Source organism: Lissotriton vulgaris, chromosome 9 (genome assembly GCF_964263255.1).
Source record: "Lissotriton vulgaris chromosome 9, aLisVul1.2, whole genome shotgun sequence".
NCBI classification, from domain to species: Eukaryota; Metazoa; Chordata; class Amphibia; order Caudata; family Salamandridae; genus Lissotriton; species Lissotriton vulgaris.
Genome location: NC_141697.1, coordinates 521,231,798 through 521,303,886, shown reverse-complemented (window position 1 = coordinate 521,303,886; position 72,089 = coordinate 521,231,798).

The window sequence follows — 72,089 nt, the reverse complement described above, 5'->3', positions numbered from 1 at the left end:
TATGCTCCTTCATGTACTATTCTTTGTAAAGCGCTCTGATATCTGCGAAGATCTTGTCCGCGCTATATAAAACTTTCAAATAAATAAATATGGTGGCAATTTTTAATTTGTGACGTATTGTGGGCATTGATGGCATGACGGTGCCCACCCTGGTATGATATTGGCACTGGAATAAAATGGAGGCACTTCTTAGCACTCTGTGGCCATTCATGAGTTCACCCTTGTGTATAACGTTGCCCCTGGGATTATGATGGTAATTTATAATTTGTGACATATTATGGGCATCAATAGCATGATGGTGCCCATCCTGGTATAATATTGGCATTGGACTAAAATGGAGGCACTTCGTAGCACTCTGTGGCCCTTTCTGAGTGTTCCCTTGTGTATAATGCTGGCCCTGAGATTATGATGGTCATTTGTAATGTGTGACATGCTGGCGTCAATGGCTTTATGGTGCCTGTTAAATTTATCATCCTTAGGTTGGTCTTCCTCCTACTTTTTGCCTGCTTACCTCCACTTTTTACTGTATCTTTTTGTTGGCCTTAGTACCACAAGCACTTTACCAGTGCTGGCCAGGGCTAAAGTACATGTGCTTCTCCCCTAAAACATGGTTACACTGGTATATACCTGATTGGCATATTTAGTTAATCTGTAGGTCCCTTGTCCAGTGGTATACCATAAACCCAGGGCCTATACTCTAAATGCTACTTCTGGATCTGAAGCACTAATTGTGCCACCCACACAAGTAGCCTTTCAAATCTGTCTCACGCCTGCCATTGTAAAGCCTGTGTGTGCAGTTTTCTGCCACTTCAGCTTGGCAATTATAACCACTTGCCAAGCCTTAAACTCCCCTTTTTTTATTACAGATAGGTCACCCCTATGGTAGGCCCTAGGTAGCCCTATGGACAGGGTGCTGTTTCACTAAAAGACAGGAAGTGTATTTTTAAGTTTTACATTTCCTGGCAGTGACAAACAGCTAAATTTGTTTTTAACAGCTGTGAAGCGTACTCGTTTCATAGGCTAGCATTGGGGATTCCTTAGAACACTTTTCAACTGCAATTTCTGATCTGGAAGGAGTAGATACCTTTTGTATCATATCTTAGGAATGGTGGTGATAAAGTTGAATTTGACATTACCTTACTAGAAATGCCACTTTTAGAAAGTTGTATACAAACAAGTATCTAGTTGCATTAATACACTGAAAGACTATTAAACAAATAACGGGCGAATGTCTAGAATACACAAGCTTGTGTGATTTATTCTACTTTTCTTTATCACTTTTTAGAATATTTTTAGAAGCATTTTCATCATGTCATCGTAAAGAACAGCTCAAAATTATGACAGTTTTTTAACATTCAACACAAAATTAGAAGGTGTATCACACATACATAAATAGTGTATTTATATCTAAACAAATACATTTAAAGACATAAGAAACCAGTCCCTAACTAAAATTAACAATCACACGTGGGCGGAGAATAAGCAAAGGTAAGCAAGAACTAAATGTCTGTTGTCTCCTGCCGGTGTGTGCATGTCTGGGGCTTATAGTTTTAAGTGTTGTCAAAAGGAGGGCACTATCTTTATGAATTCTCTCCCTGGCCACTCTGCAAATATCTTATCCCAGATGCTGAGGTCAACGCGTTTCCAAACCAGGGACCATTATGGGGTTTTCCTCAAGACCTGTACATGGTGTTGTCTGTTTAAAAGAAAAATGTGTGTATTACTATCACCTAACTAAAAAATTGAATATTGTCCACTGTTAGACCCTAAATTTTCTTAAATGTACCTCAGTTAGGCTGTACTCCTCCTTGACGGAATTAGCGACAAGTCGAAGGCGTAGCCTTGTCCCTGCTGGGAGATTATGACTATTGTTTATTCATTTGCTTCGTAATGTGTTTGAGACAAAAGTTTAACAAAGGTAGCTCAGAGAAAAATTTAGGGTCTAACAGTGGACAATATACACTTTTTACCACCCTCTTCAAGAGGGTGGAAGAGGGTGGTAATGCAATCGCAAAAGGGAAGGGTCCCTAGGGGACCTCTTCCCCTTTGCAAAGGCAGGGGAAAATATTTTTATGGGGCAGGCAGTGGTCCCAGGGACCACTACCTGCACTTAAAAAATGAAATGAAAAGCAGTCCCAGACAAGGAGATCTGCTGAGCCCAGCAGGCCACTATCCCTGGGAGGGCCCGCCATTCCCGATGGGGCCGCAAATTGCGAGTGCCTCATTAATATTCATGAGGCTTGCATTTTGCGACCCCATTGGCAATTGCAATCAGTGTCCTATTGGAATTGCGACTCTCAATCGAGCGCAATTTACAATTCGCAATTTCAAATGGTCGTACATGTGGCCCTGCGTAACTAAACAAATAAATAGTTTGTGTGAACCTTTGTGTCTTTGGTGGTGTTGGACAGGCCTCGTGGCAGGCCCGACCCCTCCCCGCATGGCGGGTCGCGGACTACTGATACCCCTGTTCCCCGGACAAGAACCACACCTGCAACCCGCCGGGTCAACCCCCAGCTCTTCCCCGACGGAACCCCGGCTCATAACCATAACATTCTAGGCTGGCCCGGGTCCCTTCCCGAACCACCGGCCCCAGCCCAGCCGCCATCTTGGACCCGCCACGACCAGGCCTCGTGGCCGCGGGTCGACCTCAACCTCAGGCCCAGCCAAGCCCCGACATCGAGGCACCACCATCCACCCAGGGGGCAAAGAGACCACTTGGCGAGTCAATGGAAGAAGGAGTGTCGATAGCTCCCCTCCGCCAGGTTTCGATCGCCCCCAGCCTCCCTGGGCGCTGGCTCCACCCCTTGCTGTGTGTCTGGACTCCCTCATCCCGGACCCCCGACCTCCAAGTGCGAGGGTCCGGACATCAAAGGGCGCCAGACCTATAACTGGGGTAGTGCCAGAGCAGGAAACCAGTTGTATCCTGGAGTCGAGAGATACCGAGACGAACTCATCCTTGGAGGCCTGTTGGCGGATGTATGTCGTTACAACGCATACTTTTACTCCGCGTACCATTACAACGCGGTATTTACAACGCATACCGCTACAACGCATAGCGCTTTGGGGTGCTGGATAGTGGTAAGTATAATTTACTATTCTAACTCCAGTCCCCGTGGACCCTAGGGAAGGTGTTGGATAGTAAATTAAACTTACCTCTTATCCTAGAGCGCCCCCCAGCGCAATGCGTTGTAACGGTATGCGTTGTAATGCCCGCGTTGTAGTGGTAGTGCGGAGTAAAAAATGCGTTGTAACAGGTGAATACCCCTGTTGGCGCTGTCGCGGCCCCTCTTCGTGAACTATGTTTGAAGGCCTGCTGGCGCTGCCGCGGCTCATCCTCTTCGTGAACTATCTTTGAAGGCCTGCTGGCGCTGCCGCGGCTCATCCTCTTCAGGAACCATCGTGAAGGCCTGCTGGCGCTGCCGCGGCTCATCCTCTTCGTGAACCATCTTTGAAGGCCTGCTGGCGCTGCCGCGGCTCATCTTCTTCGTGAACCATCTTGAAGGCCTGCTGGCGCTGCCGCGGCTCATCCTCTTCGTGAACCATCTTGAAGGCCTGCTGGCGCTGCCGCGGCCCCCACTTGCGAACCCTCCAGCTCGAGGATTGAGAGCTACACACCCGCTACCCCTGTACCGGACCGCTACCCCCTTTCCCAAGAGACTAGAATTGACGAGATCATCGTATCCTGGTCCTACTGTATCATCAAGTTAACCTGCCTAAGAATACCGATAAAAGTGTACAGAACCTATCTTTGTGTGGCGTCCATCTGTGGGGGGGTAGTTACTCGTCCGTACGATTGAAGGAGAGGGCCCTCGCCAGGAGGGCTCTCCCCCTTGCTCGGCCGACCCTCCGGGTCCCCGTCTAACAGGTGGTATGTGGAACAGTAAAGCATCAACATTCACCTGAGTAGTAATGCTTATTGTAGAGCTTACTTAGTTTGGGTTTTATACAGACCACTTTTTGTGGCTTTTTATATTGGTTAAGCTGCCTGTTATATGCTTCAGAAGCAGAGTTTAGCTTTTGCTCAATTTCACTTCTAAAGGACACAATATGGCCATTGATGGACTAATAGATAGAAATTCAAGCCCTTATTTACATCACCGGCAGTGTAAACAATGCACCATACTGCGCACTATTTACAAAGTGAAGCATCTAGGCAGATGGGTCACTTTAGAAAGCCCTGCGCCACATTATACTTGCATCAGGTATAGTGTATGCAGTGTAGGCGTTCCTCTGTAAAAAAAGCCTTGTGGAGGTGGTGCAGTGAAATCTATTAGATTTCGCTGCGCCACTCCTACGACTTGACTCCGTCACAACCCCTACACCTGCTTGAAGTAGGCGTAAGAAGTAACGCAGGGCCTTTTACATGGGACTTTCCTTATATGTAATGACACATTGCTGGAGTTGGGTCAGGTTACTGACACACTCCAGCAATGCGTAATTACTGCACCACCAGATATGTCAGGATTCATGACGTATCTGTGCAATCCTTGCGACATGGAACGCCTTAGTGTAACTACGGTAATTCCATGGTGTTGCAAGGATGGCGCAATGAAAAGTGTTGTATCGCTATTTTTCCCCAGCGATGCAACACTTTTCATAAATTAAGTCCTTTGTCTTCCCAGTAATCACTTGAGTCAGGCAGTGCATTGCACACTGAAGCTCTGTGAGTTTCTCATCTTCCGCATAACCCATCACAATGATTTTGGAAAGGGGCGACCACTCTTTTTGTATGTTTCAAAATTTGAGTTATTTATTTGGTGTTCTTTGTCTGACATGAAATGTACAGAATTTTCTGAATTGATGGTTGAATTCATGGTATAAATAAACATACCGAACATATCTAATCCGAGTGGATGTGTTGCTCATAAGTAAGAGCTTTTTTGAAATATAAGTGGGAGGCACTTTCTTTTCTCAACCACTATGAAGAAGGTGGGAAAGCGCATGACTACTGACCAGATGCTACGTGTTCTCATGAAGGAGATGTCCGAGCTAAAGAAGCGGGTGGACAAGAATGAGGAAGGGGGTCCAAAACGTCCTTTGGCGGGAGCAGCCCCGGGAGGGAAAAACAAGAGGCCCAGGAGGGGGGCAGCGGGTGAAGACATCCCGGGTCCCAGTGCCCCGCTCGAGGCTCCAACTCCCATGCCGGAGGAGGGGAATCCAATTCCCGTTGTGGTCACCCCCGTGTCCGAGGATGATATGCCGCCCGAGCTGGCAGCACAATTGGCAGCGTGGTTGGGTAAAGGTAACGAGGGCGCCACGGCTGTTAATGCGCAGGCGCTGATGAAGCAATTGCGTGAGAAACGGGGAGCAGCCAAGGTGCCCGTGCCGGCTGCAGTAGGGGACAAGACACCAGGGACGATTGCGACCACAGAGGCAGCGTCAGGTGCAGGTAAGCGGCCATTGCCGATCGCGAGGGATGAGTCAACACCCTCTCGGAGAGAAAAGTTGGGGCAACATGTTCCTTTGGCAATTAAGGAAAAGATTTGGGCGGGGGAGTATGTGAACATTTTCTCACTGCTTGTTGATCATTATGAGGTAGAGCATGTAAAGAGTCAGAAGGATCTCATGCATCCGAGTGTTTGGCGCGCAAAAATGGCCGCCTTTAAAGTGAATGAGAATATCGGCAATTGGGGCAATGCTTGGGGAATCTTTACATCAATCCTGGGGGAACGTAGACCTGAGTTGCTTTCCGAGTTCCCAATCTATCAATCACGAATCATGGGGTACTCGACATCGCACCAGGGTAATCATTGGTTCTGTTACGATAATCTGTTCAGAAAGGAAAAGGAGCATAATAAAAGTTTAACCTGGGATTGTTATGATTCCTTGACTTGGGATAAAATGAAGGAGTCAGGGATGTTAAAAATGCCGTTGGTGGGAAGTAATGTTGGCGAATCCTCCCGGCAATATGCGGGGACGCCCTTTCGATCAGGTACGGGTACCGACGAGTACTCGAAACCTGCCGGCAGTAACGGAAAAAGGGGTTTCTGCTTTAATTTCAACAGGGGTAAATGTACTAGACCCCAGGGATCGTGTAAATTCAAACATGAATGTAGTGGTTGTGGGTCGTCCCATCCTGAGTCCTCGTGCAGAGCCAGAACGGGTGATAATGGGGGGAGAGGAGGTGCCAAACAGGTCTAATATAGTCCGAGGGGCGCCTTTACCTACCCCGATTGATACCCTGGCGATGATTCCCTGGCTCAGTGAATACCCGGATCGTACTTCTGCTGGGGTGCTGCGGAACGGTTTTTCGTATGGTTTCCGCATCCCGGTAGGGGACTTTCAGGGTGTGGAAAAGTGTAAAAATCAACTTTCCGTCCTGCAGCATACGACCGTGGTACAGGATAAGATCCGAAAAGAGGTGACTCGAGGTCGGGTCGCAGGCCCGTTTAGTGTACCCCCGGTCCAGAATTTTGTTTGTTCTCCCTTAGGGGTAGTCCCCAAGAAAGACCCCGGTGAGTTCCGACTGATTCACAATTTATCAGCTCCGCGAGGTCTTTCCGTAAATGATGCAATCGATCCAGAAGTGTGTTCGGTGCGGTACGCATCCTTCGATGAGGCCGTAGCCATTTTGAATCGCCTGGGGCCCGGGGCGCTGATGGCAAAGTCAGATATCGAGTCAGCGTTCCGATTGCTCCCGGTACACCCAGACGACCAGCGTCTCCTAGGATTCAGGTTTCAGGGTTGTTATTACATGGATAGGTGTATGCCAATGGGGTGCTCTATATCCTGTGCTTATTTCGAGAAATTCAGTAGTTTTCTACAATGGGTCTTCACAAAGAAAACAGGTTTCCAAGATGTAATGCACTACCTTGATGATTTTCTGTTTCTTGGGGCGGCCGGGGATCTTGAATGTGGCCGGGCCTTGGCCGAATTTTGTGTGTTAATGAAACAGTTTGGTGTGCCATTGGCGCCGGGTAAAACAGTGGGTCCTACGACTTGCCTCGAGTTTCTGGGGATCGAGTTGGACTCCATTGAAGGGTGTTTCCGTTTGCCAGCAGAGAAAGTGTTGAAGTTCAGGGCTGCGCTGCAAATGTGTATAAATGCATCAAAAGTTACGCTGCAACAATTACAGCAGTTGGTGGGACAGTTGAATTTTGCCCTGAGGGTAATACCAATGGCCCGCCCCTTTTCCCGTTCAATTGCCCAAGCGATGGTCGGCCTTAAAGAGTGCCATCATCGCACGAGACTATCGGCCGAGATCCGCCAGGACATGCGTATTTGGTTAGCATTTCTGGCGGACTTCAATGGTAGAATCGTCTGGAATGAACCAGCCGTGTCGTCTGAAGAGCTGGGGCTATGGACGGATTCAGCAGGAAGCATAGGTTTTGGCGCCATCTTCGGCACGAAATGGTCGGCACAAAGATGGCCGACATGGTGGCATGAGAATGGTCTGACGAGTAATATTGCTTTCCTGGAACTGTTTCCCATCTTGGTGGCCCTGAGAACATGGCCCGATGGGTTCAAAGATCACTCTGTCATATTTTGGTCTGACAATATGACCGTGGTCGAGTGCATCAATAGTCAGGCAGCACGTTGTAAACTGATTTTAAGACTGCTTAAGGAAATTGTTTTACTATGTATGCAATTGAACGTGATATTCAGAGCAAAGCATGTTCCAGGGGTGATGAATCAGGCGGCTGACGCACTGTCTCGTTTTCAAATGCAGGCTTTTTCGGGTTTCCTCCCCTCAGCGGACCCAGAGCCGGCACCCTTTCCCGAAGCTCTCTGGTCTCTCGGTGCCCCGAACTTCGTCACCTCGTGGGAGAGAGTCTAGCACCAAGGACGAGGAAGGCATACGAAGGGGCGTTTCGGGCCTATTTAGCCTTTTTGGGGAGTGATAGAGAGCGACTTTGGGGTCACGAGGAAGGGGTAGTGAATTTCCTGATGTCCTTGCGTAGGGCTGGGAAATCGGTGGCTACGGCCCAGAGGCATCGTGCTGCCATTTCCTTTGTTGCCAGAGCACACGCTATCCAGGACCCAGCAGCGTCTTTCGTTGTACAGAAAGCGCTGCGTGGGTGGCAACGCCTTGAGGGTCGCAGAGTAGATGAAAGGCGCCCGATAGGTTTGGATAGATTGTCCCAGTTGTTGGCCACACTCCCGGTCACATGTTCATCTCAGTTTGAGGCGGTGCTGTTCCGAGCCGCTTTTACGCTAGCATTTCACGGAGCAATGCGGGTAAGCGAACTAGTTGCAAGGAACAAACTGGATGTGGCAGGGGGTTTGTGCCAGGAACACGTTCAGATCAGGGGAGAAACAATGACTGTCTCCTTTGTAAAATCCAAGACTGATCAGGACGGGATGGGTGACTGCGTCATCATACGCAGGATTCCTGGGTCCTCCATGTGTCCGGTAAAGTGTTTAGAGGATTACCTAGCACGAAGGGTGGCATCATGGGGGGGGGGACTTTGTTAAGACACGCTGACGCCACCCCACTGACGAAATTTCAGTTTCAGCGGGTGCTTGCGATGTCAATTGCCGCTGCGGGCTTGAACCCGGGCGAATTTGGGACCCATTCCTTTCGGATAGGGGCTGCTACGGAAGCTACAGCCAGGGGTCTGAATGTTGAGCAAGTAAAACGAGTGGGGCGTTGGTCCTCCAATTGTTATAAAAGATACGTGCGGTTGCACATGTTGTGAAGCTGTAATTATGTACTCACGCTTCTTGTTTTTGTTTGGTTTCAGTTACGCAAGCTTACGAGGCGGGGCGGACTAAGCAGTCGACCCTACACCGGGCCAGCGGTCAGACATCACCGGCTGTGAAAAAGGAGGTGTGGGTCGTGGGCCACTCATACGTGAGGCGTGCCGCAGACGTATTCGAAGCAGGTGACATGATTCACGTAGCTGGGGAATACGGGTACAGGATGTCCTTCTACGGAAGGGGCGGTCTCTGTATTGACCAGTTTCAAACATTTTTCGAGGGTTTGTTAGGGCGGACAAGGTCACCGCCGTCTATAGTTATAGTACATGTTGGGGGCAATGATTTGGTCACCATCGGTAGACGACTACTCCTGGAGGCAATGCTTTCCACTGTAAGTTGGTTGGCGAGGAGAGTTCCGGGGTGCACGATTGCATGGTCCCATTTGATTCCACGAAAAGTGTGGCGGGGGGCTATCTCTATTCCTGCTTTGAACCAGTCTGTTAGGAAGCTTAACAATAAAGTGAGTAGTTTGTTCCGTTCCAGGACATTGCATTCTATTTCTCATAGTTGTATTAATGATGACAGTATGTATTTGGGGGATGGTGTGCATTTGTCTCGGGGGGGGAATGAGTTACTCTTAGGAGACTTCTTAGCATGGTTAAAATCGTTGAAACATGACCTTTAGGTAGGAGTTGTGTGGGGGGTCCGGATAGCCGGTCAACTATCCGGCCTGTGGCGGTAAGGTCATGATCGGTGAGCACTAATTGGAAGATCCCTATGAGTGGGCGTCACCCAACACGGATGGGAGCGCTCGGGGGAGGTGGCCTTTGGCCCCTCAACGGGGAGGCGGTCCCTTCTAAGGATGGGTCGCCGAAAGAAGAGGAAAGGCGGTCAAGGCCCCTTCCTGTGTAGGAGGGGTTACAGCCCCCTCCTGGGGAATTTCCCGGGGCCAGTGACATCTGCGACGGCAGATGCGGTAAGTTGTGTGGGGTTGGGGGGAGGTCTACGATACCTTCTAGATACCTCACACGAGTCTTCGAACGACCTTTAACTGGCGTCGAGTTGATAAGTGCCCCCGTCAAGTCAAGGGAAATTGGTAGTAGTTGCACTTGAGTACGCCTCAGTGCTGTCGCCCCTCCAAGTGGGGGGGGTATGTCTGGTTAGGGATCTTGACACCGGTTACGACCTTGCCGTTGGCCCTTAAACGTTAGGATGTACAATTTCAATATTTCAAGTAAATGTTTTGTAGGATGTTAGTTCGGCTAGGAGAACCTCTGTATTAGAGAATCTGTTAAGGTTAGCCAAACATCGCAATGTGGTATGAAATTGTACATTAAATGTTTAAATGTTTTAATTTTTTGTTTTAATAAATACGGCCGGGAGGGTCACTCCCTCCCACTTCCAAAAACTTCAAGAACTGTTTCCGGTTTCCCTTCTTTGGGGATTGTGTTGAGAGGGGGTGGCGGGTATCTCAGCCATATGGAAAGGGGCGACCACTCGGTCCCCCCGAACGTATGGCAGAGTGCCTCGATCCCCCCGGGAAGCCATTTTGGGCGGGAGGCGCGTCTCGGCTGGTATGCCCGAAGCGGTGTAGCCGGGGCGCGCTTTTTCCCGCCCTAGAGTGGGCTGGCCTAGACACTGACGCGGCTGGCCACGCCCTCGGGGCAGGCAGGGGCGGGTTTACGCCCGCCCTGAAGATGGATAAAAAGGGACGCAAGACCAGAAGACATCCTCTTGTTCCTGTGCTCTGAAGCTGCACCCCCTCGCTGCACGTGAGCTCGAGACGGAACGAAGAGCCAATTTTGACCCACCCACCAGCCCCTGAGGACAGCTAGTTGTTTTAATAAATTTGATCAATGATTCTATTTCGTTTTCAGGTTATGGTAGTGTTGTGTTGATATCGAATGTGTAATAAAGATTGGTCTAATTTTACAAGTTTGTGATTAAAGAAATTCGGTTGTAAGGTCCATTTATAAACAGGTTTATCGGTCATAGTGGCCAATGTAGTTTCGTTTAGTTATCATTTGTCGTATTTAATTTTGGTCGGGCGGTAAGGTCATGATCGGTGAGCACTAATTGGAAGATCCCTATGAGTGGGCGTCACCCAACACGGATGGGAGCGCTCGGGGGAGGTGGCCTTTGGCCCCTCAACGGGGAGGCGGTCCCTTCTAAGGATGGGTCGCCGAAAGAAGAGGAAAGGCGGTCAAGGCCCCTTCCTGTGTAGGAGGGGTTACAGCCCCCTCCTGGGGAATTTCCCGGGGCCAGTGACATCTGCGACGGCAGATGCGGTAAGTTGTGTGGGGTTGGGGGGAGGTCTACGATACCTTCTAGATACCTCACACGAGTCTTCGAACGACCTTTAACTGGCGTCGAGTTGATAAGTGCCCCCGTCAAGTCAAGGGAAATTGGTAGTAGTTGCACTTGAGTACGCCTCAGTGCTGTCGCCCCTCCAAGTGGGGGGGGTATGTCTGGTTAGGGATCTTGACACCGGTTACGACCTTGCCGTTGGCCCTTAAACGTTAGGATGTACAATTTCAATATTTCAAGTAAATGTTTTGTAGGATGTTAGTTCGGCTAGGAGAACCTCTGTATTAGAGAATCTGTTAAGGTTAGCCAAACATCGCAATGTGGCATGAAATTGTACATTAAATGTTTAAATGTTTTAATTTTTTGTTTTAATAAATACGGCCGGGAGGGTCACTCCCTCCCACTTCCAAAAACTTCAAGAACTGTTTCCGGTTTCCCTTCTGTGGGGATTGTGTTGAGAGGGGGTGGCGGGTATCTCAGCCATATGTTTGGCATGTGATGGGTTGTGCCTCTGTTGTAATAGAAACATTGTCCAAACGTACGTGAAGCACAGTGTAAATGATAACAAATAAATAATTGTCACTTAATATATATTTGTTTGCCAACATTAAAAAAGTGAAGAACACTTTAAAGCAACAAACATAAAATACATCAACATTTCCAGCATCATAAAGGCATAATCCCTTCTTTGCTTTTCAAAACGTCTGGAGTGAGTAGCTTACTCTGTCCTAGTATACTTTCCTTCGCATTCTGGTATTTGATGTCCTGTATTTATTTATGCAGGGGCAACACTACAAGTCCCGAAGGAAAAAGAAAAAGGATGGATGAGCTGTTGATGCCTCGTTTGGGATAACTTAAGATTGTTCTAACTCACCATGTGCCGACCTTCTGCACATCGACGTATGGCCCTTTGGGCATTAGCATGTGTCTCTGGTGTATATCGACCTGTGTCTGATTGTAGATTACTCTGGGCTCTTATAACTCTCAGAGCCCTGTGCCACTTAACTGTGCATCACTCATTGCTCCATTAAGGTTACATACCCAGTGTTCACCTCATGCACAGCACTCAGTGCTCAGCTGATAGGCAGCACCCTAGGCTCTTCTGAGGTGTATCAGCCAGTGCTCCCTTCTAGCACCCAAGGCGTCCCGAGGCATACTAACCAGTTCTTCTCTCTGGAAGAGACGTTTTAAGGCATGGGCAAAGTGGGCTCTGGCCCAGGGCCTTAGCCTTTCAGGGGACCCCTGATAGAGCCAGCTCTGTTCGGCAGAGAGCCTTGTCCTGGTGACCTTGAATAATTGCTACTTTGTTTTAGATACCGTTTTTTCCTGTAATTTATTTTTAATGTGGGTGATGTGTGAGAGTCTATTACAGATATTTTGCAGAGAAATGTTGTGCTTATGTTTCATGCAACATCCATAAAAAAAAGTGTATTTTAGGTCAAAACAGGATCTCACATACAAGAAATGGTAGGGTGTCACAGAGATTATCCGCAGTAATATTAGTGAGCTGCTGTTGCGTTACAATAGTGAAACACATATCACTATCCCTGAATATTCAATGTAAACACATTTAGAATTTGGACCAGTGTGCCTGTGTGCTGTCCGTGACCTGGCCATAGAGAGTGTGAAAGAGCTGAAATCGGATCATAAATTCAGACTGTTCTGAGCAGGACCCCTAAAATACGTTTGGCGGGGGGCCTCAAAATCTTTAACCCCTTCGCTGCGGCGGCTATTCCGCCGCAGCGCTAAGGGGGAAGCGGGGCCGCGCGGCGCTCCCTTGCTCCTGACGGAAACGCTCCGTCACGGCCCGCGGGTGAGCTGTGCTTGTGACGGAATGGTTCTGTCATTGCCCCGCCCGCTCTTTAGAACGTCAGCGCAGGCGCGGAATTCGCACCGCGAAGGCGCGGCAAGCAGGCCGTGACGGAACCGTTCCGTCACTAGCACAGCCCATCCGTGGCTCGTGACGGAACGGTTCCGTCACGAGCATGGTAGGGGTTAAGATGTTACTGTTCTCAGGTGTAGAACTAGTGCATCCTGGCTGCACATTAGCACTTTTACCCAATTGATGTCACCTTGTCCTGTGCCGCACACCATCCTGTGCTTCGCTGTTGCTCGTTCCCCTGCGCCTCCGGCTGTGCAGGGTTATGTATAATTGTTGGTCTCTTATGCTTGTTGCTTGTTGAGATGTTTCCACCACATGTTTGCCGTGCAGTCTGGACTTTTTTGTTATCTCCTCAGCTAATATTTGCAGTGCTTGATCAGCAAACTTTAACTTCTTGAGGAATGGAGACTGGGGACGCAAAAGCAAGGTCTCAGCAGCCTTTGATGAGTGTAGTTGTGCAGATCCTTTGAAGGCTGGGAACATCAAATAAACACCAGAGAAGTGACGTAGGAGGTGATTGTGTTCTACTGTGTGTGGGCTGTATGGTGCCAGATGGATTCATTATGATCATCTAAATGTAAAGTCAGTATTTATCAATGAATCGGTACCTTGATGCGGTTAACAAATGTTTATTTTTACTGAGTTAAGAGTTGGTCATTTTATCAATCGCAGGAGGATGAAAGTCTGACTAAGTTTTCCAGGATTCAAACCTCTAACCACACCGTTAAAGTAATGAGTCCCATGAGCTCGATTAAGAGGGCAATTTACAACTTCCAGAGAAGTTTCTTCCAACACAAATGCATTATCAATGCTGAGATTGTTATGGCACAGATCATGTTTATTTGTTCTGCTCACAGCACTGTTTGCAACATACAGGTACAACATTCTAACTATGGAGCAATTCCCACTTGTGCTCCAAATGCTAAGTCAGCATATAGTCCCTCATTTAGTTCCAAACTCTGATCAACTGCCTTTTTATATCAGTATACTATAAAATGCCTCTCAACCCATCGTCTTTTGGAGCGGGTTGTCCCCACCCTTGAACCCATCTTCATCCTCAAAGCAAACCAAAAGCTTTCCACAGACTTCAGTGGGCTCACCAGCCCTGAAAATCCTCACATCCTGCATAACAATGTTAATTCTCATTGATTTCCCCTAAACCTAAACCAATCAATTTCACCCTCCTTTGATGCTCAAAAGGTGGGGAGGCGAACTGTAACTCTCCACTTGGTCAGCACGTGTTCTGGAGGAAAAGGACTACAGACACCAGCATCCTTTCTTGTCCCTGGGCCCCAGGAGGCTGCCCCTATCATCAGGATCACCATCAGATCGATTTTATGATTTTGTGGAGAATTTGGGTTTGACAATTAATCACACAAAGTCATATGTTATGGTGCTGGGGCTGAACCATGCTAAAACTAAAACGTTGAATTAACGGTCTTAGCATCGGTTATCTAGGTATTTTCTAGACTGTAAAATGAATTTGGTCCCATTGATGAGTGCACATGTACAGTTCTTTAATAGGCTAATGCATAGCATTGATGTATTCTTTAGACGCTTAAGTCTTTTCCTTTTAAGTCTATAATGGGTCTCTATAAAGCTAAATGTGTATCGGCGGTGCCATTTGGTGCTGAGATATCGGGATATAAGTCTTGTCATCCTTTACAGGTTGCAGAGAATAATATTGTAGGAAGATTCTGAGGATTCCCCAGAGCTTACCCTCAGAGATTGTGCATGATGAATTGGGTGTAGGGTTTATCTCTATTTATATTCAAATCCGCCTGATATTATTGCGAATTTTGGTTTGGCTGAAAAGCGATTTGGACTTTAATAGGAAGCTCTTGAGAGATTGCCTAAGTGTGGACTATGGCCATCGGATCCCATGGGTGCAATATGTTAGGGGCATTATAGGGGATCTGGGTAGGCCAGCACTATTCACTAACCTAGGGTTGATCTCCAAATCAGATGTTGTATGGTTGAAGGAGGCATTTCGTACACATATTGAAGAAAAAAGGGTTGTATATTCATTGTCCTAAAGTGTGTGCGCACATGATGCAATAGTTAAATGTGCGAGTAAACCAAACTGTATTTAACGCTGGATATGCCAGTTCTGCACAGATGACTCAACAGATTTTCATCTGAAATTGTTCCCACAACGTATAGTGGGGTGGCATTGACCTACAATCACTCACTTTGCACATGTGAAATGGCTGCTGCACTGGACATTTTGCACATTTATTTATTTGTCCCAAATTGGCTAGTTTAGGTATTAAGTACATTTGTACCCTCCTTTTCTCTATGAATTATATGCAAACTAGACCTGCTTTACTGTATCTTCAATATTTAGATAGCTATTATGTCTGTTTTATTGTGGCATGGTCCCAGCGAGGGTGTTTCATTCTTATTCATGATTTGTATTATTGGTTTTCTAAATTAGTTTACGTGATGCTATTGAAATACTTTTGAATGTACTTTTATGATTTACTAAGTTAAATCTTATACAGTTATTTTGATGATGATGAAGTCATTTTTTAGGTAGCACCTATAGTAACTTTTAGCTGGCTGTTGTGGGTCATGCCAAAAACATACAGAGGACTTAGATCCAGCCAATTGCTTAATTTTGGTTGGCTTTCTTGCCACTGTTATTTGATTGCTTCAGTGGCTTTCCTGCCCGTTCTTGCATTTGTAAGTGCCCTGGAGCATATTTCCTTTGCCATCATTTGACTTGATTACTTGCATTCTGCCACTGCTCACATTTAGGGAACTACGGTATACACCCGTTACAACGCATCTTTTACTCCGCACTACCATTACAACGCGACTTTTACAACGCATACCATTACAACGCATTGCACTGGGGGGCGCTCTAGGATAGGGAATAAGTATAATTTACTATCCAACACCTTCCCTAGGGTCCACGGGGACTGGAGTTAGAATAGTAAATTATACTTACCACTATCCAGCACCCCAAAGCGCTATGCGTTGTAATGGTATGCGTTGTAATGGTCGCGTTGTAATGGTAGGTAGTTGTAACGGTATGCGTTGTAACATGGTACATCCGGGAACTACATTTCTTTTACTCCATGGGAGTGTGTGTTTTCTCGCCCTCTCCCTCGTGGGCTGCTTTCCCTTGAAATCCCCCTGCACACTATGGGGCAGATTTACAAGCCCCTTGCGCTGCCAGTACGTCACTTTTTGTGACGCACTAGCAGCGCATTCCTTTGCCCATATTTACAAGGACAGGAAAAGCACCCTGCGTGGCTTTTCCTGTCCTTGTAAATGTTGCCCCTTTACACGCAGCACTTTGCATGAAAGGGGAGTTCCATGGGTGTTGCTGTGGGTGTTCCCACGCAGCACCCATGTAACAGACGAGAAATCGGCGCAACGAGGAGAAATGTATTAATTTCTCCTCGTTTTTTCCTCTTTCAATGCGTGCTGCATTCTACAGCACTCATTGAAAGAGGAAAATGCCGGTAGTGATTGTTTTTGTGCAGGAAGGTGCCCCATGGCGCAGGTATCCTTGCACCATGGTGCAAGGGTGCCTGCGCCGGTGCATGTCAGCTGTTTGTGTCCCTGTGCAAGGGAGAGCACAGGAATGTGACATACCATTGTAGATATGTCGCATTCCTGTGCTCTGAAAGTGCAGAAGCTGCGGCAGAGCCAAAGGGCTTGCGGTGCCACACTGCAGCACTTTTTTGTAGCTCTGCCCCTATGTGTTGCTCCTTTCTCCCCCATCCTAGTTCACTGCTTACCCACCAACCAAACCCTTCCTGCTTTCTTTGCTTAAATATATTTATAAAAAATTTCAATCCACACAAATTGAACATGAAAGCATAAAAAGATGTAGAGCTCATCCAAAGATGGGCATATCGGCAAACAAAAGAATGTATAGAAACACAAACCGTCCTTGGAATGCACAGTACAACATCCATGACACATTGTTGTATTGTGATTTACAGTGCCTTAGTTAGTAACATTCAACACAGAGTAACACACTCAAAAAGAAAGTAAAGGTAACACTCACTCGGCCCTTTCAACCTATAGCTAATATAGTATCACCACAGGGGAAGAGTGGGTAGGAGAGCTTTTGGAGTGAAGACTAGATCTCATCATTTTCAATCAGATAGAGAAAGTCGCTGGGTGAGAAGAGTCTCTTCTCCACCAGGTTTCTATGGTCAGTCGAAAAGCTACAAAGCTTGGTGGGTGTGGGGGGGGGGGTCAAAAAGCATAATAATTCTCATCTAGATAGGTAGTCGAAGAGAGGGTGCTGGATTGCTAAGAACTTCCTTTCAGTAAGCAAGAGTGTGTGGGAAATGTGCTCCATCGCAAGAGTGTGCCAGAGTCTATAAAACCACAGCAAGAGGGTGGTGGACTCCTTCTTCTTCCAGAAGAGAGCGCTAAGTTGTTTTGCCATGCCTAACATATAGCTTATTTGTGTTCAATCAGATCACGTCATACCCTCTAACTGAGTGGTTATCCACCCAGTATCAGAATGCCAGTGTCGCAGGGATTGGATAACCCAGAGGGCCTTTAATGTGGCCTGGGATTTCCTTCCACAATGTTTGAATTCCTACACATGACCACCAGATGTAAATGAAATCCCTAAAAGCCTGATTACAATACAGACAAAGAGTGGGGGCTGGGGGGTACAGTTTACTTAGTCTGAGAGGTGTCAGATACCATAACTTTATAGGTGGCTTCCCTATGCGGGATGCTTCTAAAGATTGTAGGCGCATCCTTCCTGACACCTTCCCATGGTTTGTATGACATGGTGATTCCTAGATCAGCTTCTTAGAGGGCTTGGTATGGGTGCATAGTGAGCACTTTGTAGTCTTGAAGTGCCGGATATAAGGCCTTGTGTGCCTTCATAGGAATTAAACAGTTTTTCAAAAGGTGTGAGGTAGTGTATCCGAGAGGGAGTTGAGTGAGTGTAGGGCCCAATGTTGGAGCTGGTGGTACTGGAGGCAAGAGGGCTCCAAAAGCCCAAATTCCATTTTGCATTGGACGAAGGTTTTGAGGTTGCCTGCTGAAAGAGGTCGCTGGGTGTTGTACAGTCACCCTGGCCCCCTTCTGGAAACGAGGATGGGGTCATCAACTGTGTAGAGTTGGTGATCTAAGCAAAGGGAGTGCTAGGAGAGGGGAAAGAGGTGAGACACTTCTTAACACCTAGTTGGTCCAAATGTCGAGAACAGTCTTCGTGGGGGTAGCAGTGTATGCACTCTTAGGGTGATTGTGCCAGGGGAGCCAGGCTAGGTCCCACAGGGGCAACATGTCACAGCTCAATTCATGAAGAACCATGCTCCCCATCACTGTCCCCAAATATGCTTATTTCTCAACAAAGTACTCCCTTTTCTCTTCAGTTTTCTGTTGCTGTATTTACAAAATTATTTATTTTCACATTCCATGGAAGGCCCAGCAGCTGCTGTTCCCTTCCTGTCTGCTTCTTGTTTTCTGAAGCGCTTCTGCAAATTCTTTTTTAAATTAAAGTTCAAAGATTGTCATCTGCCATCTTGGAATGGTATATAAGTAAATAAACAAAATGGCATTCGCATGTCATACAGTATGCCCATGCATACACACGCTTAGTTAATGATGCATGCATGTGTACTAGTCCACACATTTTTTCGTGCTCTTAAATGTTTTTGTTTGCGGATGCTGTTCAGCTTCAAGAAAAAAGAATTGGCAAAGTTAATAGGTCCAAAAGGCGAGCAAGATTTGCATTGCCAATGCTGGTATTTTGATCCTTACTGCCTGGAAGTATCCCCTATTCCTTGTGAATTATTTTGCTGGGTTTTCTGTTGACTTTTATAGACTACAATGGGCCCAAATAGCCTAAAGAGAATATAATTGTATGTCAGAATTTGAGCTTAGGAATCTGGAGCAGGGATTTGTACTTTACATTTGAGACTTGATATGTTTTTTGTGGATTAACATCCTGCTGATGTGCAGGTGTGTCTTATAGAGGTGGTGGGCAAAACAAGTGGAATGCATCTAGACAAGATGTATTTCCCCCCAAAATCTATGGTAATATTTATGTCATTTTCACACAGCAGAGCGTGGCAAGCCACCTTGCTGCACTGCCCTGCATGAAAGGAAAAGGGAAGGAATGCACCGTATTTAACATAATATGACGCATTCCTGTCCTTTCCTTTCTCTGGTGCCCTTCTGGATGCCTAGCGCCAATGCTGGCACTCTTGCACCATACGTTGTAAGCTGGAATGTGTTTGTGCAGGAAGGGACACCTTCCTGCACAAAAACAATCCCCTGATGCATTGTCCTCTTTCTATATGTGCTGCAGAATGGAGAACACAGGAAGAGAGGAAACAAGCAATGCAATAGGTCTCGCATTAGGAAAGTTTAAGCTATTGGTATTGTAAATGACAAATCTTTTATTTATGTTTTGTTTTTGAAAATATCGAAATTAATAGCTTTAACATTTGCAATGTCAATAGTTATAACTTTCGCAAATGTGACACCTATAGCATTTGTAATGCAATATGTGTTGTATTTACGTGACTTACATGTATTGATATTACAAATAACAATGGCTTTTAATTTTAATAATTAATACTTAAATAAAAGTTATTGTAATTTATAATGGCAATAGCTTAAACTTTTGTAAATAACTTTTGTGAAGATTATGTTCCGTGTATTTTATTGTGACGAAAATTAAAGAACAGAAGTGAAATATTAACATCTTTTTGTTACATTTGTAATAAAGCTTGAAACATTGAGAGAACATATTTGAACCAGTTGTTGTTGAATGGTTGCACAGATTGATGCTGTGGTGGCTCTGAGTGATGTTGTGATGGTGAACGAGTGACGCTGTGGCGTTCAGTGATGCTGTGGTAGCTCATAGTGATGTTGTGGTGCCCCTGAGTAATGCTGAGGTGGTGCTGAGTGATGCTGTATGCTATGCTATGTTTTGTTTTGCTATCCTATGTTTTGTTTTGTTATGCTATGCTATGCTTTGCTATCCTATGCTTTGATTTGTTATGCTATGCTATTCTGTGTTTTTTTATGCTATGCTATGTTTTGTTATGCTATGCTTTGTTATGCTATGCTATCTTTTGTCGTGTTTTATTATGCTATGCTTTGTTTTGCTATGCTATGTTTCGTTGTGTTTGGTATGCTATGCCATGTTTTGCTATGCTATTATATGTTTTGTTTTGCTATGCTATGTTGTCCTGTATTTTGTTAAGCTATGCTATGTTTTGTTGTGTTTTGCTATGTTTTGTTGTGTTTTGCTATGTTTTGTTATTCTATGTGTTGTTGTGTTTTGTTATGCTATGTTTTGTTATGCTATGCTATGTTTTGTTTTGCTATCCTATGCTTTGTTTTGTTATGATATGCTATGTTTAGTTTTGCTGTCCTATGCTTTGTTTTGTTATGCTATGCTATGTTTTGATTGTGTTTTTATGCTATGCTATGTTTTGTTGTGTTTTGCTTTGTTTTGTTATGCTATGTTTTTTATGTTATGCTATGTTTTGTTATCTTATGCTATGTTTTGTTGTGCTATGTTCTGTTCTCCTATGTTTTGTTGTGTTTTGTTATACTATGCTATGTTTTGTTTTGCTATGCTTTGTCATGTTATGCTATGCTTTGTTTTGTTATGCTATGTTTTTTGGTATGCTATGTTTTGTTATGTTTTGTTATGCTATGCTATGCTTTGATGTGTTTTGCTATGCTATGTTTTGTTTTGTTAAGATATGTTTTGTTTTGCTATCCTATGTTTTGTTTTGTTATGCTATGTTTTGTTTTGCTATCCTATGCTTTTTTTGTTATGCTATGCTATGTTTTGCTATCCTATGCTTTTTTTGTTATGCTATGCTATGCTGTGTTTTGTTATGCTATGGGGACCCTTTCACGGTGAATCTGACCTGGGTGCTGCAGGATTCCTGCCATCATCGAACTTCACTGCCAAGTCACAGCTACAGCCTCCCCTTATCCCAGGAGGGATCCGCCGCTTGCCGCATTCTTAACAACTTGCAGCACCCGCTTCGCGGGTGCCGCTGCGCGGCGTGCGGAGAGGGGTAGAGGCTGTCAGGGCGTCTGATGTTTCCTGGTTCGTGGAGGGAGTTCTGAGAGCCGGCCCAGGGAGCGCGCCTGCAGGGACTCACAAGACCAGGAGTCCCTGCGTTGCACAGGTGTGCACGGCCGCGCCCCCACCGAGACACGCCCCCCCGCCTGTCCAGCGATTTAAGGCGGGAGCTTCCTGTTAACTGCGGGACCCTTTCACGGTGAATCTGACCTGGGTGCTGTAGGATTCCTGCCATCATCGAACTTCACTGCCAAGTCACAGCTACAGCCTCCCCTTATCCCAGGAGGGATCCGCCGCCTGCCGCATTCTTAACAACTTGCAGCACCCGCTTCGCGGGTGCCGCTGCGCGGCGTGCGGAGAGGGGTAGAGGCTGTCAGGGCGTCTGATGTTTCCTGGTTCGTGGAGGGAGTTCTGAGAGCCGGCCCAGGGAGCGCGCCTGCAGGGACTCACAAGACCAGGAGTCCCTGCGTTGCACAGGTGTGCACGGCCGCGCCCCCACCGAGTCACGCCCCCCCGCCTGCAACGCCCTCTACATAAACAACGGTCTGACGCTCAGCGGGACGCGAGCGCAACGCCGAGCGAAGCCCGAGCAAAGGGCGAGCAGTCTGTGGCAGTCAGGGGCTGACAGAGGCTGGGCTGGGCCACCCCTCTTTCATCCATCGCTTCTGGTCCAGGGGCTCGGAGTCTACCAGTGGGTCTTGAGGCCAACATGTCTACCCGATCTGGTAAAGCACTGAGGGGTGGGGGAGAAAGTGCCACGGGGAGCACAATGATTGGCACAATGGACAAATTCATCACTAGGGTAGCTGCGGTCATTGAAAAGGAGATTGTGATGATGGAACGTCGCCTCTCACAAGACTCCTTTCCTTCCAAACGTTCCTCCTTGGGAGCCGTTGCACATGCCCTGTCCCCAATCTCCACCTACCCTATCTCCCCTTTGCCCGAGAATCTGTCCGTAGAGCCACGGATTGTAGCTATAGAGGCAGGTATTGACAGGATAGAAAGCCTAATAACCAATCCCCTTCCCCCCAGCCCTAGCCCAGTTGCTGCGGAACTCCGCCCCGTCTCACTCACAGCTACCTCCTCTGGCCATAATTCCCAATTTTCTACCCAGGTTCCCACACCAGGTCAAAAACCGTTGCCCCAGGCACGAGCTTGTCTGGTCCACAAGAAAAGAAAAAGGGTTATTAGCACACGGAAGGGGAGTTATTCCTCGCTCTACAAGCGTCCAAGGATACAGGCCCATAAAGGTCCTACGCACCCAGAAGCTGGAGGGCCAGAACCATCTCGGAGTATTACCCCATCAGCACCAGCGGCAGAAACTCCACTGCCTCACTACTCGGTCCCGGCACTACCTACACTATCACATGAGGGGTCCTCCCTTGAGCTCTTCGAGAAATTGGTCAAGTCTCTGCTGGTACCGCTTATTGACCAAGTCAAGAGTCTGGGGGACAGGTTAGACAGATTCGAACAGACCACCCGGGATAATTTTTTCTCCCTGAAAACCCTCTTTAAACTACAGTCAAGGCTCAGGGAGGATACTGCAGATGGAAACGATGGGAAAAGTGATTCGGTGGGCCCAATACAGGGATACTCACCGGCATTGTCCGCTCATGCACAAGCCACCGGGAAGGCTTTGACACCTGCACCCCTGGCTAGTGCAAAACCGGCAAAGCCGACTCCTACTACCCATGTCGTCCAGGTCCATGCCAGTACCCCCCCAGCAGTGAGAACTGCTAAGTCTAACCCTGCCCAAAAGAAGCGGCAAGAGGGAGGGGCTGGTTCCAATTCTAAACCATTGGCCGCTCCACTCACTGAAGCCAGGGGAGTAGTCACAGCTCTAAAGGCAAATACAACTACTTGCCAACCTAAAATCCCGAGCCCAGTGGTTATACCACAGAAGGTGGCACGAAAGTGTCCCCCAGTTAATCTCCCCCCTGAGTGCCAACCATATGTTGTTGTCCTTATCAAGGTTCCCGCCCTGAAGGACACCCAACAGGAAACCCACCAGGCACTGAAGAACAAGGTCATCCACTGGTTGCAAGCCAACAGACCCCTTCCATCGGGAGTGGACGGCTTGATTCTCGGTGTGCGCAGGGTGGGTTGGATTGGTCAGGGGAAAAAATTGTTTGAGGGGGATTGTGTGGTGGTTAATTTCCAAGACATGAGAGCTGCCCACTCAATATGTAGCTTAGGGCAGGCCACGGCCGGTCCCGGAGTCAAAGCAGTTGATTTAACATACTTTTACCCGTGGCCGGTCATGAACCTCTTAGCCAATCCTCCTGTGTTTCCAACCCAAAATAGTGCTTGCGGCCAATGGCACTTGGCAACTACTGTAGCCCAGTCGCATGTAGTCTTGCCAATGCCGAGCTGGGGCACTAGGGGCTACTGACTTCCTGACTCCCCTGAGGAGGTTCGGGTGGTGCGGTCTTTTGACGCCCAGTCCCCTATAATTGCTAAATTTAAAGACCCCTTGACCATCCCAAAAGAACCGGCTGCCTTAGCGGACACAGGGGAATTAAGGGTGGGGAGGGTTCTACTTGAGCCTGCCATTGTCTGCCCTAACGTGGGAGAGGTAGATTTATTTGGACCTGTCGAGCCCTGTAGCATTGCGGCTGTGGCGGACCCACTCATTAGGGTTCTCAGCTGGAATGTGGCTGGTCTGGACAGGAAGCTGGTTCTGCCCAACTGGAACGCACTTGCGGAGCAGTACTCCATATGTCTGTTCCAGGAAACCTGGAGTTGGGAGCCCCTACATAAGGCAGGATATTCTTCTCACCACTTACCAGCTGTTCACTCAGAGACTGGTAGGGGTCGCCCTTCGGGTGGCCTCCTTGTCTGGGTAGCTTCCTCACTTAACTGTAGGGTGGAGGAGCATGAAACTAAATGCCCGGACCTCCTTAACATCACCCTAAAAAACCCTAAGGGACATGTTATTTTAAACATTTTTAACATCTATGCCCGAGGTATGAAGGGGGGTAGAGAATCCCCCACCATAGCCTGTCTGGAGGCTCTGCTTCGATCCTCTCCCCATAAGCACCGTACCCTGGTAGCGGGTGACTTCAATTGTACCTTTGAGCCCCTTGGCCCATAAGTCACACAAGATCAAGAGGACGATGACAATAGGTGGGGGATACCAGCTCTAGAGCTCAGCCCAATTAAAAAATGGACGGAAGTGGTGCTCCAGGTTAATTCCCTAATAATGGATTTTGACCTGAGGGCCCTTAATGGCAGGACTAGTTCCGACAAAAAGGGAGCCCATACATACAATAGGCCCGCGCACATGTCAATAATTGACTATATTCTTCTTGACGTCCACCTATGGAGCATGGTAAAATATATGGAAATTGTATCCTCTGTCGAGAGCGACCACAACCTCCTCTCGCTTGCCCTGACTCATAGGTGGCTAGATGGTATAGGGAGCAGAACCGCTTCTACCCCCGCCCCGGATATGTCATCGGTCTCTAACTGCGGTCGGCGGCTAAAGTGGGCTAAGCTGTCGCTCTCAGTGGAGAAAATATCCTCTATAACCCAGCTTTCAGCTGAAGCCCTAGAAAACCTTGACTCTCCGGAGAGTGGATTGATGGAGGTGCCCGCCAGGTTCTGTAACCTAACCCAGGCCCTAAGTGACCTTTTTATTGTCCCAGTTAACGTCAATAGGAAGAAACCATGTCCCCGGGCCAGACAAGGCTGGTTTAATCGCAAATGCAGGGAGGCGAAGATTCTGCTTGTTGAAGCAGTTAAATCCAAATCACAAATTAGGACCAGGGAGGCCAGAAGGCTATACTCTCACTGCCAAAAAAACGCTAAAAAGGAATGGGAGGATAATTTCTGGCAGGACCTCTTGGCTGCTAGTGGAGGGAGAGATGCCAAAGGGTTCTGGGACCTGGTGGGCAGTAGGAATCGTCCTGACGACACCTTGAGGACTTGCACTATTACTGCTCAGGCGTGGTTTAACCATTTTAAGGCTCTCTATTCCGCCGTAGAAGGCACACTTAATGACCCCTTCATCCTTCCCCCCTATACCCTGGATAGAGACACGGACCTTTTCTCCGCACGGGAGGTCATGAATCTGATTAAAACTCTTACACCACTAAAAGCAGCTGGCCCGGATGGGTTGCCAGGGGACCTTCTCCGAGCCTATCCAGGCGAATGGGGGGTATTGATCTCTGCCCTTCTTAATGCTATCATAGAGGCAGGATCTGTGCCAGAGTCCTGGAAAGGGGCAGAGGTAGTCAAAAATTTTAAAAAGGGTTGTCGGGATCTACCAGGGAACTATAGGCCAATAAGCCTTATAGACTCAACTCAGAAGGTGGTGGGAAAAGCTATTCTAGGGAGGATTCTTCAATGGGTGGATGATAACCATATGTTGTCTGACATGCAAGCTGGGTTTCGCTCAGGCACAGGAACCATTGAGCAAGTCTTTAGACTCCTGTTACTTTACTGGAAGGTGGTGGAGCTGGGCAAGGGCAGTCTTTATCTGGCCTTCATAGACCTGAAGACTGCCTTTGACCTGGTTCCTAGGAAGGAACTCTGGAGGGTGCTGTATGGTCTTGGGATGCCCCCTTACATCTTAAACCTCCTCATCAAACTGCATAATGCCAACTATGCCCAGGTTAGATGGGGTTTGAACAGGGAAAAGACCGATAAGATCCGGGTCGTCAGGGGCTGCGTTTTAGCTCCCACCCTATTCTCCCTCTATGAGAATGGGGTGGTAGAGCACCTGCTTGGCGAACCAGCAGACGCCCCCTCATTGGGTGGCGTAAAGATCCCAACCCTGTTGTTTGCCGACGACACCCTTCTCATTTCGAAAACCCCCCAAGGCCTCCAGAAGCTCCTGAACCGCTTCCAGGATTTTTGCGTAAACAGAGGACTTGTCATCAATGTGGACAAAACGAAGTATTTAATCATGCACCCCCCCCGCAAGCTTGGCCGCCCTCCCATCCTGAACTCTATTCCCCTTGAAAGAGTGTCAGAATTTGACTATTTGGGAATCCGTTTGAGTGATGTTATGAGCTGGACTCCCCACATCAACAAAATGACTGTTGGCCACAAAAGGGTGGGGGGAGCCTTGCTGAAGGAGTATAATAACTCATCAAAACACTGTGTAGCTCCGATAATCGATATCTACAAAGCCCGAGCTGTAGCCGCATCACTTTACGGAGCCGAGTTATGGGGCGTAGGTAACATGGAGTCTTTGACCAAGGCAGAGAACAAATTCATAAAGGACCTCCTGGCCATCCCGATGAGTACCCCGACAGTTCCGGTGCTTCTGGATGCGGGTTGCAAAGCAATCAAGGACCAGGCCCGCCTTCGGCCTCTTCTGCTCTGGGCTCGCCTGTGGAGGGTCCCGGAACTAAAATCTTATGCAGACGGGTTGGCAGAGGTGATGTGTTCGGTCGGCTGGCAGAAGATTAAATGGCTCAGGGGCATTAAACACCTGCTAGGGGACCTGGGATTGGGGTCTTGCTGGTCCACCCACTCAGCTCCCCCGAAGGAGACCCTAAAAAAACTATATTGGGAATGGGTTTCTGCCAAGCTCATCAGCAACCAGCGTCACTGCAATTCCACCGCAGCTTACCTTAAAAGACGGTGTTGCCTTTGAGCCCTATCTGGACATTATTACCATCCCCATGGACCGGGTACTCTTTATCAAATTCAGACTAGGCACTTTACCCCTAGCTGACCTCCTCTCCAGATGGAATATGTCCAAGCAGGCATCACGCCACTGCGCCCTATGTACTGACAGACCCGAAACTGTGGCACACTTTCTCTTTGAATGCCCGGATTACGTCCGCCCAAGATCCCACTGGCTCAAACCACTCTGTAGAGAATTGGGTACTCGTCAGTATTCAGTGGCTTTACGGATTCTATTAACTGATACAGCCCCTCCCATCGTCTGTGCCGTATCTAAATTTTTAAAATGGGCCTGGTTGATCCGCTTAAAAAGACTGTCTATATCAATTTAATCCTTTTTTAAACTAATTTATTCTGAATAATTGCTACTTTTATCTGCTTTGATGTTAATGTACAGTCTCTTTTACGATGTGCTGTTTTATATATTTTTCTTGTAATGCTTTTATGATATATGCATATCGAAATAAAGCAATCAACCAACCAACCGTTATGCTATGCTATGTTTTGTTATGCTATGCTGGTGAGGGTGTGTGAGGGTGAGTGAGGGTGAGTGAAGCTGAGTGAGGGGGTGTGAGGGGGTGTGAGGGTCAGGGTGTGTGAGGGTGAGGGGGTGTGAGGGTGAGGGTGTGTGAGGGTGAGGTAGTGTGAGGGTGGGTGAGGGGGTGTGAGGGTGAGGTGGTGTGAGGGTGAGAGGGTGTGTGAGGGTGATGGTGTGTGAGGGTGAGGGTGTGTGAGGATGAGGGGTTGTGAGGGTGAAGGTGAAGGTGAGGGGGTGTGAGGGTGAGGGTGTGAGGGAGGGTGAGGGGATGTGAGGGGATGTGAGGGTGTTTTTTCTGTACTGTCTAAATATATGCCAGTGTTTTGCGGCATTGTAGACTTGTTCCCTGGGTGCACATGTTTGGGTGGCCATTCTTTGTGCCATCAACATAAGTACTCCCTGAGGACCTTACAAGGTCAGTGGGTGGTAGCCTTTCAAGCCCTCTTTTCTAGTTAAGCGGGCGGTCGGAGAAGAGGGTGCCTTTGTGCATGGCTGTGTTTTGGGGGACGTTAAGAGCGTAAGTCATCCTCGATGTTGCTGGAGCATTTTGCAGTCGTTTGGTGTTGTGATCAATGTGTGCTGTAAAAAAGAAGGGCAGGCGTCTTTTTTGCCCGGCATTGTTTAGTGTTATGTACACTCCTCGAAGGCGGATGCACAGGCGTTTTTAAAACTTGTGGTCCAGTTGTGGTTGATGTGGAGATTCGTTTCTTGTTAAAGCCTGTTTTGATGGTGATCAGCCAGTTGGAGACCGTGGGTGCCTTTCTGCTGAGCTCTGAGGTCATCGGAAGAGAGCGGCTCCTTCCCACTGTGATTAAACAAACATATGCCCGTTTTTTTGTTGACGTACTTTGGATGGATGCCCTGCAGCGATGGCGCTTGAGGCCACGTGGGGAGGACGAGGCTCGGGGATGGGAAGGAGGCTGAAGCTTTTCACAATAAAACATGGCCACTAGATGGCAGTGAGTATCCAACACATTAAAAAAACATGCAGTCAGGCTGATACAAAGAAGCTTCTCAGAGCAGTGAAAAACAAGCTCTCGGCATTGCGTGGGGGGGCGGGGGAGCAGAGCAGATTCCTTTGAAGTCTGATTGGGGGGCGGGGGAGCAGATCCTTTGAAGTCTGATGCCGAGGCTCACAAGCTTATAACAAATGTTGTGTGATGTGATGTGCTCGCGCCTGGCTCTCATGAACTGTATTGAATCCGCTGTTTGGGGTGACTTTTCGGACCGCTTACTATAATCTCGCCTACCATCCCTACGGGATGGAATAGACGAGACCTAAAAATGAGGTTAAACTCACATTTCTCCTTGTTATGCCTCCCCTGGGGAGGCGTAGCATTTTGACGCATTCCCAAGTTTACCATTTTTTTAAATACTGGGAATGCGCCAAAATCCATAGGTGGATGCGTGGGAACTCCCACGCTCCACCCATGGAACGCCTCTCCTGGGAGAGTAGTGCAACGATTTGCGCTGTGTTGCGTTACTCTGGGGCATATTTTACTGGAATGGTGGCGCAGGGCAGCACAGCAAGCAGCTCCCATGGAGAGTTGTGCGATTATGATGCATTCCCAGATTTACAAGTCCTTGTAAATCTAGGAATGCACCAAAAACCATAGGAGTTGCGTGGATGCACCAATGGAATGTCTCCCTTGTGCACTGTAAGGCACCGCCGCGATTTGTGCTGCGCTGCATTTCTCCATATTTGTGAAGCGATTCTTATGACTTGGAGCTTTGCGTCATAATTGTACCACGTTGCGTGGTGCAAGCATGACTCAAGGCCCTCATAAATCTGCCCCTCTGGATTTATCGAGCCATTCAAGACCACACAAGGTGGCTTTGTGTGGCTTAATAAATCAAACTTAAAGAGTTGTGACTCGTCGCAACTCCTACATAAATATGCCCCTATGTGTGCAGTTGTCCTTCACAGCGAACGGACAAGTTCAATGAACAGATACATATAAATTTAAAGCAGACTGTGCAACTTGGAACTAACACATGATTGTGCATGGACACATTTATCAACAACAATCTTAAACAAATGGCGTGTAAAAATGTGGCATGTTGCATGGAATGTTCTGCTCAGCTATTCAAGTTTGCCACGCACCCATGCCAAACGTCTATGCTTTTTAAACAACACTAGGCCCTTAAAACGTTTCGTTTGGAGAGTCGATTTTAAGAGAACCTCCTACAATATATCCCACTGAGTTTGTTTAGGACTATCGGCTTGATTTGTGGTTAGGCCATCCGTCTGAGCTGAAGTCCTAGAAACAACACGTCATGCACCAGTGCGTCCGGTTAAAACAATATCAGTGTTAGCCATAGTCTGCCTCTTGTCTGAGCAAAGTGATGCCCGAGCTTGGAAAGCGGCCTTTTGATCCTGAGGAGGAGACCGCAGACGGCAAACAACAAATAGACATTGGTATTTGTACAGCATCTTTTATCGAGACAGGATAAGAACGTGTTTACAGGAAAGAAATCCCTGATTCCCAACTGTTACACACAAAGCCTGACAGTTCACCGGGGATAGGGAAAGATAATTTGGCAAAATCGTCTATTTTTTTTTCTTTAGCAGCTCACTACTGCTGAAACCCCTCCTTAAAATATTTACCGAGAGGACAGCTGCTCTTTTGGTTATGTTTGGTTAGAAATATCTTAATCAAAACCACAGTCAACAAAAAAAATTAATGACCCAAATAAATTAAGCCACGAAAGTACGTTGTATATGTGTGCATTTTTCCCTGTATGTTTAAATGCATCATGGGAAAGTGTCTGATTGTATTCTCGGTGCCTAACCAAAATAAGCTCAAGACCCACTGATGTGAAAGGCACGATTGTTATGCATTGGTTTGTTGTGGTAAGTATTGCATTTTCTTTTTCCATTACCTTTTTGTGCAGGAATACACCAGCAGAAGTAAGGTCAGGTATGCATGGGGTATTGAGTTACCACAGTTCTAGTCAGAATGTAGAATTTCACTTTTCAAAGTCAAAGGTGTTGCATGGGCGTTTTTTCTCATTTCTTTTTCTCTTTCGTTTCTGGGCCAACCAATGACTTTACAATTTAGTCACTTCTCTCATTCTATACTTCACCCATAAAGGCATGATCCTTCAATAGGGGGTGCTTCGTCGCAGTGAGGGGTGAGAAATTAAGGTGTCTAACTTTTGGCCACCTAATGAGGACCAATAATTAGTAGCCAAATCAGAAATTAGTGATAACATTTAAATACACTACTCTCAGAACTATGCAATAGACATAGAGTAATGGTTGGAAGACCAAACCTCCTAAAGAATTTCAAGATAACAAAAATAAATCATGCATACCAGATGATCTGCTGTGTCTACAAAGAATAAGGGCCAAATAACTTGATGTTCTGAAAATTATCTATGACTCTATCTTTCAGGGGTGGCCTGCACGGTTCACGGGGGGGGGGGGGGGGGGGAGGACGGGGACGCACGTGGGGTGAGGGGAGCAAGGGCTGTTTAAAAAATAAATTAAAAAACGTACCTTGCTGCTGTGTCCTTTGTCTTCTCTCCTGCTCACCAGTGTTCGACTCCTGGTCACAACAGAAAGCAGGCAGACAGGTTCCCACCCCTAGGCCAATCACAACACTGCAATGCAGTGTTGTGATTGGTCTTAGCACCGTGACATGTTGCTCAGCCAGGCGCTGGATGCGAGGGCATGTTCTCCATGTAGGCTATAATGCAGCCTGCATGGAGAACAGGGAAGTGCGCATGACTGTTTAGGACTGCTCGAGAGGGCCAGTCAACCAGTCATTGTGCACAGGAGTGTTCTACCACTCCTCCCCTGCAGCTCCGCCAACTCCCTCCTGTACCACTGCAGCAGTACATTTCACAAGTACATTAGCCAAAGAGACACAATGAGAAAATCATCTTTAACTAAAAAGATAGCAAATTCATGGGCCTATGCTGTTCAGCCTTTTAAGTCTTATGCTTTTTACAAGGGTAAAATTGGTATTAAGAGTAGTGTACCATGATATATACCACTAAGCAGATGAAGACACCTTCTACATGCCAAAGTCCAGCAATAGACTGTTTCCATCACCTAAGGAGCAGAATTCAAAAGAACAGACTCAGGGGTGATATGAAATCAATAACATCTTAAGTCTGTTAGTAGGTACAAATAACTGTCCTCTTTTAGTGCACCCGATCAGTTATATGCACCTCAGTGAGGAATACATTTATACAATCTATTACAAAGCAGGGATAAACATTAGAATGAAACCAAGGTCTCTGAAAAGGAGGGCTTTCAGTTATGCACTGGCTAATTCATACCGAAAGGTGAGGGATGATTTGCTCTTGGAGGATGGTGTGCTTGTGGTGATTGGAGGCCCAGGTGGTGGAAAGAGCTGTAAGTCAAGTACCCAGAACTTCGCATTGGAAAATTATTGACTAATGCCCGTTAATATCTGTTCAATGACACCCTGGCCTTCTCTGCAGTGTAAGAGGCATTGCTCAACCTAACCAACAAAAGCGAGGCACACTTAAGAGGAGAGTTGTTTTATGCAGTTATATTTCATTCACGTCTCAGGGTTTTTTACATGTTACAATTAATGGAAAATGCAGGTGTCCTACCAGCACTAACAGTAAGAGAGTGATAGTGAGTGCAGGTGGAATCGCTAAAATTTGATGTTTCTTGCAGGTAACTTGAAAAATTTGCAAACTCAATATTTTGTAATATATTTATTAGTGAAAAATATGCAAACAATAACAATTTGTGGGGGGAAATTAATCATTAGAACAAATTTAGTCTGTATCCATCAAATATCTCAAACAATTCAGTGAAATATGAAAGGACAATTTCAGGAAACACTCTTCCAGGCAAATTCATATGCCATTTTGTTAATGAAAGCATGGAGTGAGCACATATTACAGATCCTTTATGATTGCGTGCTGTGTTTTGCATCATGTAATGCTTCAAAATTTGCAAATTTGTGTGCTTCATCATTCCAAATCATTAAAATGGGAAGCAGCTAGCACTTACCATCAACTCACATGCTTTTAGCTTTGGAATGCATATGTTGGTCAGTAAAGGAGTATGAGAGTCTATCATGTAAAATTGGGCACTCTGACAACTCTTCCCTAGACTTCACCTGTTATCTCACTACCTAACTCTATGGTCCATCTCATATGACAGTTATCACATTATTCTCAATCTGCAGATTGTTTCTATTTGTAATTACCCCATACTGTTAAAACAGTGTTTTACAAGCCTCGATTGATAAACTGCCTCCTCAATAACCCTAAATGCACTACCAATTTCATCAGCAGATTTAAAGAAGTGAGATAGTCAAGTCAAGTCAAGGAACGCTTTATTCGATTGCCATATGAAACAATCATAAAAACACATACAAAATCACAAGTAAGTTCATAGATAGAATATCACACTTTTAAGAATCTCAACCGTAAATCATAGCAAATATTGTACATAGTAAGATTGATCATATTTCAAGTTACAGATAAAAAGAGATTACATTGACATACATTTCCTTTGTCTCAAGACTCGTTTAAAAAAAGTTGAAATCCTAAAAACATTGTGCACTTTGGTCAGACGTTGTAATGCAAGAAAAGCCGGTTGGCATTGCCAAAGCCCCAATGATTTCAAAATCGGTAATAAATTCCTCGCATCTTAGTAAAATTTACAAAAAAGTAGAACATGTGACGTGGATTGTGCTAAGTGATTGTCACAGGTACACAGATCAAGATCTTCTGCCCAATCTTTTATTTTGGGGATAGTGACGAGCCTATGAAAACCCCCAGCCTACGTCTAGTCAACAGAAATCTATCATAAACACCGGGTTCAAAAGTTAAATGGGGTTGAATATTAAAATTAGTTAAAATCAACTGATTGTGCCTAAGGGTCGGCTTTATAATCTCTGAGGACATTCTGATAGTATCCAGGTGCCTCAGAGCCTCCTTTTTCAGTTCCTTTCTTGTTATGTCGATAGTTCTTGGATTATTAAAATATTCTAAGTGACCTAAATCTTGTAGGAAGCTCCTGATATATCTCAGCCATGGTATCTTCAGGGCCCCTTCTAGTTTTAAGTTAGCTATCAGGATATCTTGATTTAACTTTGTTTCATCCCTGGTCCACAGCCTGTGCCATAGGAGAACTGGCTCGAGTTTTATTAGATCAGAAATAAAGGGAAAACCCAGCTCTGCGTGACAGATAGTTGATGAAGTACTATTCAGGACAGATAGAATGTATCTTAAAAAATAATTTTCTGCCCTTTAAATAGGAAGCAGGGCAGCAAATCTCCAGACCCCTGCCCAGTAAACCACAGAGGAGACACACTTTGCTTTGTAGATCTTGATCAGTTCAACTGGTGGTCTTCTACCTAGTTTTTTAGCAAAGTTAGTCAGGGCCTTTGTAGATCTTAATAACAAACATTTTTGGGCTGAAACTGCTTGTGCCCAAGTATCGTTTTGGTCAAAGAGAATTCCGAGATATGAAAATCTCTTAGTGATCCTGATCTTTTGTCCTGCCACAAACATATCCTTGCACTTCTTGCTACCGTGGCCACACCACATTATGAAGGTCTTTGAGGTGTTCAGTCTTAATCCTAGATCTGCCATAAAACTAGAAAAAGTCTAAAATCCTCTGAAGACCTACTTGTGTATGGGACATCAATACCGCATCGCCTGCATATAAAAGTGCTGGTATTGGGCGTCCAGCTATTTGGGGAAAGTCTTGCTTTCCTTGCAGAAGTGCCTCGCCCAAACAATTTATATAGAGGTTAAAAAGAAAAGGGGCCATAACACATCATTGCCTGACCCCTCTTCTTATTGAAAATGGGGCAGAACCCTCGCCCTGTAAACCACAATGTACATGAGCCTTTGCATCGATATAAAAATGCTTCAGAAAATAGATAACCTGTGCATCAAACCCCATATCTTCTAATGTTGACCAGAGTTTACTACGGATCACGCAGTCAAAGATTGCAAAGAGGTCCACAAACGCTAAAAACAACTTACTCTTCTTCGCCCTAGAGTATTTCCCCACTAGAATTGAAAAATTCAGACTCTGCTCTACCGTCCCCATGCCTGAGCGGAAGCCATATTGTAGGTCAGACAAAACTGAGTTTTTCTCAGCCCAGTCCTGTAGGCGTTCTAATAATATACGTGCTACTATTTTTGTCGTATGCAAAAACAACAGTCGATGGATAGAATGCAGAACAATGTCATACATTCACCCCAGTACAGATAACTGGGCCTAAATCCATCGTTTTTTTGCTCGCCATTCCAGTTTGAACCCAGCCATATGCAAATCAGTCTTGACCCTGTGCCCCATGGGAACAGTCCAGCCCGAACTGCCAAGCAAGGTCCTCCCTGGACTGGAAACAAGCATCCTAACCGGTTTTGGGCTTTCAGCCCTCATCAGCCAGGAAAGCTTGATTCCAGTGGCATGGAGAGCACAGGACTCACATCTGAGCATACCCGTCCCACTCGGGGTGACAAATGCAAAAACAACAGTTGATGGTCAGAATGCAGAACAATGTCAAACATTCACCCCAGTACAGAGATCTGGGCCTAAATCCATTGTTTTTTTGCTAACCATACCATTCCAGTTTGAACCAAGCCATATGCAAATCAGTCTTGACCCTGTGCCCGATGGGAACAGTCCAGCCCGAACTGCCAAGCCAGGTCATCCCTGGACTGGAAACAAGCATACTAGGACCGGTTTCGGGCTTTTAGCCCTCATCAGCCAGGATAGCTTGATTCCAGTGGCATGGAGAGCACGGGACTTACGCCTGAACTGGGGTGGCTTGGTGAGCAAAATAACGATGGATTAAATCCAGATCTGTGACTGGGGGTGAATGTTTTGCCATTGTGCAACATTCCGTCCATTATCGTGTGTGTTTTGCTGTTCATCCTATGTGGGAAGGGTATGTCCAGACGTGATTCCCGTACTCACTACGCCACTGGACTCAAGCTATCCTGGCTGATGAAGGCTGATAGCCAGAAACCGATCCTAGGATGCTTGATTCCGGTCTAGGGAAGACATGGCTTGGCAGTTTGGTCTGGACTGTTCCCATGAGGCACAGGGTCAAGACTGATTTGCATATGGCCATGTCTGAACTGGGGTGGCTTGGTGAGCAAAATAACAATGGATTAAACCCAGATCTGTGACTGGGGTGAATGTTTTGCCATTGTGCAACATTCCGTCCATTATCGTGTGTGTTTTGCTGTTCACCCTATGTGGGAAGGGTATGCCCAGACGTGGGTCCTGTGCTCACTACGCCACTGGAGTCAAGCTATCCTGGCTGATGAAGGCTGATAGCCAGAAACCGGTCCTAGGATGCTTGATTCCGGTCCAGGGAAGGCATGGCTTGGCAGTTTGGTCTGGACTGTTTCCATGAGGCACAGGGTCAAGACTGATTTGCATATGGCCATGTTTGAACTGGGTTGGCTTGGTGAGCAAAATAACGATGGATTAAACCTAGATCTGTGACTGGGGTGAATGTTTTGCCCTTGTGCAACATTCCGTCCATCATCTTGTGTGTTTTGCTGTTCACCCTATGTGGGAAGGGTATGTCCAGACGTGGTTCCCGTACTCACTACTCCACTGGACTCAAGCTATCCTGGCTGATGAAGGCTGATAGCCAGAAACCGATCCTAGGATGCTTGATTCCCGTCTAGGGCAGACATGGCTTGGCAGTTTGGTCTGGACTGTTCCCATGAGGCATACGGTCAAGACTGATTTGCATATGGCCATGTCTGAACTGGGATGGCTGCATGAGCAAAATAAAGATGGATTAAGCCCAGATCTGTGACTGGGGTGAATGTTTTTCCCATTTTGCAACATTTGGTCCATCATCTTGTGTGTTTTGCTGTTCACCCTATGTGGGAAGGGTATGCCCAGAAGTGGGTCCCGTGCTCACTACACCACTGGAGTCAAACTATCCTGGCTGATGAAGGCTGATAGCCAGAAACCAGTCCTAGGATGCTTGATTCCGGTCCAGGGAAGACATGGCTTGGCAGTTTAGTCTGGACTGTTCCCATGAGGTACAGGGTCAAGACTGATTTGCATATGGTCATGTCTGTGCAGGGGTGGCTTGGTGAGCAAAATAACGGTGGATTAAACCTAGATCTCTGACTGGGACTGAATGTTTTGCCATTGTGCAACATTCGGTCCATCATCTTGTGTGTTTTGCTGTTCACCCTATGTGGGAAGGGTATGCCCAGACGTGGGTCCCGTGCTCACTACGCCACTGGAGTCAAGCTATCCTGGCTGATGAAGACTGATAGCCAGAAACTGGTCCTAGGTTGCTTGATTCCGGTCCAGGGTTGGCAGTTTGGTCTGGACTGTTCCCATGAGGTACAGGGTCAAGACTGATTTGCATATGGCCATGTCTGAACAGGGGTGGCTTGGTGAGCAAAATAACGATGGATTAAACCCAGATCTATGACTGGGGGTGAATGTTTACCATTGTGCAACATTCCGTCTATCATCTTGTGTGTTTTGCTGTTCACCCTAAGTGGGAAGGGTATGTCCAAACGTGGGTCCCGTGCTCACTACGTCACTGGAGTCAAGCTATCCTGGCTGATAGCCAGAAACCAGTCCTAGGATGCTTGATTCCGGTCCAGGGAAGACATGGCGTGGCAGTTTGGTCTGGACTGTTCCCATGAGGCAGAGGGTGAAGACTGATTTGCATATGGCCATGCCGGAACTGGGGTGGCTTGGTGAGCAAAATAACGATGGATTAAACCCAGATCTGTGACTGGCAGTGAATGTTTTGCCATTGTGCAACATTCCGTCCATCATCTTGTGTGTTTTACTATTTTTGTCATGGCATCCAACAAAAATATGGGTCTGTAACATCCTAGATCCTGCCGGTCCCCGTTTTTAAAAATAAGGACTAAAGTGGATTCCACCCAGGTAGGTAAAAACGGGGTACAACAGCTGGAAGCAATTACCTGGACAAATATTGGGCCCCAGAGGGAGATGTTTGACTTATATAAGTCAACGGGTACTCCATCTGGGCTGGGAACCTTGCCACCCTGGTTTGCAGAAAGTACCCGGTTCACCCCGTCCAAGGTAAACTGCAAGTCTAAATGGGGAAATGTTTACACCAGAGTGTAGTCCTTTTCAACGTAATTACTCGTCACATCGAGATTAACCTCGCCATTATACAGTTCGGAAAAATGTTTAATCCATTGGTCTTCAGTTATGGCGATTTCAATAGATGATCCTCCTTCATTAGTCAAATACAGCACTTTGACCGCCTTCCAAAATGCCGTACCATCTTTCTGTAGAGGTGCTTTGTGTAGGTTCTCCCAGGCCTCGTTCTTCAAGATAGTTTTTCTTTTTCTAATAGCTTGCTTATAGTCTGTTCGAGCCTGCCTTACTTTGTCCATATTTCTCGGGGTCTCATGTAAAGCATCTTTTAGTTTAGAATATGCTGAGGTGCACCCTGAATCAAACCAGCCCCGTTGTTGGCCCCTATTGCATTTGCTCCTTAACAAAGACTCTCTTACTGCATCAGTTATCATTTAAAAAGAGGATAAGATAGTGTCTGGGGCTGATGATTCGCTCAGACATGTTTCACAGAGGGAATTACATTTAGTGACCAGGACCTTGGTAATTGCGTCTTGGTCTACCATCGATCAACGCAAAAAGTATCCATATGTTTTCCCAATGGCTATGTTTTCTAACAACTGGTTGTCTTTATAATGGCTGGTATGTTCCTTTGGAGTTAACAGAGCAGAAAGACGGTAGGGGAAATGGTCACTCAGAGAAATTTCATTAACAGCAAATGAGTGAACGGTGTGGGCATAGCTATTCAATATTAAAATAAAATCTATTGTAGAGTATAAACCTCTGCCATTAAAGGTCCATGGCATGGGGGCAGAGAGTGGGCAAAGTTCATTCACAAAACCCAAATCAAGACTACAAACTAATTTGTTAAACAGCTCTCCCAGTACAGAGTGCGGGAAATGGGTAATACTTGTCCCTTCATCCTTTGAGAGACCATATGAGTTGTCACCTGCATTGGGGCACAGTGCACAATTGAAGTCCCCTACCAACACTAACAGGGTATATTTGAACTCGATATTGCTGACATATATTAAGTCACTAGTTTGTTTTTTGACTGAGGATGCAACTTTTTCCGGAGTAATATTATTTTAAAAGTTAGATATAGCTATACAATGTTTCCCGCCGACATAAATAGCAATCCTTTGATAATACACTTCACTTATAGGCATTGTTATCTTTTTAACATTTAGACTACTTGATACATATGTACATACCCCAACCTTGGCCCTTCCCCTCACCCCATCTACAGCAGACATATGGAAAGTCCTAAACCCATTCAGGTGATGCACTTCCTTAGGCCATGTTTCTTGGAAAGAGATTATCTTAATTTTAATTTGAAGTCCCACCACATAGAGTCATTAAGCTTGGAGTGTATACAGAGATGTTCCATGAAACAATGTTACAATATACTTGATTGCTAATAGGCACAGCATTAACTGTGGCCACTTTTCATAAGCAGATCTAAAGAAGTGCGATAAAAGAATACAAATATTCAAAATGTGAGATTGCTATTGCTATTGATCTTCCCTAGAGCCACTCTCAATAAAGCAGATCATCAAACATTAGTCTGTAATGTGGGGTTCTGAAGCTAGGCTTTTGTCCACGTAACCCTTTCATTTTATTAACTTTTTCTCAAAGATTGTCTCAAATGTAATGTCGTAGGGTTCCTACTAATTGAGTAGGACTCTGCATTTTAACTGCATACTCTTCAAAATATGGGGACTGAGTCCACGCATATCATCAGAATATGTTGGAGCTGTTCCATGCTAACACACAATGGACCATCTGGACCCCTAAACTGACGGGATACCTAATGGTGTCTTCAACCTCAGAGCATGACCACTCATTTTGTCACATTCCAAGGAAATAGTGACAAAGAGATCTACCCTTTCATTGTTACCACAGGCATGCCCAACGGGAGACACAAAAAATGCCTGAAATTGCATTTTTAGCCTTTTTTGAAGCAATTGTATTCTTGTGTAAAATACATGAGCTGCACTTATTAGTAGGAGGGATCAAAGCATTGTTACCAGCATTACGAGAATGGTGAAAAAAATGAATAATTCAACCATTATAATTATTGCAGTGATTATATGAATATACTAATATATATCGCAATTCCACTCCTAACTAGCACTATTTATGACATAGAGGGCATAATATTAATACGTTCTGCCAGATCTCTTGGAGCAGCTTAACTCCACATTTACCTGTGTGTGATGTGTCAGAAAACCAATCTGGTGCAGAACAGGCTGTTGTCCTATGTAGGTTAGTGAAGAGAGTCAGCAAAAATGGAAATCAGTCACAGCTGAATGTCCAAAATAATCCATGGAAGTGCTTCTCTGGTAAGCTGAAGTTCAGAAGCAGTCTATATAATAAAAATCGGTTTTATTTGCATTGTGTCGAAGGTCCATTGTTTGTGTCATTGTTTTTCATTCCGATTCAGGGCTGTCTCCTAACGGACAGCATAATGCATGGGCAGCATGCTCAGTGTACTCTGTCCTTGAACAAAATGTACAGTGTTGTGATAAAATGTTTACGAAGAAATGTATATTGTAAGCAGAATACCTTCTGAGCACGTTATCATGTATGTGCCAAGTATGGGAAAAGTCACCATTTAAATAATGTCAAGTTTAAACGTGAACATGTAAAATGGACGCTTTTGTGCATGGGCCCCAAGAAGTTCACTACATCCACTCCTTAGCTAGAGAGGGACTAATATTTCAAACTAAAATGAAAGGTAACTCCTAAAATTAAACTTAATATATGTATAAGCCTAAAATCATAATAATGTTTAATAATCCACTTTAATAAAGAAGCAAAATGAAAGCCACATTGCAATCAAATGCAGATTGAAAACACACAGTTTGAAAAGGCATATAAAAGCAATTTTTAAATAAATACATGCTGAATTCAAATCTAGAAAACTCCAGAAAGGTTTCAAATGTCCCAAGAGTCATTAACCCCTTCCACGCTGATGACGAGCTGGGCTCGTCATGGCGTAGCCTCCTCGCACGCTGATGACGAGCCCAGCTCGTCACGTAACATGTGATTTACAAAATCTCAGCGTGCAAGCGGAATTCCGCTAGCGCGCATAAGGTTAAGAACCATAATGGAAACAGCTTCTGCAGCCGATGTTTCCTTTGAGGCCTAGGCCGCACGTTTCAAAGAGTAAACATGGTCGTATCCAACCCAATCAGTAGCTGCTGATGGTGTGCCAGCCAATAGTGTAGCCACAGAGGAGGACCCAGGATCCATAAAACTAGGAGCTGAAGCATCCAGTAAAGGCTCACAGTCTCCATTCTGTAGCAACAGCAATTCCATAGGACAATACTGAAAATGAATCCTAAGCAGACACATCATTTGTAATGTAATGTATGTGTCTTGTAAAGCGCACTACTGCCCTGAGGCATCGTGGCGCTGTAGACCGCTGGGGAACCCGTCCTGGCTATCCCATCTCCAAGGTGAAACCAGGCATCCCCGGCGAATGTGGGGGGCCGTTGTTGAGAGGAGGCAAGCTAATGCCCAGAGTTGCCGAGTGTTATCCCTGGTTAGAGTAGGCACCGAGGCGAGAATTATCGAGTCCGCTGACCCTGGTCCACGACCCTGCCGCGTCGGGAATTGAACCCAGGTCCCGGGCTGTTCTCTGCTTCCGGGTCTGCCGCCTCTAACCAGTGAGCCACACCTCTCCACAATTGATCCATATTCGTTGGTTGAACTGATTGCATGCCAAGGCGTATATCCAGAGCACACTCAAAAGTGCAAAGTAGGCAGCAGAACACAGGCTGTACACAATGTAACCATACAGGTCGAAAGGACAAAGATCTTTTGTCATTTTGCTCTTGAAGCAAAGACACACCAAAATACTGCATCATGCATTCACGTCACAGCAGCACATGTACTAGTTCCATCACCATTTAGCTGCGAGGTGGAACATCCATTGTGGAGCAGCAAAAATAGGATCAAAAATCCAACAGTCAGAAAAAGCACAAGTGGTATACCTAAAAATACACTGGAAACTAGGGAGCGTATGAAAGATGGAATCACTCCTAAGACAGTCTGGAATGTGCTAACAAAGCTGGCCCCAATGACTTTAAAAAAGTGTACTACTCCAGCAATATCAGAAGAATTAAATATGCATTGCTCAAGTTCTCCAAAATGTTGACAGAGGTTAGCGCGCAGTAGCAATTTTATTTCAGGGGAAGACCTTGCAATTTGGAGATCAAGTATGTCTATAACAGATGTTATGAAACCTCCTTCTGAAACAATAAGGCTTTCAGCCTGCTCGCCTTATCAAAGTTCAAGTTAAAAATAGCTTTTGAAAAATAGCTATTGAAGGTCAAACTGTTACAGTAACACATTATTATAGCAGGTCAAGACCCTGGAAACCATCACCACATAGGGTATTCCAGGTTTCATCCCACAACAACCTTGGCCTTTCAACACCAAATAACTTCCATTTGAACGCAATCTGAATACAGAGCGAACCAAGGCAGCTGGGGCCCCTTTCAGATAACATGCTAAGTTGGCCTTAGACACATTACAAATGCCATGAAGCGTGACCAACATGCAAACAAGAGAATGGGCAAATTAAGTTTTGCATTAGTTTCTGCTGAGAAATACTTAAATTTCCCCATTCCTACACCAGTAATCAAAAGGCAGGACCCATGTCTCATGTACAAATCTCTCCCCTAACGCCTCATATCTGCCTACTTGAAAGTGTTTAAACAAGACGTGATATGAAATTTAGAAATTGGCAATGAGATCAATCTGTATAGTAACCGTTTGGCAGATGGTGTTTCAGCCACAGTAAATTGTAATTTCTCTATGTTTAACATTGTGTAAGTCGCGTCCTTTTTTGCCATTACTTTTTGTGAGATTGTGAGATTATAAAGTGAAAATGAATCAGGGACATTAAGGTATCGTCATGGTATGCAACCAGATTTCAAAGTCTGCGATGTCCAGCATAATGACATAATTGATCTAAGCTGACTTTGCCTTAGTTAAAAAGAGGTCACTTTCTATGATGTCTATTGCTGAGGATACAATGTTATTCAGAGAATAAGTTTGTGGAAAGTATATGCATAGATTTAAGTTTAACGTTAACAAAATATATCAAAGTTCCAGACTCAGGTCATCCTGTCAGTCTTCTCTCATTATCCTAGTCAGATCACAAGCTAATTAAGTTCAATATCGAACATGGGAATAAGAACTCTCCTCTGCCAGCTTGTTGTTTCTTTCATTTTCACTATTGTTCTTGTTCTGGAAAACCCAATAAAAATTATTTGAAAAAAAAAGCACAACACGTCAGACTTGTAAAAAAGCAGATCCTACTAGACTCAGCGGATTCATAGAAGTCATCTTCAAGCCCTTTCCTTCTTTTAATTCTATATGAGTTTCCTTAGTTTACTTTAACAAAGTTCTCTCAGATACTTTGGAGAAGGAGTCCCCCATAAGCTTGTCAGGGATATACCATGAAATGCTAACAGTATGTGATAATGCCTTCAGGAATAGACGTCCGCATCTCAGACAATAAAAATGGTGTTTATCTTCCAACAGTAAAGTTGTATCTAGTTCAAAGCAATAAATGAAGATTTTAGAAGAACAGAATCATCTTTCTAATACTATTCTAGGTGTTTGTAATCTAGCCAAGGAGCAATTTATATCACTAAGGTTCTTCACCTCCCCAGTCTGCAACTCTCTCTCACTGCATCCCTCACAAAGGTTTTGTGAAGAGCTAGCAACATTTTTCTTGGCTGCAATTCAAATGATTTACATTAGAATCAAAAACTCTGCTGCCACACTAGACAACAACCCAAGTTCTGTTATCTCCCCTCTTCTCTTATATGAACTGGTCATGTTCCGCTCCAACCAATTCGAAAGAGATTACATCCATGTTATTGAAGATCAAAACGGAGTCTCCTGATGACATTTGACAAGACTCTATCTTACAGGGCTGCTTTCCATTGGTGGTACTGGCTTTAACTGACATTATTACTCTCACTCCCTCTCCTCAGTGACTCCATCGAGAGAAGGAAGAAAGAAATAATTAAGCCATTGATAAAGAAAAGATAACCTAGATAACTCCATGGTCAATAATTACAGACTTAATACTTTTCTTCCAGCTCTTAGCAAGGTTAGTGATCAGGTTGCAAACAAACAACTGGCTTCTCACTTAGTCGAAATTAACTATCTAGACCCAATGCAATTGTGATGTTGCCCAGGTAAAGGTACTAAGTATGACCTCACACTTGCCCTTAAATCCTTTGTGTACATGTGAGACTTGGATACTCTTTTTCTGCTCAATCTACCATAGACCATGACATTCATTCAAGATGCCTGAAAGAGTCAGGTCTCAGGAGTCAGCTGTTGTCCTGGTTTGATTAATTCTTAAACTGATTGCAATTTGTCCACTACCTTCATTTCGGCCTCACACACAGGAATAGTGGGATCCTCAAGGCTCCCCTCTCTCTCTCTCTCATACTTTTTGATACATGTCACCCAAGCCCTGAAAAGACTATTACATTGCTGGCGAAACAAAGAGCAGTGCTGAAGGCCTTGTGCTTTATGCATAAGGTCTTTCACAGCAACAAGAAATCAGCCTACATCTCTCACTTCAATTTGCATACCTCAAAGAAAAATATTTCAAATCCCATTTGCTCTTTTCTATTCCTGAATTAAGACAGTCAGGGTGGGCAGGCATGCACTTTCTTTCCTTGGAATCCAACTGTGGAATGTTCTCTCTTTGGCGATTAAGTCCAAATTTTCTCATTGTCGTTTAGGAAGTCTTTAAAGACTTTCTTTTTCCATTAGAGGTTCAGGGCACTGATTGTTCCTGCTATTTCCAATACCAAGCACCAAGATGCCCTTTCAAGTGAATGCCACACTCCGTAAATGCCTTTGCATTCCAATCCACTTGTAAAGAATGCTACCAACCCTGTTGACTCCCCTCCGGTTTTAAAATTTGCTAAGATGGTTATCACCTATATCTTTTTATTTTTTATTTTAATGACAATAACTTTTTCCTGTAGCTTTACATCTCCTTCTAACTCACCAATGCATTCTTCATCTTTTCACAGACATATGCATTCAGCTAGTTATTAATCTATTGCATATCATCAATTGTATAGTCCTCATACATTTTTTAATCAAATGCAAAAATACTTCCTTACTTTTTTATGGACTATCTTCCATATGTTTATTTCCAGGATGGCAACATTTAATAATTATATTCTGGGTTTCTTCTTTTATATATTGCAGCCACAGAAGTGGGTAGAGTGTATACAAACAAAAGGAAGGCGTTTCTCGGTTGTTTCAATGATTGTTCTATAGGAAAAGACTGAAAAATTCATTCAGACCCTGCAAATTAATTGCACAATGTTAAATAGAGCAATTATTGAGTCTTTTTATATTGCACATTTAGCATCCATAGAAGAGAGCACAGAAATACAACATCATTACATTAAGTTAGGGTATTGAAAACACTGCTAAAAGGTATGTGCCCCAGATCAATCAAAAACATTATATGTTAGTACCAAAGTGAATAATCATTACGTGCTTCCCACTCAACGCCGGCGGCAATGGTGTAATACGAAATAAGTGTATAAAAACATCATTTAGATTTCAGCATTTCAAGCCCATTAACGGACTGAAAATGATGACATCTAAATGAATGACATATAATTTTCTACCCTGATGATGTCCCTATAAGGGATGAAACGTGTTGGCTGGGTCTGCCAAAAATGATTGAGAACTGATTTACAATAAAGTACATTATGGAAAAACACCAATGATTGGAGAGTAATTTACTACAAAAGAAAATACTTTACATATGAATATTTGGATCTAAAGTGATTACAGCTATACACAACAGAATCATGGACATATGAATAAAACAAACAGATAAATTGTTACCCTACTACAAAAAAGTATTGAATAGTTATAAGCAAAAAACTCTAGTAATGAATACAATCTAACTGGGTACAAGTCCAGGTTCTTCAGTTCAAACATGTGGTAACAAGTGGTTGTATGTTTAAGACCCCACTCTGAATGCACAGTGGGGCAAGGTATGAAGATAGAGGTGTGGTAGGGCTCAGTTAATCAGTTTTTTTTACCTTCCCATAACATTTATAAGGATGTTTGATCCAAACTCATTGACCCCCAGTGCTGCTGACGTGTTTCATCCTCAGGCTTTTGAAGGACTACTCTGGATTTGGTATGTTGCAATTGTTGGACTTATTTTGTATAGAGCCATACACATAGCTTTGTGGTAATTTATAGTGTGTTTATGACACTTTTCAATGAGAGTCGCAGGAAATCACTTCTTACTGTTTTTAACACTTCCTGCTCCACATGCGTGCCTCCGACTTGCGTTGGGGATTTTTCAGAGTCAACCAGTTGTTATTTATGTAGTGGAATGCCATCACACTGAATAGCAGATTCCAGGCAATGATTTAAACTAGCAAATAAAGCCTTCCATTTGTTTACACTAATTATGCGGCCCAGCGTTGTCTCCATTCTATACGGGGCCAATGCCATTTCATGTTTGTCAGAAGCAGGGTGAGGGCAGCTCGGAATGAAGGAGTCTGTATATGTTGCTGAATGCCCACAAATTTGGAAGTCACAAACTTACGGCAGTCACATTTTCATTTTGAGCGTGGTTGAAAATGTACTCTCTTGAAGAGAAGAACTAAATGCATATGTCAGGTGGGAATGGGGAAGGACCACCTCCAAGTTTTTAGGCTGCTTTAAGAAGAAGGATGTTTGTACATGGGGTAAATATTTTGAAATCTAGAAAATAAAAGTCAAAAAGTGCAATTGCACTTGGATGGCACAATTACACATACTTAATGCAGTTTGAGGAAAGTTATATTAAATTTACAAAAGATTTCCAGAACTATTCCAGAAGTACTGTGACTGTCTGAATTTCCCTTTATGTCCCTGGGATACCTCATGAATCCCAAAATAGTGAGACATTTAGTTCAACGATGTAAGACTACAGCAGGACACTTTCTTACCTTGTCCTCTGGTAACCTGAAAAACTGGATAACCACAGGCTGGATTCAGAGTTGAGTGGAAACAGAGAATCCTCTGAGTTTTAAGATAGAGTGCTTAGATGAGAGCAGAATCCCCTAAAAAGCAATTACCCACACTATAACATTGATGGAGCAAATTACACTGATGGGATCTCTATAGGGTTTAATACTTCTTGCAGAAATCTGGGGATTTCCCAATATCGCCCAAATCTTAACCAGGCAATGGTACATGCTACATGAAAAGGAAAAGTACTCTGGCTGATGAATTCTAAACGTGATTAACTCGCTGGTGTTTGGTACGATCCACACATCTTTTGGGAATTCTCCTGGCAGTTACACAGATGTATAATAATGTTCAATAGGAAACATAAGCGTTTTAATATACCTAACTGATCTTTTTTGGAACGCTGAAAATAAAAGACAATTTATCTCCATTCCAGATCTCAGCTACTAAAATCAATAAATCTCAAAACAAGTTTTTGATTTATATTAAGCGAAAAATATAGATAGTTTACATGTGGAATTAATATGCATGTTTACTGAGCCCTGGGGAAAGAGTATAAAAGATCAACAGTCGAAGAAAGGAGAAAGGTTTTCGTTTCCCAGCTTAAAGGCATGTCCGATTCTCTATGGGACCTCATTACATTTCACACATCAAATAAACATTCTGTATGAAAACAATGTGAAAAAAGCCCCACTGTATGGTTTTACATTTCGGGATTGGAACCAGATGGGTTTTTGGCCTCTGTTCACTGAAAGAGGTGGAAGGCGCTTGTCCTAGGAAACTTTCGAGTGGGCATAAAGATCCCTTTTAAATTAACAATCCGTGTTCAGGGTTACAAAGCTTCTCTTACAGTCTGAGAGATTTGCCTTCTCCTTATTCAGCTCTTGGAAAAGCAACTAGGGTTATTATTGCTGCAGTGAGCTGGGCTTGTGATCGTATTTAAACTGTTTTATTTGGAGCTGAGTCCCACCTTGCTACAAACCAGATGTTATCAAACAATGATGCTGTATGTTAATTTCACTTCCATTTTTTGTGATTTGGAAGTTTGACGAAGAGTGATATTAATGTGCAATGAGGACCCTTAGGAACGTCCTGCCTTACTGGAAATGCAAAGTTGAGCTGTGGAATGGATGTATCCTTAAAAGTGTAATCCTGTTGAACTCTCCATCATGGTGCACGCAAAGCAGAAAAATATTTAAAACCATCCATTTATTTAGTGTCTAGATTATTTCCAGTAATGAGTACCACACCCAGATATAGGGCTCTTATCCAGTAATTCCTGAGACAAGTAGTATTTACTCGAAGATAATAGACATAGAAAGGTGATCACCTAAAGCAAATGTGAACAGAGAAAAAATCTGAAATGGGGACGATGGAGTCCATCTGTATTTCTGCAAAAGGTCTTCAAATCGCCTCTTCCCTAAACAGCTCCTTTTGTCCAATTGGCATATGTTGGTGATTAGAGCCCTACTGGAGTGACCCTCTAACCAGGTCCATTTGAAATGTGATTAAGATTGTAGGATTCTACACTCCCTTGGGCTAGTTATTGAAAAACACAAGATTATTTTATCAATTTTATTATAAAGAAACAAAGCTTTGCTGATATATGTTTCTCTGTGAATTATATCTGCTTTGCTTCTTTTACAAAGTTATGTATTCTTCTTGTGGTCCTTTTCTTCTATTTGGTGCTCGTGATATTGAAATTAGTTTGCATGGGTTTCAATATGTTAGTACCATAAAGATTGTTGGCATCCTAACATTAAGGGTGGTGCTCATGGGAGGTCGTTTACTAGGGCCAAATGGTTATACATCTGAGTGCTGTCCGGAAGCTGATGGATAAGTTGGAAGTAATTGCAGTCCTAAATATCAACAAAAATGTCCAATTAACAACCTATTAGTGTAAATCACTCTACTACCAAATATCTACTCTCTATACCTATAATTACAATGACAAAATATTTATTACCAAACTATTGATATTCAAAAATATATTGGGGCATATTACCAAGCAATAGCGATAATTATCGCTATTGCTTGGTTAGCGTGAAAAACATTATCGCTGAGCTGCGGCGCTTTTTATCGCAGATAAACCTTGGTATTACCGAGGTTTATCGCAAATGCGATAAAAATTGGCCGCAATGCATGAATATCGCTGAAAAGTCAGCGATATTCATGCATTAGCGATCTAATGTTCTTAGCCATGTTATCCACCTCCCATTGGATAACATGGCCAAGAACTGCTCAGGGCAGGTGTTAGCTTTTGGAGATATTCGCGCATAGCGCGAATATCACCAAAAGTTGGTAATAGGAGATAGCGATGTTAGCGACTGTTTCCAGTCGCTAACATCTTGGCACGCCCACTTTGCATGTCATTAGTGATAAATATCACTGACATGCAAAGTGGGGCTCAAGATGGTCGCTATCTCCTACTAGCTGTCGCTAACTGGTGTTAGCGACAGCTAGGTAATAGGGACATAATTTTATCTCCGCTTTCTTGGCTTTTAAAGCCAAAAAAGCGGAGATAAACCCCCTTGATAATATGCCCCATTGTTTTTTATTTACATTGATACTTTCTAAGCATTTCTCCAACTCACTATTTGTCATGCTCTTGTTTCACCTGCCTGATGACATGTTCTTGTTTCCCCTGTTCGATGAATTTCCTACTTGGGTATATCATTGAACAGAGAGCTTTTCTGCCTTCATTTTTTAGACTCTTCTGTTCAAATCCCTTTATGCCACATACTGGCACTCATATACGTTTTGTTAATTTGCTTGATTCTTATATTTACTGGCTACTTACTAGTGGTTTGAATGACCTATTTGTGCTTCTCTTGCAAGTGGAGGCATACTTTTTTGTTACATGTGTTCTTTATATTTTTGACTTTTTGTTAGACCTGTCAGCATTAGGGTGGGCCTCCCCAAACATTTTGCCTATTACCCTCCATTTCTCTTCTGAAATTCATTTTTGTTGGCCTTAGGACTCTGTGCATGTTACCACTGCTCACCAGTGATAAAGTTCTTGTGCTGACTCCCCTAAACATGGTGAAATTGGTTTAAACCTGATTGGCATATTACGTTTACTTATATCCATAGTGGAGTGGTATACCATATATTCAGGGCATGTAAATTAAATGCTTCAAGTGGGCCTGCATCTCATATTATGTCGCCCACTTCAGTCCCAGGCTTGCTATTGAAGCCTGTATGTCGTTTTAAGCAGCCACTTCAAATCAGCAACATAAACTCTTACCAAGCCTTAAAGTCCCCTTTTTGTGTATAAGTTACCCCTAAGGTAGGCCCTAGGTCCCAATTGAGCAGTGTGCACTGTAATTAAAAGGTTGGACATGTACTTTTAAGTTTTACATGTACTTGTAGTGAAAGACTCCTATGCTTGTTTTTCACTGCTGTGAGTCCTACCTGTCCCATAGGATAACATTGGATTGTCTTACTGCATTTAATAAGAGCTAACTTGTCATGGGGACAGGTAACATTTCTTGTTTGCTAGCTATGAAATTGTGTTTAAAAATCATCTTTAAAGGTAAAGTCAGATTTTAAATTACAATTTTGAAAGAGGCACTTTTAGAAAGTGGGCATTTTCCTGCCTTCGGCCCTTTGGTGTCTGCAATCTCCCCAGGGTCACATTACTGGGTGTAGATTGCAGTTAGGACTTTGTTTATTCCCCTCAGACAGTCACACAATAGAGGGATTAAAAGTGCCTGAATGGGACATCTGCTAGCAGGGTGGTGGGGGGGGGAGGGAGCTGGGCAGAGACCCACTTGCAACTGAATAGGCTGTGCTATGCCTTCACACAAACGGATTGTCACCGCTGCACTGTCTTCGCAGACAACCTGGAGCCAAGGCAGTGGAGTCAGGAAATTCCAAGCATTTCAAAGAGAAACTCTAAAAACTTCCACCACATCAAAGAAGGCACAAGGTATAAAAATAGGGACCTCAGACTCACTCTTCAGTTCACTTTCTGGACCTGCAGAAGGACTTGCAGAGGACTGTCTGCTGCTAAGGCCTGCTTTGTATTCCACAAGACTGCATTACTGCACCTAGAAGGACAGCATTGCTGCCTGAAGTTTGCCTTGAACCCTCAAATGCCTGCCCTGATTCTTGAGCCCTGCTTATTCAGCTGAACGCAGAACTACCAGAGTGTCTCAAAGGGCTGTTTTGCTGGCCTCCTTTTCAGAACCACAGAGATATAACAGGCTTGCACTATATAAAGGCTGCACCTGGACCCAGGCTGAGTGAGTTCTCACCCCCAAAGGGGATTCTCCTCCAGTCCTGGACCTTTGGTGGTGGTGCTAAATGTGCCCAGATAGCACAAATCCAAAATCCAAAACTTGGGACTTAGAACAATTTTGGCTAAAAACTGCTCTGCGAGCCGAGGAAAGGTGTGTGACCAACCGGCTTGTCTATCCTCCCAAAGTGCATCGCTAGCCGGCTTGACTTTGTGGCTGATCCACCTACATGCAACAAATTCTGTTCAGCGTTACTTCGTCACAGGGGTATCCGGCCTCCTGGAACTCTTGTCGGCTACAGCATCCTGTCTCATCCAGCTGGGGATTTTCGGCTTTCAAAAAAAAGTGCCTTTGTCTGAATGTAGAAATCTTCACGTTGACTTCCTCCAGTGTCTTCCTGACAATGACACTCCCTCAACGGACATCGCCTGCAGCCTTGCTACACTGAATTTTACCTTCTCAGAACTTTATCACCAGAATTAACAAAGCCAGTCATATGAGAGAGCGCCATGTTATTTTGAAAAATTTGTAGGGGTGCATTATAATCCCGAGTAGTCAGCACCCACATATTTAGAGGGTTTTATTAACGTAGTTAGAAATGTAACATTAGGTTGGGAATCAGTGCAATATTAGTGATGTGTTTATTAATCATAGATTAATGTAGGGCATTAATCAAAGTGTAATGTTACATAGCGTAGAAATGTAATCATAAGAGACATGTCGCATTAACAATGATGTGCCTTAATGAAATAATACATGTGCCTATTAATGAGTGGATTAACATGGGGTTTAATGTGAAAGATATTGCTTGTAGAATTAACGTTTTAAAGTGATGAAATGTAATGTCAAGTCATGTTAAAAATGCTTTTAAAAGTGCAAAGGCCTGGGATATGTTGAAGCCAGTAGAGGCCTAACTGTATTTTTCTTTGGTTAGCCTCAGTCGGAAAAGAATGATTTTCTCTCGACTGGGAAAGGCTGTCTGCAGCGAATATTACATTTGTAACTTCGAATGTTGCAAAAATGGTCTTGTGTATACTAGCTTGCAGGTGCAAGGCCACAAGGCTCGTTAGGTAGAAGGGACTATTGTTTAGAAGTTAGGATAGTAGACGCGAGTGCAGAGACGCTGCCAAGGAATTTGGGAGTGCAACATTCAGTGAAGAAGGTGCCTGGGACCCAAGGATACACCAACGGACGCTTGATGGAGAGGTGCCATACTGGAAAAGTCCGAAGATATGTACCTGCCAGAGGGGCGTACCTCCGAGCGTGTCGACTGTTTTTGGGGTTTTGTTTTAGGGACAGCGCCCAAGGGTGGAGAGGCAGTCTGGAGCAAAGAGCCGAGAGCAGACCAGGAGTTTGAAAGTGTGCTTGGGGAAGGCAGGATGTAGGTATTTGTGAACTTAAGGCAGAGTAAGGTGTAGGAAGGAGCATCTTAGAACGAGCTCAGAAAATGAATTATAAGAAAGTGAGTGTACTTTTTAGGAAGACTTCACAGCTGACACCTTTTTCTCTCACTTGGGGAGGTATGTTAAGTAGGGATGTCACCTTAGAGTTAGTGTAGGGACAGTCTAACCAAATTCTTTCACTTTTTGTAAATGCAGTCTCGAATTTCTACGTTGTCGGTAAAGGTATGTCTAAAGCTTCTCGAGTTAACCTTGATTTATTTATTTATTTATTTTGTCAATTTGTAGGGCGCAACAGCTACCCAAGAAGGGTTTCCCGGCGCCTAGACACAGCTAGAAGCGAAAAGACAGAAACGGAGGGAACTAATGAGGGATTATTGTTCGTACAACCAGGTCTTTACAAGCTTTCTGAAGCTATGGTAGTTATCTTCCTTCCGAATGCTTGGAGGAAGCGTGTTCCACAGGGAGGGTCCAAGATAGGCAAAAGATCTGCCCCCTGGTCTTACACGTTTGAACCTTGGTATACAGAACCATGCTGCTGTCTGGGACCGGAGGTTTCTCTTAGGTGTGTAAAGGCAAGCAAGGGATTGGAGGTATTTTGGGGCTCCTCCTGTTTTTATTTTGAACATGTAGTTCAAGGCCTTGAAGCGAACTCTGTTCTCAATCATGAGCCAGTGAAGGTCTCGGCGATGGTTCGAGACACCAGCGTTCCTAGGAATCTTACACAGGAGTCTGACCGCAGCGTTTTGCGCCACTTGTAGTCGTCCAATAACAGATTTATTTGCGCCTAAATATAGGATGTTGCCGTAGTCAAGCCTTGATGTGATAAGGGCATTGACTACGGTCTTCTGAGTTGACATAGGCAACATCCATAGGATTTTTCTCAACCATCTGGTTATGGTGAGACACACTCCAGTAACTTTGCTGGCCTGCTTATCCATGGATAAGGCGTTGTCTAGTACAAAACCCAGATTTCGAGCATGGGACACCGGGGTAGGAAGAATACCCATCTGTTCTGGCCAATGCGCGGGGTTCCAGAGATCTTTGTCTTTTCCCAAAATCAGAATTTCCGTCTTGTCCCCGTTCAGTTTTAACTGGTTTGCTGTCATCCAGTTCAGTATTTTTAGTAATCCTTCCTTGAGTAGTGACGGGGAGTGGGGACAAGAATTAGACAAGGAAAAAATGATTTGGGTGTCGTCAGCGTAGTTCATGAGTGTGAGCCCTAGCTTCTCAACAAGTTCTACCAATGGTTTGAGATAGATATTAAAAAACAGAGGGCTCAGAATGGACCCCTGTGGTACTCCATGAGCTGCGGGTAAGGTGTCTGATTCGGCCTGTTCTGATGCGATCTGAAAGGTTCTGTTTGCCAGAAAGGATTTGATCCATTCCAGAGCCTTTCCTCTTATGCCATTTGTGTGTAGTTCTCTAAGGAGCGTTTCGTGGGAGATGGTATCGAACGCCGCGCTTAGATCCAACAGCACAAGTGCTACCGTTTGGCCTTGGTCAAGACGTTGTCGGATATTTTCAGTGACACCTAACAGGGCGGTCTCCGTCGAGAAACCAGCCCTGAAACCAGATTGCGAAGGATGGAGTAGGAGGTTTTCTTCTGCAAAAGTGGCTAGCGTGGAGTGTACGTGTCTCTCGAGGCACTTAGAAAAAGCAGGAAGCAGAGATATAGGCCTATAGTTGGCCAGTTTTTCTGGATTAGCATTAGGCTTTTTCAAGAGGGGTGTCACCATGGCGTGCTTCCATAAGGCCGGGACAGTGGCGAAGTCGAGGGACAAGTTTAAGAGGTTGGCAATGATATTCAGGGACTAGTCATCCAATTGTTTTATGATTTTAATAGGGATGGGGTCCCTAGGGGAACCGGATTTGACAGTTTTTAGGATTCCTTTGAGATTCTCTAATGAGAGATTCGGCCAGGCTTCCAGCAGGTTTTTGTCAACAGTAGTGGGTTGAGGTAGGCTGGGGTTAGACGGAGGGGGAGGATCATCATTAGATATTTTAGTATTGATGTCTGAGATAATTTTGTCGATTTTCTCAGTAAAGAAGCAAGCTAATGCCTGACATTGTTGAGCGCTTAAGGGGGGTGCAGCGGCTGTAGTATGTGCGCCCGCCAATTCCTTAACTTTAGCAAAAAGAGTTTTGGGCATGTTAGTTGCTTCGGTGATTGCTTTTGAGACGAAGGCCGCTCTTGCCTTTGTACATGCCGCGTGATAGTGGTTTCTGGCTTCATGATAGCATTTTTTGGCATAAGGGTCGTACTTTATACGCCATTTACGTTCTAATACTTTGCATCTAGACTTTTCGGTTTTAAGGCTGTCGTTAAACCATGGAGCCGGGGGACGATGTCTACTCCCTTTGGTTTGGGTAGAAGGCAGACAGCTATTAGCGGCATTTGTTAGCCAATTTTGTGTCTCAATTGCTACGTGGTCCATGTTGGAGTTTAGGCTAGGAGGGTTTAGTTTGAGTGCCTTATTTAAGGCGTCTATGTCGACTGACTTCCAATTCCTTCGATTAGTGGCAGTAGTATTTTGTTTCGCTCTAGGGGAGGATGGAAAAGAGATGCTAAAGCTGATAAGGTGATGGTCGGACCAGCCAGAAGGTACGGTGGCGATGTACGTGAGTTCACTGATGTTAGTTATTATGGGGTCCAACAAGTGGCCAGCTGTATGAGTGGGGCTGGAGTTGATGATAGATAAATTCAGTGCAGCTAGATCTTCCAGAAAATTATAGCACGAGGGGATGGTGGGATCTTCCAGGTGTAGATTAAGATCACCTAGCAGAGAGAAATTGCTAGATGACATATAGTAGGGGGTAATAAGATTTGCGAAGTTTGATACCCATTGAGAGGGGTTACCTGGTGGACGATATATCAGAAGGCCTGACATAGTGAAATTGGGGTTCAAGGTAATTTTAAAAAGACCCGCTTCACAGTCTGGAATTAGAACAGGTTCCAAAGTACATTTGTAGTCTCTGTTAAAAATGATGGCTATCCCGCCCCCAACCTGTTTTTCCCTATCGAGTCTGGCAATGGCGTAATTGTCAGGGAGGGCAATAGCAACGTCTGGGCCAGCACTGTCATGTAACCATGTCTCGGTTAGGAAGATGGCACTAGGACATTCTTCAGTGAGGAGATTAAAAATTTCATGCTTGTGCTTGGGCAATGATCTGCAGTTTGTACTGTAAAATACGTATGTTGGCTGTACATTATTACGTGGGATTTTACATTTCCTGCGTCTCCTAGGTGGGTCAGAGTAGGGTCTCCGGACGTCAGTGGATAGTTTACACTCGGAGCAAACATGGGTTCCGACTATGTGAAGGTTGGACAGAGAGCAGTTTGGTTTAGGGGTAGGGCGCAGCGCTCTCAAAGCGGAGGACGTTCTTACCAATCGGGAGGGTGCAGTGGGAGAGAGAGCCTCGCCCTCGTGCCCCGTCCTGACACGGACGGGCACAGACGGGCTAGTCTTTGGCGTGTCTTCGGCGTGCTGAAGGTGTGCCCGCTGCGCTCGACCGCTGCGCTGTCGGGTCCTGTGCATAGTAAAAGGAGATGAGAGGAGTGGGCGTGGCTACGAGGTTGGGCGTGGCCCCGTGTCACGTGATGCAGCGGCCCTGAAAGGGACAAAGGACTTCCCTTTTCAGGCGCTGTTTAGAGCGTTTTAACAGTCAACAAAAGATCGAGTTTTAAAATGAAATTCTAATGTGCAAATGAGCAAGTTTTAAAATACAGCAGCGTTTTAGTAGCAGACTAGACACCCCGGCTTCCGCCTCAGGGTCCTAGCTGGTCAACACCGGCTTCTGGCAAGCACAGCGCTATAAAGCTTCCTGGAGTGGGCGTGGCTACGAGGGTGGGCGTGGCCCCGTGTCACGTGATGCAGCGGCCCTGAAAGGGACAAAGGACTTCCCTTTTCAGGCGCTGTTTAGAGCGTTTTAACAGTCAACAAAAGATCGAGTTTTAAAATGAAATTCTAATGTGCAAATGAGCAAGTTTTAAAATACAGCAGCGTTTTAGTAGCAGACTAGACACCCCGGCTTCCGCCTCAGGGTCCTAGCTGGTCAACACCGGCTTCTGGCAAGCACAGCGCTATAAAGCTTCCTGGAGTGGGCGTGGCTACGAGGGTGGGCGTGGCCCCGTGTCACGTGATGCAGCGGCCCTGAAAGGGACAAAGGACTTCTTTTCAGGCGCTGTTTAGAGCGTTTTAACAGTCAACAAAAGATCGAGTTTTAAAATGAAATTCTAATGTGCAAATGAGCAAGTTTTAAAATACAGCAGCGTTTTTGATCTTTATTCTGAGTCGTCTGAGACTCTTGCGTAGGATCACCTTTGTATTAGTGCCAGTCTATTTCCTGAATCTTTTGCTGAGATGTTTGTATGTTCAATTATTTTTGGCTTTGTAATACATTTTCAAAACTTCAGTTTGTAGTCAGTGGTCCTTTGAGTCTAATTTGTATTTGTATTATGAAGTTGTTATGAGCTATGATTGTGAAATCTTGCATTTACGCTTCTAAGATAGGGAAAAATGTTCAGTTGACTTGACCTGGGATTCTAAAGATTGGTAAAATAATCTAGATGAGAATCCCAGCTTCCTCAGTTGGTAGCAGAGTTGATGGTCCCCTTCTAGAGCGAGGGAAGATCTAGATTAGGCTTAGAGGTTCCCAAGGCCCATAGAAATTAGGTGATGATTGTCCAGTGGATTGTCGGCAGAAGACAGAGTTCCATGGAGACCGACGGAGAGTGACGGTGTGGCGAAAAGGAGAAGTTCGTTGGAGAGTGTGTATGAATAGGGTTACATATTGTTAGATTGCGGTGTTTTTTATGTTTTGTTGTGTTGTAATGTCTTGCGGAGTTGGAATGCCTGTTGTATGAAAGGAGATCAGGCTGGGAGCGCGCGCAGCCCGGGAAAATCTTAGGCTCAAGGAGTAGCTTAAGTGGTTTGGGTGTATCAAACACCCATAGTAATTGACGACCAATGTTAAGGGGATCGTGAGGTACCATCAATCGCCCGTTGGACCGAGATAGGGGGAACAAATGTGTGAGTATGTGAGTAACTGACGCTGGTCGTGAGTTGCTGAGTGCTTGTAACATATCAGTGAGGTAATTGTCCTGTCGTTTCGTGGACAGTTGCCAGTACGGTGAGAATTACGCAACTGTGGACGTACAGTCAGACTGTCGACGTACAGTCAGCAAAGTGATTGCTTGGTCGGAAGTGATCATTTCAGTGTATGATTGGGAGGTGTGTCTGAGTGAGAGAAGAATTGTAAAGGAGAGGAACTGCTGCTAGAGCGGAGGCGAGTGACGTCAAGGGGCCGCGCTGGGATAGGGCGGTTAGTGTGGAGCCGCGCTGGGATTGGTGGATTGTCATCAGGAAGTAAAAGAGCGCTGTGAGACAAAATGCTGATTTTTCACAGTGAAATGTTTTAACGTTTTGCGAGATTTGTTTCGAAAAGAGAAAAAGTTAGAACCCCGGGGGGGAGAAGAGGCCCCGCCCGCCGTTACTCCGGTTCATTACATGGCTACAAATGTTGAATTGCATACTATTTTGTGGCTCGAGAATTGGTGCAAAATGACTGATGGAAATGAGGAGTTGACCTTTCCTAGATATGGAACTTTCAGATTGGAAGTACTATATCAATTGAAATCGATTATGGCTTCCTTGCGACCTCTACCTAGACCGACACAGTTTGAGGCACTGAATGCATGGATAAGAGCGACGTACGAAAGGAATAGAGACAGGCGACAGGAAAGAATGAAGAGGTCAGTTAGGGCAGTTCAGGATGCGAGGTGGGATGTGCTGGAAAAGAGATGGAGAGTACAGACGATTGAGGGAGAAATATTGTACCCACTGTTGGTTAAAACAGGGGGATGCGCAGAAAAAGAATGCAGAGGAAGACGACAGTGATACGGATGATAGCTTGATAGAAAGGCTGTTATCTGAGAGACCGCCTCCATACAATCCAGAGTCAGGGGAGGAGAAGTCGGCCCCGGTGGAGGAAGTTAGGGTACCTCAGGTCCCCCCTAGAGCTGAAGTAGTGGGAAAAAGCTCTCGACAGGAGAAGGACAGAATGTAGAAGGTGTCAGTTCTCAGAGGTTGCTGGACGCTCTTACAGTACCGGTTACCATTGGTCCCTTAGGGTCAGTATATAATCCTGAGCAGACACGAAGTGGGGGTCCACCGCAGATGGGTATGCAAGGAAGTATCAGTTCTGACAGGAACAGTGTAGTGGGAGGATTGAGCCCAATGCCAAGTCTTGTAGAATCGAGTTCCCCGTTAACAGCAACAGCAGACTCGTCGAAGGGACCAATGGATTTTAGGGGCCCAAGACAGAAATCTTTCGGAGAGTTGAGGCCAGATCTGAGAATATGGAAGACGGTTGGAGGGGCTCAGAACGACAGGCCAAGGGAGGATTGGGATCAAGGGAGTGTTGAGAACAGGGTGGCTTTCAGATAACCCTGGGCGAAGGACTTCGCTACACCCACGGAGTGGGCGTAGTGTTGCCTACTTCACCCTTTGCAAAGTAGGGGTAGCAGGCAACACTACACCCACTCCGTGGGCATAGCGAAGTTGCCCGCCACCCACCTCCCTCCCGCCCTCCCCTACATACCTAATTTTTGTAAATGCAAGAAATAAAAGTAAATAAAGGGCACTTACCTTGTCTGCTGCATCCCGGGGCTCCCTCTACTCGTTCGCGCCGCCTCCATCTTGGATACCAAAGCGCATGCGCGGCCGCCCGCACATGCAGATTTCTCGTGAGAAATGCGCATGCGTGGGCGGCTGCGCATGCGCATTGGTGTCCAAGATGGCGGCGACGGTGGTGCGAACGAGCAGAGGGAGCCCCGGGACGCAGCAGACAAGGTAAGTGCCTTTAATTGACTTTTATTTCTTGCATTTACAAAAATTAGGTATGATGGGGAGGGGGGCAGGTGGCGCGTAGTGGGGCTACATGAAGTGCACAGGTGGGCGTAGTTTCTCGTCCACTTTGCGTGGCTTCGCGTAGCCCCACTACGCATACTACGCCCAGGGTTACTTTCAGAGATGTATCTGAAGTGAACAGATGCAGAGTTTAAGACAGTGCTTGTGGAGAGAGAAGTATTGTATCCAGTCGAGGCACTCTGAGTGCAGCCATAAAGGTGAAGAGAATTGATGTGATGAGGTTAAAAGCAGAAGTGGATGAAATTGTTGAAGGAAACTTGCCTTTAGAGAGGATTGAACTTTATGAACCAGGTGAGTTGCTGTTTGTAGCGAAGGATGTGACTCGGAAATCTAGATCAACCCATGAGAAACTGACTGAATTAGCGAACAAATATGATGTGGATTTGTCTAGGACAAAAATGTTGCAGGGTAATCATATATTGCAGAATACTGATCAAGACTTAGAAGAGAAAAGGTTGATCAGACTAAAGACTCATATCCGAGAACTGATTATAGGGATACAAGCCTGGAGCAGACTTGACAAATGGGAAGAAAGGTGGTCAGAGAAAAAGAGTGTTAGAAGGAGTGTGGTAGAGACACCTCCACCAGGAGTGGGAAGGGCAGGAATGGGAGCATACTCTTTACGGGAGGTGGCCAATGGGGGATATGTACATGTGCCCTGGAGTCGGGGAGATTTGGCTGCCTTTACAAATGATTTCAAAAAGCTGAGAGAGAGCCCAGTTGAATGGTACAAACAGGTAGAGAGGTTTGTTAAGATCTCGAAGGTGCTGTGGATTGATCTGAACACCTTGTTTGATATCGTGGTTCCGGGAGATTTGTGGGTAGCATGCAAGATTGTTATTGAGTGGCCCACTGTGGAGCCAGAAAGGGATGCAGCCACGAATGGCCCGTCACCTCTGGTGATGAAAAAATATGAACAAGTGATTACCTTCCTTGTTGAAATCTACGGTACCACCACAGGCTATTGACTGGGTAAAGATAGATCGGACGGTTCAGGAACCTAAAGAGACAGTGCACAAGTATTACGAACTACTGTTGCAGGTCTTTAAGCAGTACAGTGGCCTGTGTGTAATGGACCCTTAGGACATGGGATAGTTTGTTTCAAAGTGCATTTTGGGATTGAGACCTGATATTTGCCTTATGATCCAGCAACACTTTATCTGTTGGTAGAACAAGCCGCTGGACGAGATTTTGAGGTATGCCAGGTACTGTGGTGATGAAATCGACTCGAAGCACAAGAAGCTTAAGGACAAGCTGATGCTGGTCCAGATGCAATCGGCTGACAAGGGTGGGTCAGGCCAAGTCGGGAGGTGGAACTTTGGGGTGAAAACTGAATGGTCAGAAAAAGGGAAATGGCGATGACTCCAAGCCAAGGGTAGATGTGGCAACTTTGAAAAAGACCACTGAGTGCCACCAGTGTCATCAGATTGGACACTGGAGATGCGAGTGCCCCTATAATCCTGAAAATCAGGAGCAGCAGGAAGAAGTGGCTCAGGTGCAGGGACCCCGGGTGATGACGACAGCAGTACCAAAGACTAAGTCGATAAAAGGGGGGACTTCGGCTCTTCGAGTCCAGGTTCCCCAGCCACCAAAAATAGCGACAGGGACTCGGACTTACCAGCAGATGCCTCTCTTTGAAGGGAACGATGACTGTTACTTAGACCAGTTGGCATGACGGTGCCTGAGGGGGAAGGAAGACTGCACTCTTGGGGCAGTCTGTGAGGTAGACCAGAGGGAACCATTTGTAGAAGCTGACATTGATGGTCATCCTACTACCTTTTTGGTTGTTACTGGTGCTATCCGTTCTACTGTGAGATCTGCAGTAGTCCCCAACCTACCCCTCTCGGGACAGACAATCCAAGTTGTGGGTGTCGCAAATAGGAAAATGACAAATCCAATGATAGAACCGATTCCTGTGAAGATAAGAACGTTCAGGGATAGACATCAATTTGTGGTGTGCGATTCAAGTCCTGTTTGTTTGCTAGGGAGGGATCTCCTGTGCAAGCTTAATTGTACCATCTATTGCACCCCTAAGGGAGTGGAACTACAGACTATGAAGATGACGCTACCATTAAGGTCGCGAATCAGCATGTGTGCATAGAAATGTACCCTGCTCTGACAGTGGAGGAGCTTCTACTTGACTTGAGAGATTCGGTTTCACAGGAAGTGTGGGACTTTACAGGAGAAGACATAGGGTTCATTAAAGGAGTTGAGCCAGTTAACATCCAGGTTAAGCAGAATGCCTATTTCCCACAAACACCTCAGTATATTTTGACCCCAGAGACGATTGTAGGAATAAAGCCTGTGATTGAGTCTATGATTAAACAGGGAATTCGGAAGGAGATATTGGGCAGTCCATGTAATCCGCCAATCATTGGATTGCAGAAACCGAGCGGGAAGTTCAGAATTGTGCAGAATTTGCGCCGAGTGAACAACATAGTTGTTCCCTGTTGTCCAGTGGTACCGAATCCATCTGTAATCTTATTTCAGATCTCGTGCCAGGCTGAGTGGTTTACGGTGATTGACCTTTGTCAGGATTTCTTCTCGATACCTTTGCACGAAGACAGACAGTTTTTGTTTGCTTTCAAACTGGAAAGTCGTGTCTTATAGTGGTGTTGTATCCCTCTGGGGTACACAGAGAGTCCATCTATCTTTAATCAGATCTTGAAAAAGAATCTGGAGAGTCTAGTACTGCCGCATAACTCGGTTCTCGTCCAGTACATAGACGACCTCCTTTGTTGCGTCAGAGACAGAAGATGCATGCAGGATTGATACCATTGCTTTGTTGAATCATTTGGCAGAGAATGGACACAAGATATCACCAAATAGGTTGCAGTACTGCCTGAATGAAGTGCAGTATTTGGGTCACAGAATAGAGAAGGGCAAAAGGAAGGTGTCACACTGATAGGGTTGAGGCAATCATGAACATGATGGTGCCTTCAACCCAGAGAGAGGTCAGGATGTTCTTAGGGATGGTTGGCTACTGTCGCCAGTGGATTGCCAACTTCTCATTGAAGGCAAAGCCTTTACAAAGACTGACGCACAAGGACATGAGCGATCGGGTACCATGGGACAACGATTGTATGAATGCTTTCCTGGAGTTGCGAGAGGACCTTTGTTGTGCTCCGGCACTGGGAATGCCTGACTACAATAAGTCTTTTTCACTTTTCTGCTGTGAACGAGAGGGTTGTACATTAGCAGTCCTAGTTCAGGATCATGGAGGTGTCCGTAGACCAGTTGCCTATTTCTCTGCTACTTTAGATCCAGTAGCTTCAGCGTTACCCGGATGTCTCAAATCCGTTGCTGCAACGGGTGTCAGCATTGAAAGGTGTAAGAGCATTGTCATGGGTCACCAACTAACGGTATACGTACTGCTGTGAAGTGTGGAGGACTGCCGAATTGGGTGCACATTTTACACACTCGCCGAGTCCCAGCACCCTTGGAAGAAACAGCTCCTCTCCCAAATAAAAATCCAGCTGAGGTGGCAGGGCCAAAGGAGGGGACAAACCAAGCTGTGAGGGTGTCTAATGAAGTTGGTTGCTCACTAGATCAAGCTGAGGAAGGTCAGGAGGGAAGTGAAGCTGTGACTGTCTCAGCTGGGAAGTGACTGTGAAAGTGAGCTGAAGCGAACTCACCTGAAGAAAACTGTGAGCAAAGTGAGCAAGAAGAAGTTTGGAGAACTGGCGGAACAGGGGAGCAGTGGCCAGAAAGACAGAGGCGACTGAACCTGAGGTTGGTTTCTGAAAGGGATCTTGCTCCTGTGTCTGAGGAGTCTGAGTCAGACGGAGACGAAGAAAGGCAAGCTTGTGGAGGACCGAGAAGATCAAGGCGAAAGAGGGTGCCTTGTCGAAGGTACGCGACTCCTGAGTGGACATATCTTGTGACTGATGCCAGGCATATTGAGATCGGGAAGAGTGAGGGCAGTGACAGTGATCAGTAACAGTCCTATCATCAAATAAGACATGCTGCTGTTGGTGTTGGGACTTGAGATCGAAGGTGTACTGACCATCACTGTTCCAAATCCCCCAGTCTTGAGCGGAATTGTTCTTCGTCTTGAACTTTTGGAGTATGTGTTAGAAGCAGTTGGAACGAATTTGATCATGGAATAAAAAGACTTTTGCTGTAAATACTTTGTTGTAAATAATTTAGGCCCGAGCGGAAGAAGAAAAAATTTAGGGACTTCCGTAGAGGACGGAGAAGGGTTAGGGTTGTCTGTTGTTTGCTGTAAATAAGGAACTGAAAATTAAGAAGGGGACTTTCAGCCTCTGAGGTGTGGTTCGAGTGCTTCTAATGAAAAGAAAGAAGAAAGAGACTTTTGAACACTGTTGCTGAACAATTGTATTGAAAAGACAAGTCTTGAGACCATGGGGGCTAGAAACCCGAATCGTAGAGCTAGATGCATTGTAGGCACACTTGTAGGTGGTATGTTACTCTTCATTATTCTAGTAGTTGTAGTTTTGTATTTGGTTCCACATGAGCAGGCAGTGGAGGTTGAAGGAACACCTATACCTACTACTCCTAGCAAAGAAGAGGTCAAGGTAGGAAACGACAGAGCTTTGCTGCTAGAGGAGAGTCGTAGATTACATGCAGATCTGTCTAGAGGTAATTTCAAGCTTAATGCGTATGCAAAGTTGTTGTATGAGTACATTGATGCAATGGATGCGAAAGATTGTTATGTGTGTATGCAATTGCCGGCTTCTGTAGATGAGGGTATTAGATACCATCACCTTCCATTGACATATGGAATTTCATATAGTTTATTGCTTAGCATATTTTATGGTCGCAACCATTTTGAATATTTATTTTCGAATTGTGATGCGGTGCTTCCTGAAGTGCCTGCATACAAGCATTTGAACAAGTATGATTATTATAAGTCAGAGGACAGGCTTGGAACGTATTTTATGCCGACCCAGGAGTTGGATACAGCTTATACACATCGCCATAATCTGACATGTTTGTTTTCAGATACAGAGAAGAAATTTATTGATCAGGTAAAAGATAGATATTGAAAACAAAAACAGTTGCGAGATTCGGGAAAGGGTAGAGTGGATAGGACAGACGAAGAGAGGTTGCACACGTTGAAAGTGAGTTTTGGTCCAATAGCTTTGGATGAAGTACAGAAGGGGAAAATGTGCATTCACCGACCACAGACATATTATGAGAATGTTAATGTAGGTCACACCACATGTGAGCATACATTTACTTTGGAGTATTATGCAAAAGACTTCTTGCAGAGTGTAGTGCTGGTGATTCCAACGGTACTTTGTGGGAGAAATGCTTATGTGCGATTGCCTGAGAAATGGTATGGAACGTGTTATTTAGCAATCATTTTCCCTAAAATTTACCATACAGAAGATTTTGAACTGATAGAAGGAGGACAACATGTGAGAGTGAAGGGAGGTGAAAGTGCAGGAGCCCTAGTTGGAGATATTTTTGGAGCAATTATAGCAACTCTGGAAGTGATTCTAAATGATGTGAAAATCAGAAGGTTGGCGACTGTTGTAGACGAATTATCTATGAGTACAGCTAAGTCCTTAGTGTTGGTTAACGGTGAGATGTTATTGATAAGGACTATGGTTTTACAAAACTGTCTTGCTTTAGACGTCCTTCTAGCTAAAGAGGACGGAGTCTGTAAACCTTTAAAGGTCCAAGAATGTTGTACCTATATACCAGATAACAGCAAGGATCTGGAGAAATATATAAGCAACATTACTGCAATTCATTATGAGATTGAAGACTTGACTGGAGAAACAGTGTGGGAAAAGATTGGAAAGGGTTTTGGTAAGGTTGGAAGTTGGTTTCCGATTCTTGGGAAAGGGATTCTTGGTTACATCTTGAAGCCCATAATAATAGTGGTGTGTTGTGTGATTGGGTTGTTGGGATTGGTTAGAGCATGCAAGTGGTACCAGTCAAGTAGATTGGAGAGGTAGATGAGAATGCAAGAGAGACACATTGAGAGACTGCAGTACAGTCAATATCGAAGTTTGAAAAACATGGAGTTGCTTAAGAGAGGGAAAGTGTCAACAAGCTCTGTTTAAGTCGGTTCTTCCCTGAGGATGGTGTAGTATGTGATGACACAGGTCATCAAAGGGGGGACTGAGAGAGCGCCATGGTATTTTGAAAAATTTGTAGGGGTGCATTATAATCCAGAGTAGTCAGCACCCACATATTTAGAGGGTGTTATTAACGTAGTTAGAAATGTAACATTAGGTTGGGAATCAGTGCAATATTAGTGATGTGTTTATTATTCATAGATTAATGTAGGGCCCTAATCAAAGTGTAATGTTACATAGCGTAGAAATGTAATCATAAGAGACATGTCGCATTAACAATGATGTGCCACCTTCATTTAGCCCTAGCCATATCAAATCAGTCTCTTAGGCCCGGCACCGGCACCTCCCTAAACTGGAACACAAGCAACCCAGGACCAGTTTCTCCCAACTAGGGCTCATCAGCCAGGTATAGCTTGGTTTCAGTGACACAGCATACTTTTCGGACAAGACTTTTCAGATTGTAAAAGAGCTGAGGCAGCCAGCTGAGCAGAAGGCCCCTGGCTGCCTGGAAGACTAAAATAAGTTCCAGTCCCACTTCCTCACTAAAGTCAAACACCTCCTGACGGATATCTGCCGCACCCCCGCTGTACACTGCCCCTTGGCAGTGCACCTCAAACCGCTTGCATATGACAAGCCCTCACCGCCTTCCCAAAGCTAAATCACAAATCTTTGCATCACTTAATGGGCCGGGACAAATCATGGTCACTAGCATATCCCTGTCTCCCCAGTGTGTTTTGGATGGCACTCCCCGGGATAGAGAGCGAGGTTCTTAGCCTGCTAAATCGCTCACTTGAAACTGGCCAGATCCCGACCAACTTTAGGGAGGCGAGAGTCATACCCCTGCTGAAAAAAACTGGTGTGGATTCGAAGCACCTTAAGAACTTTAGGCACATCTCCCAGCTCCCTTTTCTGGCAAAAGTGCTGGAACAGCTTGTGCTGAATACCCTATTGCACAACATAAAGGCAAATCAGCTACTCCAAATAAAACAGGAAGGCTTTAGAGCCCATCATAGCACAGAATTGGTAATGCTGGAAGTGACAGATGAACTTAGGACCATAGCCGACAATAGGAAGCCTTGTGCCCTGGTCCTCTTGGACCTGTCCGCAGCATTCGACACGGTCAATCATAGCCAACTCCTGTCACAAATCTCGGAGTTGGTCATCCAGGGGGCGGCTTTCCAGTGGCTCTCGTCCTTCTTTTCAGACCGATCCCAACAGGTCCAACTGGCTGATCAGATGTCCAATACTGACGAGCTTGTGTGCAGGGTCCCCCAGGGTTCGGCGTTGTCCCCCCTCCTCTTAAATGCCTTTCATCAGCCTCTGGTGGCTGCACTGAGCCACATGGAGTGCCAAGTTTTTAACAATGCAGATGACCCCCAAATTATCATCCAGATTGACAACTGCCCCACGGCCCACGAGCGGGTGCAGAATATCCTGAAGTACACGGTCCACTGGATGACTGCTAATTCCCTCAAAATCAACCCCGATAAAACGGAGGTCCTGGCAATCGCCACGGACACCAATCCTTGGTGCGACCTCTTTTGGCCACAAGAGCTTGGCACTATCCACAAACCAGCCCAAGTGGTAAAGAGTCTCAGCATAAAAATTGATGCTTAGCTCTCCATGGCTCACCAGGTATCTTCTGTGGTGGTAACATGTGTGGGCCTGTTAAGACAGCTGTGACGACGCGCCCCCCTCCTTTCTTTTACGGCATTCTGGATGGTAGTGTCAGCAATGATTGTGTCAAGCCTGGACTATGGTAACTCCCTGTACATTGGCCTCTGGAGAAGCTCTTAACGAAACTCCAGGTAGTCATCAATGATGCTGCCAGATTGAGTTTCAGACACCCAAGGTGGGCGCACGCCACCCCTCTTCTGCAACAGTTGCATTGGCTCCCGGTTAGGCAAAGAACCATGTTCAAAGGGCTATGCATAGCCCATAAAGCTATCCACGGCCAGGCTCCAGCCTACATCAGGGACGACTGGTAATTTATGTGCCAGGAAGGTCCCTCCGCTCCTCGGATGCTGGCCTGCTGGCTTGCCCCCGTTTTAATATTTCGTCTAAAGGCGTCAGAGCTTGCTCCACAATGATCCCCCAACTCTGGAACAAGCTACCCGCTAGCCTCCGTAAAGAACCTGTCATCCTACCTTTCAGGAGGCAATTAAAAACTCTCCTATTTTGTTGAAACCTGGGCGAACACCTAAGCCAAATTTCTCATGGCACGCCGCTGTGGATGTGCCCAGGTTGGGCTCTCTTTTGCAGCACTGAGAGACCTGTCAGTGATATTGCCTCTAGAAACCCCAATTAACAATAACAATAACAACAGCATGCTCAAGACCCACGCTTGGGCTTACCCATATCACTTAGGTCGACACACCAAAGTACTCAAAAGTGATGGATGGCTGAATTAATCTCAGCCACTGGTAATTACTCGGGCCGCATCCCAGTCCATCACAATTTTGTACATCAAGCCACCTCAGTGTATACTTTAGCGTATCATCATATAAAGCAGCATGCCAGCTTGTACAGTTACATAAAATATATTATGATATTTGATTCATGTTACATCATACAGGAGGAGCTCAGCAGAACAAATTGTTTTATTGAAAACAGCACCCTACATTATCGGATTAACGATCTATTTTTATACTACCTGCAGAGTGGATTTATATATTCTGTGATGTAATCAATTCGATTCAATTCGATTTGTCTTTATTCGATCATAAACAATCATAAAAGACACATATAGACAAAAAAATATAATAAAAGGGCAAAAAATAACTTTAAAAAGGTATTAAAAAGGCATTTAATAATGAGATTCCATTAAAATTAAAGGACATACCAATACTATAAAATGGTTACATTTTTTTTTAAAACAAGAAAAAAGTTCATGATAAAAAAAACATTTAAATCCATAATAACACAAGGTTTAGTTAGACACTTTATTATTATAAGCAAATTAGTTTAAAAGAGACTAAGAAAACAGCAACACTCAATAGAATCATGTTACATAATAAAGTGCAAACTATTCCTTCTACGGACCCAGGTCCAACCCAAAAATTTAGCAATAGCAATAACCACGACTTCACTGGTATCTGTTTTTAGAATACGCAAAGCCGTTTGACAAGATCTTGTTCCTATTTTATTGCAAACCGGCTTGAGCCATTTATGACGAGGGCCCTCGTATGCAGGGAACACAAACAGGATATGCAGTAGGGTCTCTTCCTGACACAGGCAAATATGACATTTTGTATCTTGGTCATTCCCCCACTTTTTCGTAAAAGATGTTAGGGGGAGAGTACCCACTCTAAATTGGTGATAGAGTTTCCTGTCACCAGGTCTCGTAATAGTGTCCCAATAGACCTCCAGCCTATATTCACTGTTATGATCCAAAAAGATACCTGTTAGGGAAACACCATTCACCAAGTACAGAGACTTCTGTCAAACCATGTCCCTGAATAAGACTTTAAAACCTTTTTTTATGGGAAAGAGTTCCCTTCTGGGTCCCCCCACAAATGACTGAGGCCCATATCCGATAGTGTAGCCTCAATGTTAAGTAACCATATACTGTTATTGGATATATCAGCTTCTCTAATATACTTAACAGCATTTGCATAAGGAGCGAACTCCGGGGTAGTCCAAAGTCTTTCCCAATAGGCAAGAGGTCTAAAACCCGCAGCCTCCACAAAGGAAATACAACCCAGATCTGAAAGTAAAGGTCTAAGTGGTGACTATTGAGGAAGACCGGTCAATGCCCTCAGAAACTTGTTCTGGGCTAGGACTAATGGAGCTAGATTTTTGAAACCGCATACTCCCGCTCCATAGATTTTTGAAGCTCTGACCTTCCCTTGGTAAACAGTTAGAACCGGTGCAACTGGTTTAGTTTGGGATAGCCGGTGTTCTTTTAAAAGGGCCCCAGCTTGTTGAATATGCCTTAAGACTAACATATCCATCTGTGGCTTCCAGTTCATACTTTTGCCCATGGTAACGCCCAGATATGTACAGGAGTCAGTTTGTTCCAGTCCAGCATTGTTCATTTCTACTCTGGCTTTCACTATTTTATATTTGTGCAAGACCATGAACTTCGTCTTGTCAACATTGACTACTTGATTATGGTCATTGCAAAATAACTAAATCTATTGAGGGCTCATTGCAGACCAGATTGTGTTTTAGACAAAATTAGAGTGTCGTCTGCAAACATTAAAAGAGGAACCCTCGATCCAGCAAGACTAGGGGCGTCTGTAGGGTATTCCGTATAGTATGAGATAAAATTATTTATGAACAATGAGAAGAAGGCAGGGGCCAAAACACACCCCTGCCGTACTCCCTTGTTCACAGGAAAACATTCCGTTAACTCACCCTGTTGTCCCCATTGGACTTGGGCATATGTAGACTCGTGTAATTTTATAATAAATGATAAGATCTCAGCGGGCATCCCTGCTTCCTTAAGCATGTCCCACATCTCATTGCGGGCACTAAATCAAATGCAGATTTAAGATCTATAAATGCTGCATAGAGGGTCCCCCCTGCTAAGACCACTGTTTTCCAGTATATCAACATGAATCTAAAAACTTGGCCGATAGTGCTAACATGAGAATGAAATCCTGCTTGATAGGTGGATAGGATTTCATTATCATCAATCCACCTGTTCACCCTACTTAGCACTAATCTAGCCACAATCTTTTGCATAGTGTCTATAAAGCTTATGGACCAATAGTTAGTTGGGCTGGTGCGATCCCCCTTTTTGTAAATGGGGATAATTTCAGCCCCACGCCAGGATTCGGGAATGGGGGCACCTCTAGCCAAACCTTTGGCAAAAATAAGAATATATTTAAGCCAATTCTCCCGGTCAGATTTAAATATATCCGCCAGGATACAATCTGGGCCCGGGGCCCTACCTGCTGCTACTCCATCAAGAGCTCTCTCAATTTCCACTAGGGTGAAGGTTAGAACTGACTCCGGCACTACACATAGGCAATGCCTAGTGCTGTCTTCTGGCGATGAAAATTGGGTCTGATAATGTGCGACCCAAACTTCTGGCGGGACATTGTTAACTGGTACCTGGCCGGCATTATCACTACCCCACTTAATTAATTGCCAGAACCAACACCAGTTTTTCCTAATGCTTTCATCTAACAGGTCCCTCCATCTAATTTCATCATAGGCCTTCTTTGCCCTTTGCTGGGTTGCCTTATATTCAGACCTTAATTCCCTAACCTACTGCGTTGCTCCTGCCCTTATTGCTTTACACAAATCCCTGTAGGCTATCCTACATGCCCCATCATACCATTTGGCTGATTTATGGATAGGGTGCTTATTGGATCTTTTTTGTTTTTTGTTAAAAGAGTTTCAACTTAGCAAACAGGGCCTAATGAGCTTTTGTAAGGGATGGGAAAGTGGCCTCATTAAAGTCAAATTGGGAGAGGACTAAAAGGGAGTCTGCAAGTGCTGACTTAATCTGTACCATAGTGTCCTCATCCTCAGAGACCTGTGCCCATTTTAATCTATGGCAGTCGTGAGACATAATTACGTGTGCTGTTACAATAACTATACTACCCCTCGATGATGATCGACCCTTTACCTCTAATATCAGTGTCAGGGGGTCATGATCGCTCTCTGATCTTTTCAAAACCTCCATATCCCTTAACCTTAGCCATAATTCTAAATTAATATGAAAGTAGTCAATCCTACTACTTCTTAACCCATTATTAAAGGTGGGGTTGCCTTTACTATCTGATTTAGATCTTCCGTTAACAGCCCGAAGCCCCCTCTCCGCTTTTTAACTGTAGGACTGCTTCTGTCCATTTATTATTTGGGGGGAGCGTTAAGGACAGAACACCCCAAATAGCATTCTTGTCACTAGTAAGGCTTTCGTCTTGTATGCCAAGTGGCTCGAACGTGCAGTTAAAATCCCCTGCAATAACCCGATTACCCCACGGGAAAGACTGCTTTCTGTTGATGGCAGGCTCGGGTCACTTATGCATCAAAGGCAGGAAGAATAGAGTGTGGTTGAGATGTTTTCTATAGTATATTGGCAATTTCACCCACTTTAATTTAAAAGCAAAATACCATGCTTAGTGGGAAGGGGATCGCCTTACAACGGAACGTCTCCGTTCCTGGCATGACTCCTAGTTGTGCTAGAATATCAACCAAAATAAAAGCTTGACTACCTATGTTCCCCATTCTTTCCCTGTATTTATTGACTGGAACAGTCAGCAGACCTATATCTGCAGTAGAAACACTTCGCAAACCCTGCTGCAGTACTTGGAAGACTATAAAGCCTTAATAGTGAATGTCTAATGAGGCACTTTAAAGTCAGTTGCACCCATACCCATTGAAGAGGTTGTGGTGGCAGCAGTTACTTTCAAACTGTGTCCCTCTGCTCGATTCGCGAAAGCAATTTTTCCTGCATTTTTTCCTTCAGAACCTTATGATCTGAGAAAGGTGAACTGAAATTTTAAATCTCATATGAAATGTTCATTTTCACTAGTTTTGTTTTGATAAAGTGTTAGATTTTATAAATCTTTATTTTAAATGTCTTTGAATAGTCCTTTTGAAAAGGAATCTTTGTCCTTATAATAACCTTTATTCTTCCCCAGATCCACCACAATTCTCTTTGCGATATGGGTACTTAAAAGGACTGAAATCATCCCATCTAGAGTGCCTCAGACCTTTTTGTGCTGTAATGTACTGTTGTGATGACCATAGCATTGCCTTCATCATTATAATTGTCAAGTGGCCTCAAACAGGTACATTAGTGCTTAGGTGTGTCTGTAGGAGGTTTTAACTTGGCAGGTTGCAGTATTTGGAGTGACTTGTATTGACTGATAAGTAATGTAACAAATTAAGGGGTGTAAAGAAAATCCAGATAACACACTCTGGAAATGTTTCTCACACATAACATGTTAACTGCACCCGTGCAGTGTCTTGCCTTGCTCGTGGTCTGAGTGGGCTTGACAGCTTTTGCAATTCAAATAAAAGCCTTCAACTGTTAAAAAAAAAAGAAAAATCCCCTGCAATAACCCGATTACATAACCCTTTTAATGATTTAATTTATGTGTCCAGGCTAGAGATGGTCAGTGAGGCCTTCCCACCCACCAGTCCTCTTGCATAGACATTAATCAATATGAACTTGGGCTCATACTCAGGGTTTATTTTAATAGCCTGAATGTCCGGATTTTCAATCTACCTGATAACCCGCCTGTTGTCTGACCCAGATGGCTAATCCTCCTCAGGGTCGCCCTTTAAAACTTGCAATTGCTGGTTTACCAAAGGCCAAGTATCCTGGCCAAAAAATCGTGCTCAAAGAACAAGTCTCCTGA